The sequence below is a fragment of the Physcomitrium patens genome, chromosome 19 (assembly GCF_059467195.1).
Source record: "Physcomitrium patens ecotype Gransden chromosome 19, ASM5946719v1, whole genome shotgun sequence".
In the NCBI taxonomy this organism is placed as follows: Eukaryota; Viridiplantae; Streptophyta; class Bryopsida; order Funariales; family Funariaceae; genus Physcomitrium; species Physcomitrium patens.
Genome location: NC_143428.1, coordinates 2,227,260 through 2,298,557, shown reverse-complemented (window position 1 = coordinate 2,298,557; position 71,298 = coordinate 2,227,260). Strand labels below are relative to the sequence as shown.

General features: G+C 34.5%; 7 protein-coding genes across 16 annotated transcripts in view; 3 read left to right on the top strand and 4 right to left on the bottom strand.

Moving 5' to 3' along the window:
• The window catches only part of LOC112296109 (putative glucan 1,3-alpha-glucosidase), a 5,133-nt gene extending 3,109 nt beyond the window's left edge, over window positions 1–2,024 (bottom strand). The window contains exons 1-2 of the mRNA XM_024548284.3: window positions 1,466–2,024; window positions 1–796 (exon numbers count right to left, since the gene is read on the bottom strand). The exon at window positions 1–796 is cut by the window's left edge and continues 317 nt beyond it. Coding sequence (XP_024404052.1) covers window positions 1–796; window positions 1,466–1,927 — 1,258 coding nt within the window. The 5' untranslated portion in view covers window positions 1,928–2,024. The remainder of the gene's footprint in view (window positions 797–1,465) is intronic.
• Window positions 2,025–2,279: 255 nt separating this feature from the next.
• LOC112296110 (uncharacterized) lies at window positions 2,280–7,088 on the top strand. 7 transcript variants are annotated; one of them, XM_024548287.2, is made up of 11 exons: window positions 2,280–2,552; window positions 2,850–3,470; window positions 3,637–4,205; window positions 4,319–4,365; window positions 4,708–4,851; window positions 5,076–5,187; window positions 5,317–5,412; window positions 5,567–5,654; window positions 5,944–6,155; window positions 6,282–6,356; window positions 6,526–7,088. In XM_024548287.2, exons 2-11 carry the CDS (start codon window positions 2,984–2,986, stop codon window positions 6,778–6,780), a joined length of 2,085 nt encoding a protein of 694 aa, XP_024404055.1. In that variant the 5' UTR covers window positions 2,280–2,552; window positions 2,850–2,983; the 3' UTR covers window positions 6,781–7,088. The 7 variants fall into 7 exon arrangements, with proteins under 7 accessions (XP_024404055.1, XP_024404054.1, XP_024404053.1 ...); XM_024548286.2 differs by having other exon boundaries at window positions 2,802–3,470; XM_024548285.2 differs by having other exon boundaries at window positions 2,774–3,470.
• Window positions 6,014–8,846, bottom strand: LOC112296113 (uncharacterized). Of its 2 annotated transcripts, none has more exons than XM_073528814.2 (2): window positions 8,510–8,846; window positions 6,014–7,627 (listed from the first exon to the last, which is right to left on the bottom strand). In XM_073528814.2, exons 1-2 carry the CDS (start codon window positions 8,843–8,845, stop codon window positions 7,472–7,474), a joined length of 492 nt encoding a protein of 163 aa, XP_073384915.1. In that variant the 5' UTR covers window position 8,846; the 3' UTR covers window positions 6,014–7,471. The 2 variants fall into 2 exon arrangements, with proteins under 2 accessions (XP_073384915.1, XP_073384916.1); XM_073528815.2 differs by having other exon boundaries at window positions 6,014–7,154.
• A 143-nt stretch (window positions 8,847–8,989) lies between these two features.
• On the bottom strand, window positions 8,990–10,626 carry LOC112296114 (protein SPIRAL1-like 1). Its single transcript, XM_024548295.2, has 3 exons — window positions 10,455–10,626; window positions 9,801–10,165; window positions 8,990–9,562 (listed from the first exon to the last, which is right to left on the bottom strand). The coding sequence occupies exons 2-3, from the start codon at window positions 10,095–10,097 to the stop codon at window positions 9,488–9,490; spliced, it is 372 nt and encodes a 123-aa protein (XP_024404063.1). The 5' UTR covers window positions 10,098–10,165; window positions 10,455–10,626; the 3' UTR covers window positions 8,990–9,487.
• An 18,572-nt stretch (window positions 10,627–29,198) lies between these two features.
• LOC112296138 (protein SPIRAL1-like 1) lies at window positions 29,199–30,837 on the top strand. The gene is made up of 3 exons (XM_024548376.3): window positions 29,199–29,372; window positions 29,662–30,026; window positions 30,265–30,837. Exons 2-3 carry the CDS (start codon window positions 29,730–29,732, stop codon window positions 30,337–30,339), a joined length of 372 nt encoding a protein of 123 aa, XP_024404144.1. The 5' UTR covers window positions 29,199–29,372; window positions 29,662–29,729; the 3' UTR covers window positions 30,340–30,837.
• Window positions 30,838–30,981: 144 nt separating this feature from the next.
• LOC112296137 (uncharacterized) lies at window positions 30,982–33,722 on the top strand. Of its 2 annotated transcripts, none has more exons than XM_024548375.3 (3): window positions 30,982–31,317; window positions 32,200–32,340; window positions 32,673–33,722. In XM_024548375.3, exons 1-3 carry the CDS (start codon window positions 30,982–30,984, stop codon window positions 32,793–32,795), a joined length of 600 nt encoding a protein of 199 aa, XP_024404143.1. In that variant the 3' UTR covers window positions 32,796–33,722. The 2 variants fall into 2 exon arrangements, with proteins under 2 accessions (XP_024404143.1, XP_073385102.1); XM_073529001.1 differs by having other exon boundaries at window positions 32,200–32,379.
• Window positions 32,698–34,696, bottom strand: LOC112296136 (ER-bound oxygenase mpaB). 2 transcript variants are annotated; one of them, XM_024548374.2, is made up of 4 exons: window positions 34,451–34,696; window positions 33,855–34,063; window positions 33,463–33,568; window positions 32,698–33,328 (listed from the first exon to the last, which is right to left on the bottom strand). In XM_024548374.2, the coding sequence occupies exons 1-4, from the start codon at window positions 34,694–34,696 to the stop codon at window positions 33,281–33,283; spliced, it is 609 nt and encodes a 202-aa protein (XP_024404142.1). In that variant the 3' UTR covers window positions 32,698–33,280. The 2 variants fall into 2 exon arrangements, with proteins under 2 accessions (XP_024404142.1, XP_024404141.1); XM_024548373.2 differs by having other exon boundaries at window positions 32,698–33,568.
• Window positions 34,697–71,298: the final 36,602 nt, after the last annotated feature.

The following is a 71,298-nucleotide window of genomic DNA, read 5'->3' as shown; positions in this document are numbered from 1 at the left end:
TAGGAAACAAGTTCTTATCCCAAGTGAAATACTTCTTGCCATCGGTATGTTCAATGTCAAGCCAGATAGTATCATATGGAATATCGTACTCATCGAACCCGGCGTCCACCCCAGCCACATCGGCCTCATCCTTGTAATTCCACCTACACTGATGGTAGGCCGTGGAAAACAATTGTGGAATTGCTGACGTTCCCGTCACAGCACAATATTGAGTAACCACGTCCTTGGGGCTTGGACCCACGAACACAAAAGCATCAAAAACCCCACTCTCCACTATCCAGTGACTATCCACCCGTTTCTCTTCATTTTGACTCGTCAGAACTTTATCCGAGCTGCTCGCATCTACAACCTGTTCAATGCCCATGTGTTCCCAACCAGGTGCAAGAACGTCTATTTGCATCTCAGCAGCATTTAGTAAGAAGAAACCAGTAGTTCCTTTTTTGCTGTGAGAAACCATGACAGGAATGGAACCGTACAAGCCAAAAGGCGATTCATCCAAATATTCAAATACATCGAGGTTGAAAAGACGATAGGGCTCATGGTTATTGATGCTGGGTCCCTTTGTAGGTTTGAGCGCAAAACTGGTGGCCCGCTCAGGTATACCATAAACATGATCTGATCCATGGAAGGAAACGTCAAAGCTCACGGTTTGTGGCCCATAGGGTCTATTATCAGTATGAGAGCGGAAAGAATCCTCCCAGTCGTCTCCCTCCTTCTTTACTCGCAAGTGTTCAATTTCAAATAGGTTTTTGCTATTGATGGAGAGGACAAGGTCACCACCTCGTTGCACTTGAATCTGCGAACACAGGAGCAACAGTAAGAATGAGCACAAGCAGTTCGGTATGCACTACACCGGGTACAAGATTTCCGACATCACGTACATTCCATCCTGATTTTAGGTTTTTCTAAAACTAGGAAAACAATACACAAAATCAACGCCACTCGCCACTGATCAATCGAAAGACGGCTAGCAAATCTGGCTAATTAGAACCTCCTGTCGTCGTGAGACCACCTTAACCACCGAACGGCTTCAATTTTGTCTAAAACTTTTCGAAGTGTATCCACCCAATTATGGGTACAAAAATGAACCAATCACACAATGCGGACAACCTCCATAAACACAGGGCTACTCCAAACTAAGCTCAATCTAAATGAGGATCTAACCGTGTAGAAAACAATGCGATTAGACAATTATGCATGTGATCGCCCGATTACAACTACCACTTACATCTGTAAAAACATTCGAAAAAAATTCGAAAAAAAAAGGGGGGGGGGACAAAGCATGTCGCTGAATCGATACATTGACATAACTCTAGCCCTAAAAAAGATAAAAATGTACGAGCGCATGCTACTAAGAACCCACAAAAACAACATAAAATGACTGTACTGAGAATCAGAATGAAACCAAAGGAAACCATGTTCCGATCGCACCGTATGGGAACACTTGGAAGGCATGGACACTCACCAGAAAAGGTTTATGCTGAATAATCACATCATAACCACTCAACTCAACAACAGAGGCGCCATCTTTCTCTGCAATGCGATCGATTTTGAGACGCTTCGCCTCAAAATCAGCAACCACAACATCGGGTAATTCAAACCTCTTGCGAAGAGCGTTCTCCTCAGCCACTTTAGTCCTCACAATCCCATCTCTGTAAGCTGACAACTCCAAAACCAGAGCCTGCTGCTCATTTCCGCCAGGAATCAAGCGCGCTGCGACGCGCCCTTCGTCAGTGACTCTCAAACCCTTCACCTCGAGGTTGCTGCCCCCTTCCCCTCGCGCCCAGGCCGCCGCCCTTTCCCGCACGTCCTTACAGAACTTCGATTGATGACACTTCCGAAACTCGGCCTCCTTCCATGCTGCTCCGTATCCCGCCGCGCAAAAAACCAGCACGAGGCAGAGAAAGGCTCTGCACAACCTGGCCATCGCTACTCTGACGATCAGCTTCCAGTCACGACGACGCTCGCAGCGCCAGAACCACGCATACCACACGTCCTCTCAGCTCCGCCATAGCCAGCCTCGCCCAACCCAGCTCCAAGCTTGTCTCGCCCCCACCTCGTCTTTACATTTCCGCGCAACCCGTAGATGTTCCTCATTTATTAGTAGAATCTGAAAGATCTATGTATTTGAAAGGCGGACGGGCGACATATTGAGAATTGGTCTGCGTGGCAGAAACATGCCAAGTCACTGTCCAGCTCAGCCGCTTCGCCTTTCCATGTCAGCAATCACAGCCTTGATAGAGAGATCAGGCTGCGCAGATTAATTGGTGCGTTTTCAATTTTTAATTTAATTTTTGGTATGGAGTAATCACGTAATTAGGTTACAGCTTTGTGAAGGAAATTTAGGAAAAAAATAGCACTAATGGATTTTTATTGTTGTATGTTTCTAATTGAACTATAGCAACTATTGTTTTTGGAAAAAAGTGTGGAAGGATAAGGGGCAAACATTGAAGAAAATGACGACAACTCTGATTTATTAGTAAATAAATAAATCAGTAAACTCTATGGACGCAATAAATCTAAACCAACGAGAAAACAAAATGAAATAACTGGTAATTGATGACATGTTTTGTGGTCTGGACAAGGATTTGTACTTTCTTTTTTCTTAATTTGTGATTTTTTTATGTTTTATTGTCATGAGAAAAATTTGGTCTATGAATATAATATGAGTGGAAAATATGTATTTTGATGTTTTTGTACGCTTTTGGTAAGTAATCCTGAATTGATATTGTAATGCATTGATTGACAACATTGTTGTAACATTTACAATCAGATTTGTTTTTGCTTCGTCTGAATAATAGATTGAAATTTCTGAAGAAAAATAATTGAATGAAACATCAACAAAATAGGTCATTGAATTTACTTTCATTGTGTTCAAAATTTCTACATTAACATGAATTTGTAAAAAAACTTTTTGGAATGAAGAAGAACATTGTACAACCCCAAAAAATATTGAAAGAGGCACACACAACTTCCACAAACTATGAATTCTCCTCTTTATGATGATGTTTGCCATTTGAACAATGAGTTTCATACAAACCAAAGTGGCATCAACTCAATTTTACAAAGTAGAGAAGACTTTATAAATAAAAATTGTTATGCTAACAAACTTGATGCTTCTACAACAAATCTTACAAGTCCACATGATACAGTTGGAAGTGTTTTGGGATCTGCTGAAGATAATCTCATTATTGGAAAGAAAAGGGACATTGACATACAAAAATGGATAGATAGAAAAATTGATTCCAATTTGAATTTGTATGATTTGGAAACAAAAAATTCAAAAGGAGAATTAAATACACATTTTGAAGCATATTTCAATGCAAAATTCCACGACAAAAACCCAACTTCTCTAAGTAATGCCAAAAGAGGAAACAAAATTCCACATAAGAAAAGAAATGAAATCAAACGTTTGGAATTTGTGTTAAAAAACTTGAATCCAAATTATGTTTCTATGGATTCCATTCATGGTAAACACAAGTTTATTCATGATCATGAAAAAAAAATCTAATTTTGAACATGAATCTTTACATGAATCAACTAATATTTCTACAAGTTAGGAAATAAAAGATGACAAAGACAACAATGAATGTCACAATTGGGAAACATTATCAACCAAGTTTTGTGACTATGCAGGTGGATTTTGTGTAGATGACCTTGGAACGTTCAACAAAAGTTGTAAAAACAAACCATTGCTATCAAATTCAATTTTTTTATCAAACAATCACAAAAAGCATGAAATTGTTGAAACCAATGATTTGAACCACACCAAAGTTGGTGATTTTTTGAATCCCACAAATAAACATAAATCCAAAGGAGCCAATATCGTGCCTATTCACATTAAAAGTAAAGTAAAGTTTGCAAAGAAATTCTTTTCCAATTCCATTAGTAGTGTACAACCATTTGAGCAAGACAATTTGGAAGGTTCCATAAGACAGCCATGTTTAAAAGTTGAACAACTTTGTGCAGCTGATGATAATGATATTTTTTCTTCTATTAGTTCCAAATCTAGTTTAAATTCAACTTTGTCACAAAAAGCATTTAAAACCACATTTAAAAAACCAAAAAAACCCAAAAATGTTATAATGAGTAACAAGAGTACAAATTCAAAGTTTATTGGATTTGAAGAATTACCCAAAGCAGCAAAAACATATTTTGAAAAAATCTATGAGAGGAATACTCAACGACTTTTAAGTTATGGAAAGGTACTTGAAGTAAATATTAATTTAATAAATTGTGCAGTTATATGTTTGGATATTATGGGACATCCTTTCTATGCTAACTCAATATTTTTATATTTTATATTTTGAAATAACAGGATGAAACTACAATACTTCAGTTAAAACCAATTAATTCTACAAAAAAGTAATGACTCTAACTCTTGTATGGATCAATAAATTTTACTCTAACTAATATCGAAAGAATGTGGACGACTATTGTTTCAATTCATTATAGAAATGATAGAATGCATATGTGTGTATATGTGTGTACGTATATACATGAAACACGTGTTTCTGCATATGTGTAGTTTGATTTTGATTTTGATTGCAGCCAAATTAAGACATATATATATATATATCCTCTATCTTTTAATTTAGATCTTGATACTTTAATTTTTTTGTTTCAAATTAAAATTTAAAAATTAATTGAATGTTTATATAAAAAATGTGTGGCGGCAATATTGATGTTAACTGACTTTGTTTGAAGATTAGAAAATGTGTACAACTTAGATCATGATCCACAAGTTAAAATGGAAAAAGGTGCAACAGTCCAAGTTTCAGAAATACCAGTGAATGAAAAACTTTCTTTGAAGCGATTTCAAGAAAATGAACCAATTTCACAATTACTAAGGTTTCTATCTCTTTCCAGTTTTTCTTTCTCTATTATGAAAATCAAGAATATCAAAATCAATAACATTTTCTTGTTAAACAATTTGAGCTACACAGTTGCATGTCAAAAAAATCTTGTGCCATATTTGTTCTTGGAAAATCAATTTGGTACTAAATTATGATTTTTTAAGATAAAATTTAAATATTAGGGATAATACTAAAAATAATTTATGTGAATATTTAAAGTGAAGTCAACAATGCACATGAAGTACAACCCAAACCGAGACAAAGATCACACAAAGACAAAATACTCCGAAATATGAAACTTGGACCAGATGCTCGTTATTTCAAACTCACCGTAAGTTGAAATACAGAATTTTAAAAATTTCGAACTAAAGAGTGCACGTATATATATATATGTATATATATATATATATATATATGTACATACGACACTGATAAAAACTAATATGAACAATATTTACAGGAAGAACAAGAAGCATTTGTGGAACAAATTTTGGCCCAACCAGATGTTGATAACATATTAAATGAAGAATGCAGTGTCGCATCATTTACTTCGACCGTGAGTTGTTATAAACCATTCAACAAAAATAGTCACATTCTTGTCATAACAAAACAGATATCACATGACCCAAAGTTGTAACCATTGTAAATAAACCAGGGAATTGTTTCAATCTCGCTCTTTTAACATTTACTAATCTCCCTAAACTTTATAGGGTTATGATTTTGATGATGAGGATGCAAAAAGGATAGCTCAGATCAATGTTGAATTAGATCAACTCCAACACCAAACCCATAATCCAAGTAAAACACTAAACCAATAGAAGTATTCTTTTTATAAAATAAACCTTTTCTGATCCTTCACGAAGTGGGAGCATTGATTACAGACAAGAACAGTAGAGTAAAGTAAAACATTCAAAGTTAAGCAAGGAACGGTGAACTTAAATATTAAACGCAGGCTTGCGAGATCACAATCATTCTGCTTTGTGCGATAGAATGCTCTAGTGCCGATGAGTAAACAGATAAATAAAGTGCAACTTAAACATGCTAAAACATTACGTAATGAAAAGTTTCGTCAACGTTTCTATGTCAGTCACTTCATCAAGAGGAGAAAGTTCAAGAGTTCCCTCTGTATCAACAAAACAAGGAATGGATACAGCGAGGACTGAGAAATGCTCGAAACCAAGCACCAATAAATTTCATGACATGATGTCGATTTCAAACTCGGCCAACACCAGCGACATGAGAGTTAAACACTACTTGGAGGATCAACGAGTGCGTAGGGAAGGCCAAGAGCGGATTGAGGCATGTCCAGAACTGAATCGTTCCATACATACTTGCACCAACAAGACTGCTGATAGGAAAACGGTACTGAGTGCTGTCACACAAAGCATGTCAAACAATGAAATGACGTGCTTTTCTCTGCAACAGGAAATTAACAAGACCCTAGGAGAGCTTGAACGCATGGAATTTCCAAAGCTGACGGCACAAGAATTGGACGCATTGGTAGGCAACTCAACTCATTCATTACTCTAGTACACCCATTCTCAAAGCCAAGTCAAGTTCAAATTTTCTTCTGATTCTCTTGGCTCCAAGATGTATGCATTGTCATGAAGTTGATGTCCTTGCTCTCCACCAATCTAGACGTGATGAAAGAACAGACGTGTTGACACAGATCCTCCAATGCAAGTATGAACAAGGGATAGTATCGACTGATCCATCGCAATCCACAATTCAAGAAGAGCACGAACTCGTACCCAAGTCTCTGCATCAATGTGACCCACTTGTGATTAAGTTCCAAGATCACCTTCGAGTGGAAGCAAGCGGCACAGTCCACTCGAATCAACACAACGCAGCTTCACTTGTACAAAATCACCTCGCAACGACCTCACGTGTTCAACCTCGCCCACGCGTTCCAGCTCCCGCTTAGAGCAAGATTCACTCAGTCCTCTCAAGCGCATCAATTCACATCGTACACGAACATCAAATTCTAGAAAACAAGTAATCGACTTCAAAAAAAGCGAGAGCAACACAAATACGAAAAAAACAGTTTGAAGCACTTCACAAGACTGTCAAGTCTAGAAGAAATTAGACACCCGAACGGGAATATGCACAGGAGTGAAAGGGTCTCTAATAGCAAACGGGGACACGAAAACATACCGTTACCATTCCACACGCACAACATACTTGTGAAAAACGAGTGACTGGAAATACAGTAACAAAAATCTTTCACATCAACTAGGACTACTGATTCTAGATGCCATTCCCACTTTCCTTTACCTCCCAACACTCCGAGATCCCTTCCTGGGCAACCCAACAATGATTCACACCCATCACATGAGAACCCGTCATGATCTCTTGGATCCAAGAAGAAATTGACGGCCATCACCAATCCACACACTAGTCCCACCACTCACATGGCTCCACAATCAACTGGAGAGCACCCACTAACCCAACGCATTTGCATCAACAGTGTCCACCATTGAACATCATGCCCCTACAAGGGACACCCACACTCCACACAAACCCAAACAACGTCGAAAGAAAAACACGCGCGCTTCCAACACATCCTGACATCTCCGGATCCGTAACCCTACCCATCCCCGACATACTTCCACAAATTAAACCAACCCCACCACTTCACTGTGTCCTCCCTTCATCGCCTGATATCGACCCTCACAATAATTCAACTGAGCTCGCCAACTGCTGCAACTCTCACACACTTCATACCAAGCTCCTACCTCCATCGGCACCCTCCACCTTAACACTACATGCGCCTGTACCACAACTCAAAAACCAAATTCAAAATCACCCAACCACTCCACAAAAGGAACTCAAACAACTCCGTCCAACTCAAACAACTCAATAAAAACGGAACAAAGTGGCATTCAGCGACATACAACTAAATGACATGGTATTTGAGACAATGTGGATTAGTGAATACATACGGACAGACAATCCACCACCAACCTACGCAGGAAAACCTCTAATAAAAAGAAACCACATTCATCATAGACGCTACAAAGGTTTCTTCGGTGGCAACGGGCACACAGGATAATTTGGAGTAGAAAACCCCAGATAAAGGCGTTATCCAGTACAAGTTCCCATCCAAATATTATATACCAACTCACAGCACAGACAAACCCCCAACTCTTATCAACCAAGAGGGGGCCCTGTCCCTACTGTTCTAGAGAACACAATCAATCATGATTGAAAGACCTTGGTCGTCAAGTGAAAGTGAAAGTAACTGCAGTTTAGACTTAGGGTCAGTATTTAACATCTTGTCTCTTGTTCAGAAAAATCAACCAAGTAACAATTACACAAACGTCACCCAGATATTACTCGCAATACCAGACAAGTGTTGTACTGCTGTACTGAACGTCCTTGAAAATTCACCAAATGACCTACATAAAACCGACCAAAGTTTCATCGCACATTCATTCAAGAACGATTTCTAGCCATACCAATTCGATGCACTGACATAACAATATTGACATTGTAAACTTACGTGCTCTCTTACGAATGAATAATTGCCTAGTTAAACAACAGAACAAAAACTGCGTCAACCAGTAGTTCTTTCACAAATAAACAAACATATAAATAAACAACCACGTAAGTTCTACAAATCGCATGTGCAGATCAACGGCAACTCTCCCCACCTGCTTCCCACAAAACTCCTCCCTCCAACTGCATTCCTCACCCAACCTCCGCAATACCAATAATCCTAACCCCCTCAATTCATTACACTCTGCTGCAAAAGTCGATCTTCTCCACCCATCCGAGCCGTCACAAACTCCTCCAATCTCTGCTGCGTGCGCATCCAGAAACCAACCTCTTCTGCCCAGATTGCCCCCTATCCCACCCCACCCACCTCTGAGCACTATCCACTCAAAACAACCCACTGCATGTTTCACGCATTCCATCATCTTCCTCAACCCCACTGAACTGACCTTGCCAAACCTGTGCGTAGCCCGTATGACCCAATAAAACACCATCCAACACGAGCAACGACCATAAATCTCGCTGCATACCCAAATCAACGAACAACTGCTTCATCAATGCTACAAACTCACACCACAACCTCTGGCCTCCAAAAATCGTTCCTACACCTACCCACTTCAACATCATTCACAACGCGATAATCTATAAAAGTTTCTTTACTTTGGCTTGTACAACGCACACCATCACCTACTCCTTCCTGCCTCCCTCATACTCCTGCTAATCAAGCTGCACAGGTGTCCGTAGCACCATATTCATAACCTTCCATGCTCAACTGAATACCTCTCAACCATCCTAAACTCCTTCTCAACCCCCATTTCAACACCGATCAAAACGAAATGACCTCAGAGGTCCACCACCAACAGGATCACTAGCCCTTCGCGTCAACCTCGCCTCCGCCCAACAAACTCAAGCGCCTGCCTTATTCTGACATCACACCTCGCCATCTTCCCAAAACGAGCGCTCCTACTCCTCTCTACTTCACACCACCTCTGACCCGCGTACCCGCCTCCTCTCCCACCAATTCCGCCCTACCCACACCCTGCTATTTCTTCACAAATCACTCCATGCGGCTTTCCCTTCTCCACTCCTTCCCCCTCACGCCCACTCTCCCACCATTTCGCACCCCCGCCTCCCCTTTAGCTCCCGCCGAACAAGTATCCCAAAGACGATCCTCCACCAGGAGCTGCGTGCACCTTCGTCGATGGCCGATCCTGCAATCCCATCCACAATACCCCGTCATATCGCACCGTTCCACACCCTCACCACCCCCCCCCCAACAAACACACCTTGCTTCCACCTCCAAGCCTCACCTCCTCGCCACATCACGTCATCCAAATGCACTCCCCCACCACATCGCACACCCTTCCCCTCCACATTCCGCATCCACGACTCGTTCCCCTATCCACCCACCCTCCCCTCGCCCCACGCTCCCCCCATCTCCACACTTACCGTGATGAAGTTCCCGTTGTTCTGCCCGTCCGCGCGGTGGTAGTTGTTCGAGCTCCTCCCCAACCTGGTTCCGTTCGACCCTCCAACCTCCTCCACCTTCGCAGCCGGGACCGCGGCAGGTGCTGCCTTCTCCTCCGCCACGCTGCTCCTCGCAACCCCAGCCGCCCGCTGCTCCACTGGGGCCTGCAGCGCCTCCGCTGCGGGAGCCCGGGCAGCGGGCTTCGCTGGAGGGGCGTCGCTCCCGAACAAGTACCCCAACGAACTCTGCCCTCCACCGCTGCTCCCTCCTCGCACCATCGTCCCTGCTTCGCCGCTTCTTTCTCTCTCTCTCTCTCTCTCTCTCTCTCCTCCTTCTCCCCCCCGATCTGCTCACAAATCAATCAAACCACGCCCTCAGTGCCACCAATCCCGCACTCCACACAATGCACCCAATGAGCTATCGAATCTCACACCCACTCTTATCACAAGCACACCAACACCACCAGCACCAAACCTCCTCCACGACTGCTAACATTGCGCAAAGCACGGACAATAAGAATATCCAGAAACCTCCAGATCTAACCACGCCACCCCCACAGAAGAGATTGCAGACACGGGCGGACACACAACATCAAAGCAGAACATTCATTCATACACACATACACACATACATACCAGGATCGATTGATTGGTTGTTTGATTTGATCGACTCTGGTGCAGCGCAGTGCTCGATGGGTCGATCGGAAGTGGAAGCAAGCAAGCAACCCAGCCAGCCAACACGGAGAGGTGGGGTTGATTACAACACTTGTTTGTGCTTGTGGGACGAATATTTTGAGCTTTGGAAAATGGGGGAATCCCTTCACTCTTCGCTCTCTTTATTCCCTTCCCCTTTCTTCTTTTTCCTACTCCCCGCTTTTCCGATGCCCAGTACCTTGTTCTCGTCAACTGGGTACCAGCTTCTGACTCCACCTCCTGTTTTGGCGGTGGTTTGGGCAGTCTTTTGAAATCCACGCTGTTGTTAGTTGAGCTGTGTCTTGGATTGAGTATCGATTCAAAATTTATTATTGTGGGAGGATGACCCATGCGTCGGTTTCATTTTGAATGAATTAGGAGATTCTGATTCCATCTCTTCGTTGATTGTTTTCTCTTTTTATAGCTAATGCACAGTACAGTCCACATTTGAATTCCGGATTGTACGTCGTTGGATGTGATTTTAGTTCGGATGAATGCAGTGTAAGGTATGCATGACGGATTTGAAGAGGAGAGTTTCGCTCGCTCGTGTCCACGTAAGCAGATACCCTAGGCTTTCGTGGAAAGTCACGTGGGTCAGTGCAGTCAAACACCTAATTGATGTCCCCGAAATCTGATAAATATTTCGTCCACGAATGCCGTTCCGGTTGCCTTTACTGATAACTTCTGATAGCTCATATAATTGTATGAAATTATTTGTTTGAAGAGGTTTACGAATTGGCAATGACCCAGCCATCCTGGCATATCTGTATGCTCCTTTGGGCCCAAAGATTGATTTATAGACAGCCTACAGTCTTGAAGGCCTCTCTTTGTTCAACAATTTTGACATCCATTATTTTCTCACCCAAAACAATTGTGTTTGGCTCTTCAGCCATGATTAGAGTTGGACGTGTTTGGTTGCAATTGGAATCTTTTTGTTCATGTGGCTCATTGTCATCATACATCACCAATACTACTAAATCTTTGTTAGTATACTTTTGATGTGCTTCTTGAACTACCTCAATTGAATTAAAAAGCAATTTGATTGATATATGACAATACAAGTAAAGGAAATCTATTGTTGTTTGAAGATCTTGCTCAATGGCACTTTCCGCTTTGTGGGCTTTTACATTCTTGTGAGTCATTGTGTTTGGAAGAAGGTCAATATTCCAAAAGCAAATTACTTTGATAGACTGCAAAATCTCATCTTAATATTACGGAAATGCATATTTATTCTAATAATTACTTAGATAATATGAATAGGTAGAAGTAGGTAAAAATAGATAAATTTAATAGTATCTTATAGGGTTGCTTTCTAGAAGCTTCATAGACATCACTTTGACTTTATACATATTTGTAGTTGATTGATAGATTAAAAACTTGGCCAACAAATTAGTCATGTATCATAACTATTGGTAGCTTGTGGTACAAACTAGCTATGTGGCACATATATTGAAAATTTACCTTGCAAGTTAAAACATATGTCTTGCAAGTTGGACATGTATTAGAGGTCTTATAGTACATTGTCGTATTAAGTGAAGTTTGCTTGAGAATATATAGAATACTTGGTTATGATTTTTTATTATTATTATTATTTTTACAAAAATAATTTTCTAATAATTCTAATAAGTGTTGTAATAAAATAAGTCTTGTAATAAAATAACTAAGATTAAATTTTAAAAATGCTAATCAATCTTTAATCAAATCCAAAAGAAGTCTTAAAAAATTATAAAAGAAATATAAAGAAATCACAAGTTAATTTTAAGAAAATATATATTATAAAAAATTATAAAGAAATATTAAAAATAAAAATCCTAAATAATTCTTAATCAAATTCTAAATAAATCCTAAGAATACCTTAATAAATCATAACTAAATTCTAATCAAATCTTAATAAAATCCTAAGGAAATCTTACCAAATATAAACCAAATTCTAATCAAATTCTAAAAAAAAACTTAATAAAATTCTAACCATATCCTAACAAAATCCTAATAAACTCTAAGCACATTCTAAATAAATTCAATAAAATTCTAAGTAAATATAAAATAACTCTTATAATAATTTTAAAATCTCAATAACTATGCATTAGATCGTCAATCTAAACTAAAAACTCACCTATATTTTAATCTATAAGCAAATAATAAGCATAAAAAATTTGAAAAAAATAAAACTCATCAATTGAGAGAAAAAGCTTCTAAACCTCTTGAATGTCATCTATCCTTCTTTTTTATTTTAGATGTTAATCTTTTAGCAATAATATTTTTTTGCTAAACCATCCAATTGCTAAAAAAATTGGCTAATGTGTACATAGCTATATCAAAATTGTATTCACTAAATTTCACTTTAATCAAATAAGTAGATGTTAAAGAATTGCAGGAACCCTCACTAATCCTAAATTCTAAATATTTGTTAGGGACATAGTCCTTAGACCTTTCTAGAGACAAGTTTCTAGAACCTTCTAGAAAGAAGTCTCTAGAAACTTCCAGAAGATTCCTTGAATATTCTCTTAGAATATTCTTCAAAGATTTCCTAAAGATTCTTTGAAGATTTCCTAAAGATTCCTTTAGAAGGCTCTAGAAGATTCTTAGAATATTCTAGTAGATTCTAGGAAGTTACTTGAGAAGCTTCTTAGCTCTTGGGTAGTTGCTCGAGAAGCTTCATAGTTCTTGGGAAGCTTCTTGATGCGCTTCCTTAGAACCATAGGCCAGTAGTATATATAGGAGTCGAGGCTGAAGAGTTCTTCAGTCTCGACAACACATCTCTTGGAGTTCTAGCTCACCTTTCTGGTGTTGTTCTTGTACTCATCTGTTTAATCTAGTTCTGCCACTTCTTCTTGAACTTCTTGTTAGATTTCAAGTCTGTATTTTGTGTCCGTGACAGTTTGTCGAGACTACCTTTATCTTAATATCAGAGCTGAATCCTTCTTGTTTGAGAGCGGATTACCCCTCTTCTTGAAGGTATTCTAGCGCTTTAGGGATTGCGGATTACCTTCCTCTAAATTGATATTTTCTCAATCACAATATCAGAGCTTAGTTCTTTGAGGCAGAGAGTGGACTACCCCTTTCCTTGGAGATACTTGAGTGTTCTAAGGGTTGCGGATTACCCTCTCTTGGACTGATATTAATTCCTTCTTTTTGTTTAGCATAGCTAGTAGAAAAGACTGTTAACATCGATTTCAGAGCTTTGCCTTCTTGATAGAGTGCGGATTACCCCTCTTCTCGAAAGCATTGAGGCATTTTTAGAGGTTGCGGATTACTCTCTTCTAAAACTGAAATCGTTTAGTATTTTTTTTTCCTTTTCTCCGAGTAGGTTTTAGTGACAGGTAGTGCTACAATTTTCTCCAAGAGACTTAGCAATTTCTTCTTCTCTCAAAATTTTAATCCATCTATTCTCTAAATATGGAAGTAGACCAGGTCATAGACAGTGCATCTCCACAAGTAGACAATAGAGTGGCAACTCTTGCAGATCTTCAAGCTCTTATGAATAGTGTACGAAAGGAGATTGCATTTCTTCGCAATCCAAGTAAAGAACCTCAAATTGATCTAGTGACCGAAGAAGCTAGACGCGAAATTCATAGCCTACAACAAGAGATTATTCGACTGAGAAAAGCAAGACATGTGTCACATACGACCCCTATAGATACTTCAAGGATTAGTATGAAAGAACCAAAAGCGAGTATGCCAGACAAGTTTGACGGAACAAGAGCCAACTTCCGAGGTTTTGTGCAACAAGTACGGCTTTACCTACGCCTATACCCTTCTCGTTATCCGAATGGATTTACCCAGGTTGCTTTCATAGGTACTCTTCTATCAGGAAATGCTCGCTCTTGGTTTGCTCCACTATTGGAGAAGGATTCTCCAATATTGTACGACCTAGAGGCTTTCATAGAGAGACTTACTGCTGCGTTTGGAGATAGCGATCGAGAAAGAGTGGCTGAAAGAAAGATACAAAATCTGCAACAAGGATCATGTTCTGCTGCAATCTATGCTGGAGAATTTCAACAGCTTACATGTGATCTTGATTGGAATGATAAGGCGTTCATGACACGATTTCGATATGGACTGAGAGATGATGTCAAGAACTTATTGATCACCATGCCTAAGGCGGATACTTTAGAAGAACTTATATCTCAGGCAATTATTTGTGACAACCGCCTCTTTGAATTACGACAAGAAAGACGATCAGGCTGGAGAAATGATGGAGTATTTGCTACATTTTCAAAAGGTCCAGAGAATCACTCCACAGATCCTGAACCTATGCAAATTGATGTGGTACGTTTCAAACCCCTCACAGCTGAGGAAAGGAAGCGACGGTTTGAACAAAACTTGTGTTTATATTGCGGAGAAGCGGGCCATAAAGTTGTAGATTGTCGGAAGAAACAAAAGCCTCAAACAACAAGACTCAGGAGTACAAGCATGCAGGAAAACAAGGACGCCCAGCTACAATAGGGACCGTGCGGCTGGACATCTCAACATCCAAAATTAATCAAGGTCCCTTTCTCTCAGCTCAACCTTCAGATTGTTTTATGGTACCTTTACATCTCGGTATTCAAGAACTACAAGTCGATGCTTTATTAGACTCGGGTGCATCCGCTTGCTTTATAGATGAAGAGTTTACCAAGCTTCACAATATTTCTCTTGTAAAGAAACTTAAGCCTATCCATGTAGAAGTCATAGACGGACGACCATTGTCTTCGGACAATGTTATCCATGAAACTAAACCATTGAAGGTACGTCTTGAAAACCATGAGAGCAATATTGTGTTTAATGTTATCAAGACCCCTTCATGTCCTATCATTTTGGGACTATCTTGGCTTGATAGATATAATCCATTGATAGATTGGAAGTTGCGGAAAGTGACATTTCCAACAAACTCCTTGAAGGTGGAATCTACCAAGACAATGTCTGGAAACAAATCTTTGTTTATAGGTGTAAGGGCTTTCATGAAGGAAGCCAAGCAAAATACACCTCTTGTCATCTTCGCAACTCCGACTCGAGAAGATGCAACTCTGACTTTGGTTATTCCAAAGCAGTATGAAGAATTCAAAGATGTCTTTGAAAAGAAGAATGCTGATATGCTGCCAGAGCATCGACCCTATGATTGTGCCATTGAATTGCAAGAAGGAGCACAACCACCTTTTGGACCAATCTACAATTTTTCGCAGACGGAGTTGACTGAGTTGCGGAAGTACATTGACGAGAATCTAGCCAAGAACTTCATCCGTCATTCGAAGTCGCCAGCTGGGGCACCAATCTTATTTGTGAAGAAGAAAGATGGCTCACTACGGATGTGCGTGGACTATCAAGGTCTCAACAAGGTGACAAAAAAGAATCGCTACCCACTGCCTTTGATCTCTGGTCTTCTAGAACAACTTGGGCGTGCAAGGATCTTTACAAAGATCGACCTAAAGAGAGCTTACAACCTTGTGCGAATCAAGGAAGGAGATGAATGGAAGACAGCTTTTCGAACAAGGTATGGCCATTTTGAATACAATGTCATGCCATTTGGTCTTACTAATGCTCCAGCAGTCTTTCAACACATGATGAATGACATCTTTCGAGAGCATCTAGACGATTTTGTTGTCATCTATCTAGATGATATTTTGATATTTTCTAAGAACGAGGAAGAACATAAGAAGCACGTTCGTCTGGTACTCAAAAAACTACGGGAGCGAGGACTCTATGCCAAATTGGAGAAGTGCTTATTTCACCAAACTGAGATGGAGTTTTTGGGATTCATCGCGACTACGAAAGACTTGAAGATGGATCCAAAGAAGGTAGAAGCAATCATGTCTTGGGAAGTTCCGAAGACGGTTAGGGACGTACAATATTTTCTTAGATTTGCTAACTACTATCGGATCTTCATCAAGAATTATTCTCAAGTTGCTGCCCCCCTCACTCGGTTAACGTGTAAGGACAAGCTCGAATGGGGACCTATCGCAGAAAAAGCATTTCAAGATTTGAAGATGGTATTTACTACAGCTCCAATCTTGGTACATCCGGACTTTACAAAGGCCTTTTTTTTGGAGACAAATGCTTCGGATTTTGCTTTAGGAGCTGTACTTTCACAGATGGGCGTAGATGAGAAGCTCCATCCAGTTGCGTTCTATTCTCAAAAATTCTCTACTGCTGAGATCAACTATGAGATCCACGATAAGGAACTCCTTGCTATAGTAGATTCTTTCCAAGAGTGGCGCCACTTTCTCGAAGGAACTGCACATCCAGTGACCGTATATACGGATCACAAGAATTTAGAGTATTTTATGTCGGCTCGGGTTTTGAATCGGCATCAAGCTCGGTGGAGTATGTCGCTATCCAGGTTCGACTTTGTTATTATTTATCGGCCTGGGAAGCAACAAGGGTTGTCCGATGCATTATCAAGGAGATCATATCTCGCGCCAAAGGCTGGAGATGCAGCATTTGATCAACAGTGCACGACATTGTTGAAGCTAGAGAAATTTCGGCTCAACGCAGCTATTGTACCAATTGATGCTGACTTCCTCGACCAGGTACGGGCCGCAACCATTGAAGATTCTCTAGCCCTTGATATCAAGCAACATGCTAGTGATGATAAATTCAAGATGGAAGGAGATCTAGTATATTTCGAAGAGCGGTTGTATATCCCAAAAGGGCCAGCACGACTCCGAGTTCTTCAATCTCGTCATGACTTCCCAGCTGCGGGACATTTTGGATTCAATAAGACCTTGGAACTTATTTCCCGCGATTTCTGCTGGCCTCAAATGTGGAAGGATGTGAAAGATTTTGCTGTATCTTGTGACATTTGTTCAAGATCCAAAAACCCTCGACATCGGCCTTATGGACTTCTACAGCCATTGCCTATTCCGCGTCGACCATGGTCTTCGGTTTCCATGGACTTTATTACGGATCTACCACCATCGAATTCATTTGACAACATTTTTGTTGTCGTAGACCGGCTTACAAAGATGGCACATTTTGTCCCTTGCAAGAAGACATCGTCAAGCGAAGACACAGCAAGACTCTTTCTTGATAATGTGTATCGATATCATGGTCTACCAGATGATATCGTATCGGATCGAGGAACCCAGTTTGTTTCAAAGTTTTGGAAATCTCTTTTTGAGATATTGAAGGTGGATATCAAGCTTTCTTTGGCATTTCATCCTCAAACGGACGGCCAAACAGAACGTGTGAATCAAGTTTTAGAGCAATATTTACGTTGCACCATCAACTATCAACAAGGTGATTGGGTTGCATATCTACCGCTAGCTGAGTTCACATATAATAACACCCTTCATGCGTCAACTCAACAAACGCCATTCTTTTCCAATTATGGATACCATCCGAAGCTTGACTTATGGAGTTCGTCAACAATTAACAATCCGGCAGCTGAAGGATTGGTGAAGGAGCTTTCGCAGCTTCAAACTACATTGAAGCTTCAATTGCAAACTGCCCAAGAATCTTACAAGGCGTCCGCGGATAAATTTCGGAATCAGGCACCTAAATTCACGATTGGAGACAAAGTTTGGCTGCTTCGACGAAATATTAAGACCAAGCGGCCATGTGACAAATTGGACTATCGGAGATTGGGACCATTTGTTATCCAGAAGCAGATCAATCCTGTAGCGTATCGTCTGGAGTTACCAGCTACTATGAAGGTACATCCTGTCTTTCATGTTTCTTTGTTGGAGCCTTATCGAGAATCGTCTTTTCCTGGAAGAGTACAATGTCCACCACCTAGCATAGAAATAGAGAACCACGAAGAATACGAAGTGAAAAAGGTCCTGGATTCACGGCAAAGACGGAGTAAATTAGAATACTTTGTGCATTGGAGCGGTTACGATATTAATGAACGAACATGGGAGCCGGCCGAAAATCTCGCGAATGCGCCGCAAAAGTTACAGGAGTTTCATCGACGATATCCTGAGAAACCGAAGCCGGTTCGACGAAAGCTTCTTACTGAAGCTTGCTCATCCAGAAAACAGAAAAGAGGAGAGAGCACCACCAAAATCCATAGTTGATGTAGTCATTCTCTCCAAGATAGCGTAGAACTTTGTTAGTAGCCCAAGTTTGTTCTTATTGTTTTAGCCTTTGAATATGGATAGCCAAGATACTACACTTGTCATGTCATCTCAAGCAACTAGCTCACGAAGACGACCGTGAGATGAAGAACCGCCTACACCACGACGACGTCGAAGGATTCCGAGCAACAGATCGCTGGTGATTGTATTTGAGGTCGAGCCTGCCTACAATGGTCAGCCAAAAGGAGTGTTTGCAAGACAATTTTACAATGAAGACACGGAGGTTCATGCTTGGTCAGAAGTTGAAGGCGTGGGCCACTACCGTTGGCTTCAAGGACCATTGAATCACTTGCCTCGTGAACAACAATTGGAGTTCATAGCAGAGGTTATGCGACAGATCTTCATTTTCTTGCGTTGGTATTGACTGACGTTAACATTGCTTCTCGGAGACCTCGAAGCTAAAGGAGGAGGTGATGTTAGGGACATAATCCTTAGACCTTTCTAGAGACAAGTTTCTAGAACCTTCTAGAAAGAAGTCTCTAGAAACTTCCAAAAGATTCCTTGAATATTCTCTTAGAATATTCTTCAAAGATTTCCTAAAGATTCTTTGAAAATTTCCTAAAGATTCCTTTAGAAGGCTCTAGAAGATTCTTAGAATATTCTAGTAGATTCTAGGAAGTTACTTGAGAAGCTTCCTAGCTCTTGGGTAGTTGCTCGAGAAGCTTCATAGTTCTTGGGAAGCTTCTTGATGCGCTTCCTTAGAACCATAGGCCAGTAGTATATATAGGAGTCAAGGCTGAAGAGTTCTTCAGTCTCGACAACACATCTCTTGGAGTTCTAGCTCACCTTTCTGGTGTTGTTCTTGTACTCATCTGTTTAATCTAGTTCTGCCACTTCTTCTTGAACTTCTTGTTAGATTTCAAGTCTGTATTTTGTGTCCATGACAATATTTGAGATTCTACTCCAATAATACACATGTAACATTCAATCTATTTGTTTGATTGATATCAAAATTACTTAATATATTTAGAACAAGCTCAATAACAAATTTATAAGAATTCACCTATAAATTTGTTGTAATACTCCTCCAATCCTCAAATTTGTAAACATCTTTTTATTTTTTAATATCCAAAACCACTAAATACAATTTTTACTTTAAAAATCTCTTAAATTTTTTAAATATATTTAAATCATATGAATAAAATATCTAATAATCATATTAAAGTTTTATCTTCATTTACATTCATTGATCTATAAAAGAAGCTCTAAATTGCCATAGGTACATGGTTTTGACCCTTTGAGTCTAATTTCAACTTTGATTCACAATCAATCTTCTTTAGGTATCAATTCTTGATATTTTAAGGTAATTTTTATAAGAATCTATTTTTAATTCTCTCTTTAAGATGACTATGTTATTTTTTTATTCCATCTATTTTATTTTATCTCATTTATACTTCTATATAATAAATAGAAGTCTCATTTATAATAAGGGAGCTTTAGTATTTATTAATTTTTATTACTTTCTTGTCTATTATTTATAATTCTAAGACAATTTGTTAAAATATTTTCATTTAAAATCTTTTATAATATAATTTTTTATTTCTTCTTTCATCTAATACTCCTGTCACTATGTACAAATGTTGCCATAAAGCTCCTAATTAGATATTAATTATGGAGGCAAGAGTGAAACCTTCTTCACTCTTGCCAATGCCTTTTAAGTCCCTAATCTTGTTTTAAGACTCTAGTCTTCTTGTCTTCAACAATATCTAATCTAGTTTCAATATTATATTAATTTTAAAAGCATATCTATTCTTTTAAAGTAATTCAAGTGTATATTAAGTTTTTTTTTATTTGAATTTCATGTCCTACATAATTTAATAAAAATGCTAATTTATTATTGAGGTTTTATTTTAGAAGTGAATAAAATATTCTATTTCTATTATTATATTTTGAATGTTGTACTTTACCTATCTTTAAATTTATATTTTAGTTTTTTAACATTGATTTTGTTTTTTAAAGAGAATAGACTATATTTTTTTTAGAAATTTTTATTTGATTTTAGAGGTTACAAATTATTCTTCTCTAATTTAACTTGTAGATTTCTTTAAATTTTCTACCAAAGAAAAAAAAATAATGCATGCTACTTCTAATGCAAATAAGAATAAATTTGTAACTATTAAAGATCTTTACAAACTTGTTAATATTTTTAAAATAGAAATCTTATGTATTTCTAATGTCAACTATAGAAGTAGTATTTTAACACCTATGGAAGAAGTCAACAATGAACAAAATAGTCTATGCCAAGAAATCTTATTATTGAAAGAAACAAGTAGATGAAGTTTACAACTAAATCCAAAAAGTTTTTCTATTATAAGTATAAAAGAGACAAAAAAAACAAAAAACAAATAAAGTCAAAAAAATTTAAAGCTAGTACAAAGTACTCAAAAATACTCTTCTTAATTACTTCAAGTAAATACAAATCCTAATTGTCTTATTATTTGTCTTTTTTTTACAACCTCCAATTTTTTCTATAAATCCTAGTTTTAAGAAATGAGTATCAACTAGCTATAATTCCTAAATTAATTTTCTTATTTATGCAAAATATTTATATGAGTGAAACAATATGTCTTCTCTACCTTCAAAATTTTTTAATTCAATCCAACTTACAAATTATGAGAAAAATACAAAAGAACCGCATTGGTGTCTCTTGGCTTCCAACTCAAAGGTTGATAAGGAAGTTTGAGCAAAAACATTTCTATCTTTAATTATTAACTTCAGTTCTAAATTGGCATATAGCTTAATGTATAAATCTACTAAAACCATGTCAATTTTTTTTTCTAATAAGTAGATCTTTAAATATCACAAAAAACTTATGTGATCCTAAATTGTAAACTTTTGGTACTTCCTTACACTAATAACCAAATATCTCTCAATAATACTATTAAAATAATACAAAAATTTACACACAATTAGTACATCCATTCAACTATGCACTGACAAAATTGGAATTGAGGATGTTATATGAATCTCATGAAGCAGTTAATAGTGCTAGCCATAATTTTATTGCATAAATTCAAAGTCACCAATATAAGTCTTAACTTTGCATAATAATTGCAAAGTCATTTCAAAACCTATAAAAACAAGCTTTACTACTCTGGAATGAACTTAAAGCTAATTATCTAATTCAACTCTTTGAGCTCTAAAAATCTCTCATTCTTTGCCATGAATAGTTAATTTAATAGCTGGAGGTTTGATTTTGATCTTGATCCACAAACAATCATCCCTTGGATAACAATCTGACCTTTCTTAAAAAAAAACTAGCATGATTATATCCTTAATTTCATCTTTGAATTGACTATATTAAATAATTACCTAGTATACCTCATATTTATTACTTTATGGCCTTTTTAAGGCACTAGAAGAGTTTTGTATAATGTAGAAGGTAAATTTGCTAATTAACTTTTAATCTATTAGCTGTTAAAAATAAAATAAAAAATAAACTAAGAAGCTTACATCAAAAACTTATTTAAATATCTAGAATTATTATTGAACTAAGATGATAGAGTATAAATATATATATATATATATATATATATATATATATATATATTCACCATATAATTATATTATAATATGATAATAATTATATTTGAAGAAAGTGATTGAAAAAAATAGAAAAAAAACTTGTATCTTTACAATAAGAATGACATTTAGATACCATAAATGCTATTTAATTCCAAAACCTTGCTTGTAATGTGGATTGAAATGACAAAATCTTTATCAATTAATTTTGATATGAATTAAAAGATAATGTCAACTATTTATTGTTGGCAATATCAAGAAGAAGTTCATTGAATCAATTTATTTCTCAAGTCATTGCATGCAACAATAAAATCTTTAAAAATGCCAAGAATAAATATTTAATTAGTGACATACAAATCAAGTCATAGCAATAGCTTCTAAGTTTTCAAAAGCTTATTTATCACAACTGGAACTTATGTAAATTAATATGATACATTTGAAACTTCTTATTAAGCAAGAAAAAGACTCAATATCATTAAGAAGGTTTCTACTTATATTAAGAAGAACTTAAACACATTACTCAATAATGTCTAAAAAAATAATTTAACCACAAAATAAGGTGTATGGTTGCCAAAGAGGATAATGTGTCAAAAAACAAGTTTTTTTAATTCTAATAGAGACCATGCGGTTGGAGGCTTGTACAATATCTAACAAAAGTCTTATGCTCTTTTTAGATCTCTCACCTTACTTTACAATAGAAGTTTGTTTAAGATTCAAAAATCACAAAGTCTTAATCTTACGAGATTTTAAAGCCTCAACTTGTTTTATAAACAAAGACTTTATTGAAAAAATAAAAAAAAATCCTTTGTTGAGAAAATTAAACGCATACATGTAAAAAATCATAGATGGTTATTTATTGTCCATTAGAGATATTATCCATGAAATTATTTCCTTGAATATAGCAACCAAAGATAATAATAATTTAATAATATTTAATGTGATTAAATATTTTTTTATGAAATTATTTTAGAATTATCATGGCTAGAGAAGTATAACCTTCAAACAAATTGGATTTCTTGTAACCTTCATTTTTTTTATATTTTAATTCAAAATTTTATTAATCAAGTAAAAAATTATAAATCCTAAACTACCAAATCTTTATTAATAGATATAAGAGCTTCTATGTATGCTATAAAAAAAGGATCGCCTTTAGCTATATATGCCACACATATTTTTAATAGTGAAAGACATTAAGTAGTATTTTAAGCTAATATCAAGAATATTAAGACGTTTTTGAAAAGAAAAATGTAAATATTTTTCTTTGACATCATCCTTATGATTGATCCATTAATCTTCAAAAAGTAATTCAACCACTATTTGGACCAATCTATAGTTTATTATAAAATAAATTGATTGCTTATTAAAAATATATTGATAAGAACTCAACTAAAAACTTTATTTGCCATTTTAAATTTTTAATATGAGCTCCTCTCTTAATTGTAAAAAAAAGAAAAATAGATTTTCATAAATATGAATGGATAATTAAGGACTCTATATGATTACTATTAAGAACAAGTATTTTTTATATTTTATTTTAAAATTTTTTGATCAATTCAATTAATAAAATATATATATATATATATATATATATATATATATATATATATATATATATATATATATATATATATATAGATTTATAAGGAGTATACAATCTAATTTATATGTCATAGATATACATATTTACTTTAATTTTTATCTACATGATTAAATAGAAATACATAAAAGTAGATTTATTTTATAATATTTTTTTAGAAAAACTTTGTAGAAGCTTCATAGATGCCACTTTGACTTTACATGTATTTGTAGTTGATTAATATGTTAGAAACTTGGTCAAAAAATTAACCACATGTTGGTAGCTTACAAAACAAACTAATTATGTAGTGCACATATAATAAACTTGCCTTGAAAAGTTGATATCTTCCTTAAAGGGAGATTGCCTTAAAAAACAAATTAGTATTTCCAACAACCTCACTTTAACTACATGTTGTTTTGATTAGGAATGCATCGGGCATCTGGTTGTTGAAGATGGAATTGTGTTTTACAAGTATTCAAGAGTTTTAATATATATCATCTTTGTAAGAAGAATGCAATTTGAACTCTAATTCAAAAGTACTTAAATCTAATATAAAGTACTCAAAAATACTCTTTTTAGTAATCTCAACTATACATAAATTCTATTTGCCTTATTCCTTTCATAATTAGTATAATTTTGATTTTTCTTTGCAACCTTAATTCTAATCAATAAGCTTTAGAGAGTTTTAGCTCCTAATCTAATCATCCACTTGGAGAAAAATTTTGCATACAAATTCACCTATAAGTCTTCTATGTGATCAAAAAGAATTCACTCCAATCTAACTTACAAATTGTGAAAAAACGACTGAAAACCACATTGATGTTATTTGGCTGCCAACTTGAAAGTTGATGCAAATGTTTCAGCAGTGATTTCTCCTTCTCCAATTGTTAACTTCAACTCAAGATTGGTAAGTAGCTTACTCTTTAAGTCTTCTAAGACTATGTTAAATTTCACTTTGATCCATTTAGTAGATCTTCATATATTATAGAAATCCTATCCAATCCGGAACTACCAACTTTTGATACCTTCTTGTACCAAAATCCAAATATTTTCCAATTGCACCATTGAATTATTACAAAATTTTACATAAATTTAGCACGCCTAATTAACCAAGCACTATCAAAATTTGAATTGTAGATGTAATACCAGTTTTATGAACTAGTCAAGAGTGCTAGCCCTAATTATATTGTATAAATCTCAAGTTGCCAATACAAACCTTAATTTTGAACAATAATTATAAAGTTTCAAAAGATCCTACAAAAACAAGCCTTATGTCTATAAAACAAGCTCTAAGCTAACTTTCAAATCTTCATCTCCAAACTTTGAATGAAACCCTATTTTATCCTAAGCAGTCATTTTGGTTGCCAAAGGTTTGATTTTAGTCTTGTCTCACAAACGATCAGCCCTTAGATATCAATCTAACCTATTCTAGGGATTTTTTAGCCCAATCCTACCTTTTTCTTAATTCAAGTATCAACCATGCTAATTATTTATCTCTTATAATCTAATTTTATCAAATTATGGTATTTTTAAGATATTAAAAGAATCCCTGTAACTTAGAAGATAAAAGTACTAACCAATCTTCAATCTATTAACTATTAAGATAAAAAATTAAACTAAGAGGCTTTTATAAAAACCATATTTAAATATCTTGAATTATTATTAAACCAAGATAATTAAATTTTTAATTAAATTTTTAATTTTGATTATATTTTCACTATATAGTCATATTATATCACGACAATATCAAAAAGTTGTAAAGTTGAAGGAAGAAAGTTAATCAACCTCATAATCAAATCCAAAAAGTTTTGCTTCTATAGATACGACAAGGATAAGGATTAATATGTATAAGAAGTTTGATGGAACAAGATCTAAATTTCAAAGATTTTTGCAACATGTTAAGTTCTATCTAAAGTTGCATCTCTTCCAATACTCTTATGGATTTTTTTTAAGTTGGATTCATATATGTATTTTTATTTCGAAGTAATCTTTTTTGATTTGTATCTTTGATAAAAAAAAAGATTCACAACTCTTTTATAATTTGAATTCATTCCTAAAAATGTTTATGGTCACATTCAAATAAAGTGATTGAAAAAGAATAGCAGAGACTAAGCTCTTATTTTTATGACAAGGATCATGATCAGCCACAACATATGCTTTTGAATTCCAAAATCTTGCTTGCAATGTGAATTGGAATGATAAAGCCTCATCAATCAATTTTGATATGGATTGAAAGATAACGTCAAAGATTTATTATTAATAATATTGAAAGCAAAATCTTAAGAATAATTCATTGCTCAAGCCATTGCATGAAATAATTGATTATTTGAAAGATATCAAAAACAAAGACTTGGTTGAAGAGGAATAAGCCAAGTAATGATGACTACTTCCAAATTTTTAAAATTTCATTTATCAAAGCCAGAGCTAATACAAGTTCATATGATATGTTTTAAATTCTTTATTAAGCAAGAAAAGACTTAATGTTGTCAAGAAGATTTGTGCTCGTATTATGGAAAAGCTAAATATATTACTCAATATTATCTAAAAGAGCAACACAATTACAAAATGAGGAGCACGAGCTTGTTTTATAGACAAATATTTTGTCAAAAAATAAGAAATATTTTTAATTAAAAAAAAAATTCATACATTTGGAAGTCATAGATAGTTGTTTGTTGTCTTCTACAAAGGTTATTCATGAGATTGTCTTTTAGATGTAGAAATTAAAGATCAAAATAATATAATAATATTTAATGTGATAAGTTCTTTTTTTAATCTAATTATTTTAGGATTATTATGATTAAAAAAATATAATCCTTAAATAGATTAAATTTCTTATAATCTTAATCTTTTTATAGTTTAATCTAAAATTTTGATAGTGAAGTACAAAATAAATAAGCCTAATATATCCAGTAGGTGCAAGAGCTTTCATGCATGCAACAAAAGAAGGGCCATCTTTTGTTATATATGCCACATCTATTACAAATGGTGAAAAGATATCAAGTAGCATTGCTAGCCAGTACTAATATTTTAAAGATGAATTTGAAAAAAAAAATACAAATATTCTTTCAGAGCATCGATCCTATGATTGTTCAATTGATCTACAAGAAGAAATTCAACCACCATTCAAATTAATCTATAGCTTATTGCAAATAGAGTTAGCTATACTAAAGAAATATATTCATAAAATTTTAATTTAGAACTTTATACACCACTCAAAATATTTAGGAAGAGCTTCTATCTTATTTGTAAAGAAATAGGATGGATCTCTGCAAATGTATATAGACTATTAAAGACTTAACATGATGGCCATCAAAAATAGATATCTTCTATTCTTGATTTTAGAACTTTTTGACCAATTCAATCAAATAAAGATCTACATAAAAATAGATCTACAAGGAATATATAACTTGCTCTATAATAATAATAATAATAAAAAAAAAATGAACAGAAGATAGCTTTTCAAACTAGGTATGTATATTTCAAATATAATGTCATGTTTTTTAGATTCATGAATGTCATTGCTTTTCAATATGTCATAAATGATGTTATTTGTGAATTTTTTAATGATTTTATTGTCTATTATTTAGACAATAATCTAAACTATTCTAAGAACATAGAAGAATATGAACTTCATATTCGTTGTATATTATAAAAACTTTAAAATATAAGATTCTATAGAGAGATAAAAAAAAATTTTAAAAAAAATCTATTCTACATTACTCAAGTTGAATATTCAAGGTACATCATTTCCAACAAAGGATTAATGATGGATCTTAAGAAGGTCTAGAATAACATGAATTGAAAGATCTTAAAATCAGTTAAAGATGTATAATATTTTTTGGAACTTGCTAATTATTATTAAATCTTTGTCAAAAAAATTTCTATAGTTGTGGCTCCTCTTATACATTTGAAATGTAAAGATAATCTTAAGTAGAACAAAAAAGCATAAATATCTTTTGAAGCCTTAAAAGCAATATTTATTTTTCCACTAATTTTTTATTGCATCAATTTTTTCAAGGTATTCTTTGTAGAAACAGATGCATTAGACTTTACTATAGGTATTGTTTTATCACAAATGAGAGTAGATGATAAACTCTACTTAATTACTTTTTATTCCAAGAAATTTTTAGTAATTGAAAGTAACTACTAGATTTATGACAAAGAGCTTTTTGTATTTATAGATTCATTTTAAGAATGACATCATTATCTAGAAGATGTTTCTAGTCTAAAATCATCTTATTTATCATATTATTTATAATCATCTTATTTATCATATTATTATAATCATATTATTCTTCATATTATAATCATCTTATTCTTCATGATTATAATAATATGAAGAATAAGATGATTATAATAATAATTTATCATATTAAGAATAATTATTTATCATATTAAGAATAATTATTTATCATATTATTTATAATCATCTTATTTATCATATTAAAAAAAATAATCATCTTATTTATCATCTTATTTATCATATTAAGAATAATCATCTTATTTATCATATTAAGAATAATTTTTTAAAGTTTCATGATACTTCTAAGTTTGAATTTAAGAATAATCTATTTTACTTCAAAAGACGATTATATATTTTAAAAGATAAAGCATAATTATATGTTCTTCAAGCTTATCATGACTTTCCAATAGCTAGACATTTTGGGTACAACAAGATTTTGGAGCTAGTATCTAGAGATTTTTGGTGGCTTCAAATATGAAAGGCAATTGAAGATTTTGTATAATCATTTATTATTTAATTTTTAATTAATTTTTTTGTTGAAAAATGACCTATTCATGGAAAATTGTGATGTTGGAATAGTCAAGAGACTTGTTGAATTTTTGGGATCCATTTTCAAGTTTCATTTTTTTCTTTTTTTTCATCACCCAAGTTGAAATGCTAAGTTGGGGATGTAGCCATGTATGAGAGAATGCTTCGCTGTCTACCAACATAGAAAAATAATTACAAATATCAATAATAATATAAAAAAAAAAAAAAAAAAAAACATTCAATGAAGGGAAAGGACACTCTCTATGAGCCAACTAAATCCAGAGCAGAGCAGCTCTCTCCATGAAGAAGTAAAGTGAACAGGGATATAGAAGTTAACCTCACAACAACAGGGTCAACCTCGGAGTGCCCACCTGCCTACCTTCCCATTCAAATTGTGCACCAAACGAACAATCCGATTATGGGAGAGCGAAAAGGCCTCCCACAGAGCGAGCGAGGGAGCGAGGAGGAGGACGAGGAGGGTACCAAGCGCACCATCAGGGGGGGGGGTACAATGTACTGAGTAATTGTCAGGGACCGACCCAAAAGTAACTGGGGAAAGGGGGGGGGACTATCCATACACGGAACCCAAGCCAGGTGGGGCCCAACTTACCAACTTACTACCTTACTCACTCACTGGGTGATGCCTCCTCCTCCCCCCCCCTCAGCACGGTCCCCACCACAAGCACCCACTTCTCTCTCCACTCCCAACTTCTTCTCCTCCCTCATTGCCCTCCTCCTCTGCTTTCCACTTCCACTTCACACTTCCCCACTCGCAAACTCCCCGTCTCTCCGCCTCTTGCCTCCCTGACTGCCTCGAGACCCCCCCCCTCTCCGTGTTGGCTGGCTGGGTTGCTTGCTTGCTTCCACTTCCGATCGACCCATCGAGCACTGCGCTGCACCAGAGTCGATCAAATCAAACAACCAATCAATCGATCCTGGTATGTATGTGTGTATGTGTGTATGAATGAATGTTCTGCTTTGATGTTGTGTGTCCGCCCGTGTCTGCAATCTCTTCTGTGGGGGTGGCGTGGTTAGATCTGGAGGTTTCTGGATATTCTTATTGTCCGTGCTTTGCGCAATGTTAGCAGTCGTGGAGGAGGTTTGGTGCTGGTGGTGTTGGTGTGCTTGTGATAAGAGTGGGTGTGAGATTCGATAGCTCATTGGGTGCATTGTGTGGAGTGCGGGATTGGTGGCACTGAGGGCGTGGTTTGATTGATTTGTGAGCAGATCGGGGGGGAGAAGGAGGAGAGAGAGAGAGAGAGAGAGAGAGAGAAAGAAGCGGCGAAGCAGGGACGATGGTGCGAGGAGGGAGCAGCGGTGGAGGGCAGAGTTCGTTGGGGTACTTGTTCGGGAGCGACGCCCCTCCAGCGAAGCCCGCTGCCCGGGCTCCCGCAGCGGAGGCGCTGCAGGCCCCAGTGGAGCAGCGGGCGGCTGGGGTTGCGAGGAGCAGCGTGGCGGAGGAGAAGGCAGCACCTGCCGCGGTCCCGGCTGCGAAGGTGGAGGAGGTTGGAGGGTCGAACGGAACCAGGTTGGGGAGGAGCTCGAACAACTACCACCGCGCGGACGGGCAGAACAACGGGAACTTCATCACGGTAAGTGTGGAGATGGGGGGAGCGTGGGGCGAGGGGAGGGTGGGTGGATAGGGGAACGAGTCGTGGATGCGGAATGTGGAGGGGAAGGGTGTGCGATGTGGTGGGGGAGTGCATTTGGATGACGTGATGTGGCGAGGAGGTGAGGCTTGGAGGTGGAAGCAAGGTGTGTTTGTTGGGGGGGGGGTGGTGAGGGTGTGGAACGGTGCGATATGACGGGGTATTGTGGATGGGATTGCAGGATCGGCCATCGACGAAGGTGCACGCAGCTCCTGGTGGAGGATCGTCTTTGGGATACTTGTTCGGCGGGAGCTAAAGGGGAGGCGGGGGTGCGAAATGGTGGGAGAGTGGGCGTGAGGGGGAAGGAGTGGAGAAGGGAAAGCCGCATGGAGTGATTTGTGAAGAAATAGCAGGGTGTGGGTAGGGCGGAATTGGTGGGAGAGGAGGCGGGTACGCGGGTCAGAGGTGGTGTGAAGTAGAGAGGAGTAGGAGCGCTCGTTTTGGGAAGATGGCGAGGTGTGATGTCAGAATAAGGCAGGCGCTTGAGTTTGTTGGGCGGAGGCGAGGTTGACGCGAAGGGCTAGTGATCCTGTTGGTGGTGGACCTCTGAGGTCATTTCGTTTTGATCGGTGTTGAAATGGGGGTTGAGAAGGAGTTTAGGATGGTTGAGAGGTATTCAGTTGAGCATGGAAGGTTATGAATATGGTGCTACGGACACCTGTGCAGCTTGATTAGCAGGAGTATGAGGGAGGCAGGAAGGAGTAGGTGATGGTGTGCGTTGTACAAGCCAAAGTAAAGAAACTTTTATAGATTATCGCGTTGTGAATGATGTTGAAGTGGGTAGGTGTAGGAACGATTTTTGGAGGCCAGAGGTTGTGGTGTGAGTTTGTAGCATTGATGAAGCAGTTGTTCGTTGATTTGGGTATGCAGCGAGATTTATGGTCGTTGCTCGTGTTGGATGGTGTTTTATTGGGTCATACGGGCTACGCACAGGTTTGGCAAGGTCAGTTCAGTGGGGTTGAGGAAGATGATGGAATGCGTGAAACATGCAGTGGGTTGTTTTGAGTGGATAGTGCTCAGAGGTGGGTGGGGTGGGATAGGGGGCAATCTGGGCAGAAGAGGTTGGTTTCTGGATGCGCACGCAGCAGAGATTGGAGGAGTTTGTGACGGCTCGGATGGGTGGAGAAGATCGACTTTTGCAGCAGAGTGTAATGAATTGAGGGGGTTAGGATTATTGGTATTGCGGAGGTTGGGTGAGGAATGCAGTTGGAGGGAGGAGTTTTGTGGGAAGCAGGTGGGGAGAGTTGCCGTTGATCTGCACATGCGATTTGTAGAACTTACGTGGTTGTTTATTTATATGTTTGTTTATTTGTGAAAGAACTACTGGTTGACGCAGTTTTTGTTCTGTTGTTTAACTAGGCAATTATTCATTCGTAAGAGAGCACGTAAGTTTACAATGTCAATATTGTTATGTCAGTGCATCGAATTGGTATGGCTAGAAATCGTTCTTGAATGAATGTGCGATGAAACTTTGGTCGGTTTTATGTAGGTCATTTGGTGAATTTTCAAGGACGTTCAGTACAGCAGTACAACACTTGTCTGGTATTGCGAGTAATATCTGGGTGACGTTTGTGTAATTGTTACTTGGTTGATTTTTCTGAACAAGAGACAAGATGTTAAATACTGACCCTAAGTCTAAACTGCAGTTACTTTCACTTTCACTTGACGACCAAGGTCTTTCAATCATGATTGATTGTGTTCTCTAGAACAGTAGGGACAGGGCCCCCTCTTGGTTGATAAGAGTTGGGGGTTTGTCTGTGCTGTGAGTTGGTATATAATATTTGGATGGGAACTTGTACTGGATAACGCCTTTATCTGGGGTTTTCTACTCCAAATTATCCTGTGTGCCCGTTGCCACCGAAGAAACCTTTGTAGCGTCTATGATGAATGTGGTTTCTTTTTATTAGAGGTTTTCCTGCGTAGGTTGGTGGTGGATTGTCTGTCCGTATGTATTCACTAATCCACATTGTCTCAAATACCATGTCATTTAGTTGTATGTCGCTGAATGCCACTTTGTTCCGTTTTTATTGAGTTGTTTGAGTTGGACGGAGTTGTTTGAGTTCCTTTTGTGGAGTGGTTGGGTGATTTTGAATTTGGTTTTTGAGTTGTGGTACAGGCGCATGTAGTGTTAAGGTGGAGGGTGCCGATGGAGGTAGGAGCTTGGTATGAAGTGTGTGAGAGTTGCAGCAGTTGGCGAGCTCAGTTGAATTATTGTGAGGGTCGATATCAGGCGATGAAGGGAGGACACAGTGAAGTGGTGGGGTTGGTTTAATTTGTGGAAGTATGTCGGGGATGGGTAGGGTTACGGATCCGGAGATGTCAGGATGTGTTGGAAGCGCGCGTGTTTTTCTTTCGACGTTGTTTGGGTTTGTGTGGAGTGTGGGTGTCCCTTGTAGGGGCATGATGTTCAATGGTGGACACTGTTGATGCAAATGCGTTGGGTTAGTGGGTGCTCTCCAGTTGATTGTGGAGCCATGTGAGTGGTGGGACTAGTGTGTGGATTGGTGATGGCCGTCAATTTCTTCTTGGATCCAAGAGATCATGACGGGTTCTCATGTGATGGGTGTGAATCATTGTTGGGTTGCCCAGGAAGGGATCTCGGAGTGTTGGGAGGTAAAGGAAAGTGGAAATGGTATCATTTACAATGGTATCACACAGAAGCATGAAGTAACGCCTGCACTGATGACCACCCCAATTAGGTCTACATTTTAACGTTACCGACACTTCAGCGGCCATTGGAGCGTGGAGGCCACGAAGTCTGGAAGTATCGGTCCGAGAGAGGGCAGAGCAGCTCCCCCGGGAAGGCTGAGCCCAGTACTCCGGGCTTCCCATTGCCCACTTCACCAATCTTGTATCCTCCCGGATACCTGCTGCCATATCGATCAAACGCCAATTTTCTAACTTTGTTGAGATCGAACTGGTCCCCTTGCTCACTGGTGTCGACGGGGATGCGATCCACTGCAAGAGCCAGGGGTCGAGGGATGTGCAACAAGCCAATGCAGGTTCCAGCGAAGAATTTCAACGTGGTTCGAGCGAAAATCTGGAGCCACTGTGGCTGCTTCGGGTACCCAAAGGCCTCCCTTAGGCGATCGTCTGGCATGGCGAATATGGGGACGGAAAACAGGCAACGTGAATTTCGGTACAGTCTGAAGAAGCAAGCCCACGGTTATGTCGGCGATCTTGCGGTTCGTGTCCGCTTACACCTTGTGCTTTACCTCGTACTCCTCTTGCCACTTCTCGAGTGCCTGCAGCGGCCACAGTGGGAGTGAGGGAGGGAATGACAAAGAGAGTTATTCTCACTTGTTTAGGAATCTCTTAACCCTATGCTTCAGTGACGTCCGTGTTCGAAATGCAGAGAGAGTGTTTGCGAAAAACATACCTCTAGATCTTCAGGAATGTCCTTGATGCCCATTCTGATGCCTATATCTCTCCACGATACAAAATTGGCCAGTTTCTCTGCTGTTGTCATGTCCCTGAAACCATATCTGCCCAGAGTGCGGTAATTGCAGCGTTAGTGACATTGAAAACAACTGATATGTAGTCGGAATCTGTCGATGCATTAGGGTGCAACAAACCAAACAACTGTATGTTCGGAGACTTATCTAGCTATACTTGAAAAAGTGGCTTCATTTCTCGACAGTCAAAGTGGTTGACGCACCATTAATCTCGAGATTAATGCGGGCGTCACCGAATCTAGGTCTGAATGCCAGTATGAGCAGCAAATATGTATTTCAATCATGCGATGCAAGCGTGGCAACCTGGAGCACTCACTGGTGAATCCATCGCATGGGCTCGAGTATGAACAACCCCAGCACATACAGGTAATCTCCGTTTTTGATAGGGTACTGCGAATGAATGTAGTTCAGGCGACGCAGTGCAGCCGACCCTCTATCACTGTCCACATGGTGAGACTGGAATTCCCTAATTAGAATCTCCGTATCGTCTGCTCGCTTCACTGCGTCCGAATCGAACTTCCCACTCTACAACAGGGCGAACAATCGCTTTTGGTGTTTCACATCAGAGTTTCAAATAGACTGACAACACCTACGTGGATGATAAGTTACCACCCAATGAAAAAATCGATTGCCTTCGAGTCGCATCCTCGCGGCTGTGAAACCTTCCTGACCCTACATCTAATGCAAATCTACCTACATTGCAATTCCAAAATTCCGGCTTTTCCAAGCACTATCGGCCAGCATGTACGAGAGTGGCAAGGCTCTCGTGTCTCTTTCATGTGTAAGTCTCTCAAATCTCCTTCACCAGTCTCAATCTCCTGCAACCCTTCCTAGAGCTCATAAATACAAAAATGGACAGTTTTTCATTGAACTGAACTGGGGAAGCTTCAAGAGATTGTCGAAAGAGCGCACCTTTGCAAGAATACTGGAGATAGAGGGGATAGCATACGTCCGAAAGAGGGCAAACTCTAGAGATAAGTGGCAAACAAATGGGAATTCAACATTGGCCATCAGCGTGCGAACAGTGACGGCATCCTCGATGGGCGAGAAAGACAATAAGAGCTTATTACGCCGCGAGCGAAGCCAAACGCAAAGGAGCTTCCACAGCATCGCCACCCCGACCACCGCCGTCAACACCCACTCTCTAGCCTCTCCCATACTCGACGCACACAATCTACAACAATCCACAACGATCTCCAAACGAAAGTTTCTCTTTCAGCAAGTCCGGTAAACAAAAACTAAGAATTCCAAACCAGCACTCCCACAAACCATCAACACGGGCACCAAACTAGACTGACCCACGAGGCGCAGCATCTAACACCACCATCCGGCGGCAAATCTTCAACCTTTATTTAAGGTTTTTTAAAAAAAGTCTAGTGGGTAGTGACGAGGGGCTAGATTAGGTACTGTCGGAGGCAGTAGAGCCTGCCAACCAAGCAACCTCCACCTCTAGCACTATTATTATTATTATTATATTTTTTTCAGGAAAAATATTATATATATACAGTGACAAACAAAACCGAGTACAAAATCTGAACACTCATAGTTCATTGATCCTTCCAACTCACACATAAGTCAATTGATAGAATTACTTTTTTATTGTGTGTATTCATCCAATCCTCTACATGGATGAAAAATCTCATTATCATTTGAGGTAGGGTTTATGAGAAAAGTGTTGTAGAAGCACATAGACGTGCGTACTCAGTTTTGGTTGCTTCTTCTTGCTGAATTTCGAAATTTCAATGTACACTCCTTGTTGCAAGATTTGAGGGCATTTTTTGTTTGTTGTGTTGCTCTTGTTGTGTACTATCTATAGTGAAAGTTGATTTGTCAATTGTATCTCTATGCCTTGGTTGTGTGAATCATTGAAGCACCAAGCATTGGTGCAGCTTAGGAGTGGTGTTTCTACAAGAAAAGTTGCAGACTCACTTGGAATGAGTCAGTCTTCAGTAGCTCATCTAAGGAGGGAGATTAATGGTGAAATAGAAAAGCAAAGAAGAGGACGTCCAAAGGTTTTAGGAGAGCAAGAGAAGCGACTTGGTGTGCACCTTGTCACTGCTGGTTGTCTCAAAACGACAAGTGCAGCTGCAAAACAACTTCAAGAAAAAACAGGTAAACACTTCTGAGACATCACCTTGAGGCATGGTTTGAGAGAAGCTGGTTTGGGTGCTTGTGTGCAACAAAAGAAGCCTCTACTTGCCAAAAGACATGTTCTTGCAAGGTTGAGTTTTGCTCATAAATACAAAAATTGGACCGTTGATGATTGGAGACGGGTTATTTTCAGTGATGAGACAAAGATTAACCTAATCAACTCAGATGGTAGGTCTTGGTGTTGGTTGAGAGAAGGAGAACGACCTGGACCTAAACATGTTAGTCAAACTATCAAACATGGTGGTGGTTCAATTATGATTTGGGGTTGTATGAGTGCTTTTGGGCCGGGTGCTTGGTATCAAATTGAAGGTAGAATGGAGCAACACTTGTACAAAAAAATTTTAGAAACCTACTTGCAAAGTACCACACAGAATTACAACTTAGATCCTACTCAGGTGGTTTTTCAACATGATAATGATCCCAAACATACAGCAAAAAGTGTTCAGTTTTGGCTCTCTTCACAGCCATTTCAGCTCCTTCGATGGCCAGCTCAATCTCCAGATTTGAATCCAATGGAACATTTTTGGGCCCTTCTCAAACAGTGTTTAAGCCAAGTCGCTCCAAGGCCAAGAGGTATTCAAGAATTATGGAAGAATGTTTGTAGTATTTATCCTAGTTTTGATGCAAAAGATTGTGAGAAACTATACAAAAGTATGCTAAGAAGGATTTCAGCTGTTTTGGAAGCAAAAGGTTATTGGACTAAATATTGAAGTTTGAAGATTTTCTTTGAACAATACTGAGTACAAGACATAGTTGTTGATTTGACTTTGTAGAAGGATGTTTAGTTATCAATTTGATGTGCAACTTTGTACATGTGTACAAGACTGTGTGTATTATTCCATGTAACTTTCAGATTTATAAAGCAATCATTGAAATTTCTGTAATTGCTCTTGAAAGTTGGCACTTCAGATTTTGTACTCGGTTTTGTTTGTCACTGTACCTCTCAAATATGTTGAAATATCAAGAATATCCATGTATTTTTAAAATAGCAAATACATCCCTCAAATTTATAATAATAATAAAATATTCCACTTAAATTTATGATAATAGCAAATGTATTCTTGTTGGTGATAAAATATCACAAATATTCTTTGTTTAATCATCATCAAGGGCTTAGATTGGAGATTGCACAGATTTTGTTGCACTCCTTTTTGGCTTTTCAAGAATTGGAAAAATCTTATCTCTTTTTTCTTTGGTCAATTTGCAAACCATGCGTAGCATTGCTTATTCTTAATGGTACCATTGATCCTTTCTCCCTTGCAATGCTCTTCACCACACTTACTTGCCACATACCTACCCTTGTCTGCATCTACCATTCCAAATTCTCTCCGCTTTCTATGCCTTCACTCCAATCTCATTGACTTAACAAAATCAATAGGCCAAGCTACATAAAAAACTGTTACAAAATACTATAGGAGCTATTAATTCACAAACATTATCATATTTCGTAAAGTTTGCTTGAGATTGGACTAGGCCCTTGGCTATGGAAGGTAAAATAGAAATTGCAACAATGAGGTCCTAACAACTTTAATAGAATTCTATACAAACCCCAATTAAATAAGGTTAATCAAACTTTAATCAAATCTAAAAGAAGTCTTAAAGAAATTACAAAAGAATCATAAAGAAGCCATAAATTAACATCAAAGAGATATATAATAAAGAAAATTTGAAGAAATAATAAAATAAAAATTCTAAATGAATCCTAAACAAACCTTAATAAAGACCTAAACCAACTTTAGTTAAACCATCAATCTTAAATCAAATCCTAAATTCTAAACTAAATCCAAATTAAATCCTAAATTCTAAATCTTAAATAAAATCCTAAGAAAATCCTAAATCATAAATTAAATCTTAAACCAATCTTACTCAAATCCTAATTAAATTCTAAATTCTAAATCAAATCTTTATACAAACTTCCAATGCCAATATCTCTTAATTCTATCATTCACTTGCTTTTAAACTTTACAAATTTATTTAAAATCAAATCAACTATTGTTATAAAATATATATTTTTTTTTATCTCAATCCTAATGGTAGATTGTTATACATCTCAAATATCTTCACTAGTCCTCTAAATTCTAATTTCTAAAATTCCAATATATTTGAATTTCAATAACTTTTAAATAAACCATTAGATCAAGCTCAAAATTATAAAAAAAATTAATATAACATTAACTATACAATAAAAACAAAAAATAAAAAACCTTAATAGATCATTTATCACTCTTATATAATTTTTAAAAATATGAACTCTTTGTATTTTTTGAAATCCAAAGTCACCTCTAAAATAACCTTAACTTTTCAAAGTCTTTAAAAAGTCAATACAAACTCAAATATCTCAAAATTAATGCTTAAAGAATCTCTCACAAGTTTGATCTCAAGTCTCCCTCTCTAATCAACCAAAAGACTTTAAGATCTGGTCATAGGTATGCAATTTTTGATTTCCTCTTAAATTCATAACCAATCTTTATGGATATCAATTCTTAATTTTTTAAGGAATTTTTTGCTAAAAAGTACTTTGAAATTCATCTTAGAAATGTCTATTTGAACTATTTTTTTTTATTCAGCTTGATTTGCATCATTAATAGCCCTTCAAAGTAAGTAGAAGTCTTTTTTATGAAAATACAATATCAACACTTATTAATTTTTACTACTACTTCGTCTATTATCTGTGTTTGTAAGATAATATGCTATAATATTTTTATTCAAGTTTATCTGTAATATAATCTTTTTTTTAATCTTTCACCTAATCACATAGCACTAGAAGTGTGATATTGTGAGAGTGTAGGTCCATAAAATTGAACACACTTGAATTAGCCTCTAAGCAAGCAAACTTCTTCTATTGCTTGGATGACACCATGAACTTATGAGGTTGACATTACGCTCTATAAGCAAGCCTTCTTTGCATTTATTTTTTGAGTTGAAAAGAGGCATAGCAAAATTTGCATGGTCCATGGTTTAGATCCCAAATGACAACTAATCAAGGAATGTTAGTGATACTTTATCACCAACAAGGACACATTTTCTATTATTATAAAATATTGTTGAATAAAATCAATATGATTTTTTATAATTCAAAAATTTATATTTTATATTTTTTTATTTTTAAATTATAAATTTATAATACTAGTAATAATATCATAAAATTTGTAAACAAATAACTCATTTCAAGTTCTCCTTAGAATACTTGATGCTATGGTCCTAATATGTTTTTTATTTTTTCTTTTGATTTCTTTTTGCAAAATCTTGTTTATTAAACATTATGAAGAATCATAACTTGGTATAGTTTTTGTTTCAATACATAAAACAACATGATGACATAATAATATCATTGTTGATAATAAAATAGATATTAGATAAAATTTTATATTATTTTTATTCAAATATTCATCTCAGCAACAAAATCATGCTAAATTTGTATTTTAATTCCATAAACTTAAATTCACACTACAAGACTTAACCACTTTCTTAAGATTATGAATTCTATTTTATTCCATCTATTGCTTTTTTTATAGGAAAAAAAATTTAATTCAAATCTATTCCACATTAGACCATAGTATTAGTTTTTAGGCTTCATTTTACAATCAATGTTGTATATTGGTATTAAAAGTGATGTCAAATTCTCTTTACATCTTAAATCCTATGATTAGATTACTATAAATTTAAAAAATCCTTAAAATATTTAATTTAGCTTATTCTAGGATTGTAATGATCTTTTATTTTAGGTAAACTATGGATGGATGAAAGTTATCTAAAACTATCTAAAAACATCTATCTTGGTCAAATTTGACAAACTTTGCCAAATTGCTTTGAGTGCAAAATACTCTCAAGCAAGAAATTGATAAATTATTATCAATATTCATCTTTCTTGCATCCAATCGTAGAGCCAGATTTGATAGTGCTGATATTAGGAAAAAATGGATGTTAGCCTACTATAGAACCTTTGAAGTCTTTAAAACTAGCCATTGCAATGAGCCCATCGGATGTAAAAATCCATTCGTAAATATTTGCACTTATCAATGGTATCTTTGAAGGTAGTCACCCTGCGATAGGCATAGACCATAGTTTGGTGGTTTTTCTCAATATCTTTAATTAACAAAGCATCCAACTTCAGTGATTTTAATCACAATCTATGTCAATAAATAGAAATGCACAATCAAGATGTTTGTAGCCCATATAAATTATGGGACATGACTTTGGAAATGTTGTCATTATTAGCATCATTATTGCAATTTCTTTGAGCAATAATAATAGAGTTGACATCAATAATATCAACAAAAAATACTATCATGAAGCAAATTATAACTTTGGATGCAGGTAGTACAATCAATATACTCATGATGAAGTTATTTTAGTCTTATATGAAGGCCTCCACATTTGTGAAAGCTACATATGAATATTTGTAAATGACTAGATTTAAAACATTGTTAATTATGGCCAAAGTCTCAACATTGTAGAAACCTTATATTTTATATATTGAGACAAACAATTGAATGAAGCCTTTGAACCAAGCATTCTGTTCATTTATGAAGACACAAGCATATTATAATAATAGAGATTACATTTGCAATATCATTAAGTGCAAGCAATACTATCCACTAAGTAGGAAAAGAGATATACGTGGACTACTTTTAGCTGAGATATTAGCAAATCATTGTGCATCTTTGTTGCAAAAAATTAAATAATTTTTTCATAGACGACCATTGAATGTCTATAAATTTTGAGCATGTACAATCCATCCTTTCAATGAAATTAAATTATTGGTAAAGATAAGGCATATGGCCCATCAAGATGTTGATAAACTGATTATTATACAACTTGATGTACTTGGTTTAGACCATGAGGTAAAGTTAATATAGAGCATATCATACTTGAATAATTCCATCAATATTTTCTTCAAGCATCCTTGTCGCAATGTCAAAAAATTATTCTTTCATCATCTGCTTGTTAATTGTACTAATATTAATAAGTTTTCTTTTTCTATTTCAAAGCAAGAACATTTAAAAGTTTTGAACTTGTAGCAAAAATCATTTTTTTTATCTTGCAATCAAAGAGAAGAATAACAAGATTATAAGTATTGTGCAGTTTAGCTTGATGCTTAAAATCAAACTTAGAAATTAAAATATAAGATGCTTTATTTTAAACCAATATCAAATGCAAGCAAAAATACCTATTAGATATAGAAGAGCTTTGTATTCTTTCATAAACTTGCAACATAGTCCACTATTACATATAAGACATGCAATCTTCATTATATCTACTAAAACAACTCATATGTGATATTTTTTTGGTGACATCCACAAGATGTGGTGCTATTTGAAATAAAGCTTCATATAAGGTAAAGTGGATCACAATATAAAACAAACAAGAAGATTTAATATCTACCTTGCATGCTTCTTGGATTAGATCTTATTCTCTACAAAACTCAATCTGGTCAACATTTGTATCTTCAAATAACTTAAAAATAAAGAGTGCATATTCATATATTAGCATAGATTCATCATTATTAGCATTGAATAAGATGTTATCAATAATCATGTCCACAATATCCTAATTGATTATGAACGTGAGTATATTTTTCTATCAAAATGACTTGTGAGAGTATTGTTGAAATTCACCTAATTAAAAAACTACTTCTTTAAAGCATTAAAAAAGCATTATATTTTGTCTATATCTTGGCATATTGAGACTTCATATACATCATGATTGAAATAAGACTAAACTATTTCAAAAATTGAAGATCCTTCTAATCTTCAGCAACATAAAGCCTCATCACAAAATAAGACAAAATAGATCACAATAAAACCAAGCGGAATTAAATAGAATAGGATATGAAAGACAAAACTAACCAAGTGGAAATAAGACAGAACAAATAGAACTAAATTGAAAGATACAAAATCAAATTTTACTAAGAAAAAAAATCCAAAGCCATATTTCACTAGATACTCCAAAAGGCCTTGGCCAATCCTATTTATACCTTATTTTATCACCCTCAACTTTCTAGAATATTCCTAGATAATAGATCCCACCTAAATAACTACCTTAAGCCTTTTTTAGAAGGTTCTATGGTAGATCCTACTTAAATAACCACCCTAAATTCTTTCTAGAATATTCCATGGTGGATCTTATTTGGTCCATAAACTTAACCTCAATTCTAGAAACTTCCATGGTTCTAACTATTTATACAATTAACTTATCTATACCTTGTTATAGTTAATCTCTCCTCGATTAATGAAAAACATCCTCGTTTCACTCCCAATAATATCTCCAAATTATCTTTTGGCAATGGGTGAGATTTTGTGCAAGTTTTTACATTGCATCATGAATAAAATAACCTTTTCAATGAACTTTGTATTGAAGTTGTGGACGTCCATTGTTACAAAAAAGGTAGCAATGTTCCAAAATGCTTTCACTTTATATTCTTGTTGATCATCAACTATAACTGGTGGTGGTGGTGGTTGGTGTCGATTGGCTCGATATGAAATTCTTTTAGTTGCAAAATATAAAAGACTAGATGGACCCAAATATGTCGCAGAAGCTCAAGGCAATATGCAACATCAAAAATCACTACAGAAATGCGGAAAGGTCCAAGCCATCAAGGTGCAAGTTTACGAATTTGAATTGATGTAGCAAGTAACAAGTTGGCATTATCGTACTATAATTGCTTATAATATGTAAACATTAGTTAGGACATATAATATATTCATAAATCTTGGTGTATGTTAGAATGGTTAATAGATTAATTTAAAAAGAGTGGATATAAAAAAACTTTATTTTGAGTTTTATCTATTTTGATTATAGTATTTAAAAAAATTTAGGACCTAAATGTTTAGTATGAAGCCTTGAGAGGAGATTAGAGCCTAAAGAAGAAAATAGTAACTAATAGGAGGCTTATTGGGAGAGATGAAAGGAAGGCATGGTTGCATGAAGGCAAGGAATGGAGATCTTCATTCCTATTGGTAGAAGGCCATGTCCAATGGGCTTCAAGGAGGCTGCCCGAGGCCTTATTAAGGATTAGAGTTTTTGTTTCGAAGTCATTTGAGTTTTGGAGGCTAGAATCATTAAGTTAAGGTTTTTGGATATAGATTGGGTGCAAATTTTGTGTAATTTGGAGTTTTAATGAAGGAGTTATTGGCGCTCAAAGTTAAGGTATCAATTTCATACCTACTGTCACTCTTTGGAGCATAACATATGTATACAAAGAGCAATGAAAGATTAGCGACTAGGTTTGGAGATAGCACTTTCTTGACTATAATTTTCATATACTATTTGATGAATTTAGAGTTTGAATGAAGAAGTTATAGAGGGTTGAAGTCAGCACATCTAAATCAAAGGCAATAAGTAAGTGATATTATTCATAGTAATGGTTGGAGCCATATCTTCAGTTTCTAGAAGACTTTTTGGCTCAAATCTTTTAGAAAAGGTAGATAATTATGTTAAGAAACTATACATATAAACTTTGTGGCATTTGGATGTTTAATTTGTGAGATATGAAGAAAATTTCACACATGTATATAAAAACTAGGATTTGAAGCTACTATTAGGATTTTCAAGATATCTCAAGATCCACAATGAATTTGCTATTGAAATCTGTTGTGGAAGTTGATAAGAATACATCAGTACTTCATGTAAAATTTGAGTAAGTTTAAAGAGTCGGATCAGGAGTTATGAGGTATTGAAGTTCAAAAAAATTTCTATATAATGGTATACAAGGATTTAGAGGATTTTGCCATATTTTGGATGTTGTTGGTTACTTGAGGCTTTTATATTTAGTATAATTGCTCTAAAAAAAGAAATTTTATATATAAACTTAGGAATTTTTTTTTTTTTTATTTATTTTTTTTATTTTGAAGTTTGATTGAGTAATTAGTGACAACCAGGAGCCTAGTGCTTTCTTGAGGCAAACTCTCTAAATCCCAATAACATTGGAGAATAACACCTAATCACCATATTGGAAGAGCTTTTATTATCAATGGTTATCCATATACTACTTCTGTCAATTTTTTGCAATAAAGAGGTGATGTTGTGTTTCTTGTAAGGCCATTATAAGCCATTGTACAAATTCCTCCATTGTCAGGTTTTTTGTATTGATGGGACAATAGAAAGTTGTTGGCATAATTGAATATTGACTGATATTAAGGAAAAATGATGAATGACTGATACTTGCTTGAATACTATCATTATAAGCAAACTTCAAGGGCATCACATATTCATCTCAATCATTATCATGAACCACTACAAATATCTACAACATATCTTCTAAGATTTAATTTGCACGCTCTATTTGCCCATCTGTTTGGAAATGAAAGATTGTAGACATGTCAATTCATGTACCTAATAGCTTGAACAAGGCTTGCCAAAAACTTCTCGTGAAGCGTAGGTACCAATTTGAAATAATAATATGAGATAATCCATTGTGATAAAAGATAATATTAAAGAAGACTCATACAAGCATTGAGGCATCAATATCCAAGTGTATCCCGACCAAGTGAAGTTACTTCAAGAGTCAATCCACAAAGACGGCAACTGTGATATAATTATGATGCATCTACGGTAAAAATGTAATGAGATCCATAGTGACTTGCTCCTAACATATTAAAAGTAGTAGAATTTGTTGCAATAGTCTAAAAGACGTTGCATTGTATATTTTATTATATTGACATGACTTATAGGAGCATACAAAGATTCAAATATCATAATTCAAACTTCTTCAAAACCATGTCCTTGAGATCCATACTAAAATCTTTTTTCATCTTAGATGTCTAGATATTGGAATGTTATGTCCTTCTTGAAGTATGTGCATTTGAAGTTTAGCATTATCGGATACATAAATCTGCTTCTTGAAATAGAATAAGCCATCATTAAGAGTATAATCCTAATATTATATATTATCCACTTTCAATCGAATGCTAACTATCTTGAAATAAGCAACCCAATGCATAGCTTCTTTCTATTCTGTCTCTTTGATTAGTTTTGAAATGACACTACTAATGGTAGTGACTTCTGCCTTATCTGCCAATTTATTGTTCAAGTCTAGTCTTCATAATAAGTTTTCTAGCATAGTATGTTGTTGCCCTTACTTGTACTCAAGTTGGATATCAAAAAATTATAATTTTTCTTTCCAACAATGATGTTATAATTTCAGATTTTTCAGATGCAAATCATGTAGCAAGGTCAATACAAACAACCATTGGCTTTTCTAATAGATAGTATTGCAACACCTTCATGGCATATACAATCACTAATTACTCTTGATCATGTATAGAGTAATTACGTTCTACCTTTCTAAGCTTGTGTGATTTATGTACCACATGTTGAAGGCTCCTACCAAAGTCTTATTGAAAGATTGATCCTATACCTAAGTCAAAAGCATCAATGTCAAGCATACATGAAAATTAGGATCATACGGTTGCAATATTGAAGCAATAATGAGTGCTTCTTTTAACTTATCAAAGGCACTTTTCTACTCTAGTTTTCATTCAAATGGAACACCCTTCTATAATAGGTTTATCAATGAAGTAGCAATGTAAGTGAATCGCCAAACAAAATGGTAATAATATCCAGCAAGGCCTAAAAATGAGCAAAATTTAAAAGCATCCTTAGGATTGGCCAATCTTTTAGTGCTTTCATCTTATCTTGCTCCATACACATGCCTTTGGAGGACACTACATGCCTCAAAAAAATGACTTCCAACTTCCAAAGTTTATATTTTGATTGCTTGCAATAGAAATATCTATCTTATAGGCAATGCAACACTTCTTATAAGTGTTACTTATGTTCTTTAGGGATTTTGCTATATACGAGGATATCCTCAATAAAGACAACTATATACTTATCCAAAAAGTCTCAAAACAATCTATTTATGTGACTTATGAAAGAGATTGGAAGAATGGTGAAGTGAAAAGATAAAACGAGCCCTTCAAAATATCCATAGTACATACAAAATGCCGTCTTTTCTAAATCCTCTTTAGTAATAAGTATTTGCCAATAGCCGCTCATTCAATATCTTTTGCAGCTCTCCAAGTTTTTTTTGGTGCTAGGCAATAAATTGATCAACTTGTTGGTTTTGCTCCAAGCAATAGTTCTATTTGAAGGGAGGCACGTAGATTAAGAAGTACACCACTAAGTAGGTCAGTTGAAAAGATATCTTGATATTTTCGTATAAGTTGCTCTGTCCATTATATTCTTTTAGTTGTCTTTTCCACCATTGATATTGCCAAGGTAGAGAGAGTTTGCTTCAAGAAAGCACTAGACTCCTAGTTGTCTTTAATTGCTCAATCAAGCTTCAAAATAAGGGAAGTCCTAAGTTAATATATAAGATTTTTCTTTTGGAGCAATTACACCAAATATATAAGCTTCAAGTAACCAACAACATCCAAAATATAATAAATCCTCTAAATCCTTGTATACCCTCATGTAAAAATTTTCTTGAACTTCAATACCTCATAACTCTTGATCCGGCCGTCCAAACTTACTCAAATTTTACATAAAGTTCTGATATATTCTTATCAACTTCTATAATAGATTTCAATTACAAATTCATTGCAGATCTTGAGATATCTTGAAAACCCTAACAATCACTTCATACCCTTGTCTTTATACATTGACATGCAATTTTCTTTATATCTCAAAAAATAAAAGCTTACATACCACGAAATTTATATATATAGCTTTATAACACAAAATGCTTCATTTTTCAAAAGTTTGAGCCAAAAATTCATCCAAAAATTTAAGTTATGGCTCCAACCATTACTACAAATAAAACTGCTCACTTATTGCCTTTGATTTGAAAGCATTGCCTTCAACTCCTTATATCTCCTATATATGAACTCCAAAAGTAACAATTCTTTTATAAAAGATGTAGGCCTTAAAATTGCTATTTCAACCACATCTTTTGATCTTCAAAAACTATTGTAAAACTCCTCGTATTTTCAAAAGAATAATGGTATATCTTAAATTAATACCTTAACTTCAAACGTCTATATCTTCTTCATCTTAACTCCAAATCCTCTAATTTTTGCACACAAATTGTAGTCCAAAGTCTAAACCTTACAACCTTGGCTTTTTATTCTTGAATGCTTTCTTTGAAGTTGCCGAAATCCTTCTTAAGGTCGCAGGCAACCTCTTCAAAGTCCATTGGACATGGTATTTGACTAATAGGAATGAAGTTCTCCATTCCTTGCCTTCATCCAACCCTGCCTTGCTTTCATCCCTCCCAATTAGCCTTCCACTAGTTTAGGTTTTCTTTTTTAGGCTTCTACCTTCTTTCAAGGCTTTATACTAAATATTTAGATCCTATATATATATATATATATATATATATATATTTATGCCAAAATCAAAACAATTAAAAAAAAAAAAAAAAAGGTTTCTTATATCAACTCCTTTTGATTTAATCTATTAACCACTCTAACACACATCTAAATTTTTGAACATACAATATATTTTAACTATTTTTTACATATTATAAGTATTTATAGTATGACAATGTAACATTTGGAATGACCATATATACGAGTTGCTCATGCTATATTTGCTTCTTCATAAATATTGTCTCTACGAGTAAGTCTTTGGTTACGGAATGTCTTTCTTCTTCATTTAATGTCGAGGTACAAAGAATCATCTTATGTCCTCCATCTTGAAAAGAGATTCTTCTTGTGTCACAGACACAGAAATAGAGACTCGAGATCTAACAAGAAGTTCAAGAAGAACTAGCAAGAACTAGATTAATCAGATGAATATAAGAACAACACCAGAGAGGTGAGCTAGAGCTCCAAGAGATGTGTTGTCGAGACTGAAGAACTCTTCAGCCTCGATTCCAATATATACTCCTATTTAGGAAGCTTCTCAAGCAACTTCTACCAACTAGGAAGCTTCTAGAAGTTTCCAAAGACTTGCTTCTAGTAGGTTCTAAAGACTATGTCCCTAATATCTTCTACCAACTAAGAAGCTTCTAGAAGGTTCAAAAGACTTGCTTCTAGAAGGTTCTAGAAACTTGTTTCTAGAAGGTTCTAAGGACTATGTCGCTAACATCACCCCCTCCTTTAGCTTCGAGGTCTCTGAGAAGCAATGTTGTTGTTAATTAGAACCAACGTAAGAAAATGAAGATCTGTCATATAACGTCTGCTATGAACTCCAACTGTTGTTCACGAGGCAAGTGGTTCATTGGCCCTTGAAGCCAACGGTAGTGACCCACTCCTTCAACTTTTGACCAAGCATTAACTTCCATGTCTTCATTATGAAATTGTCCTGCAAACACGCCTTCTGGCTAACCATCGTAAGCAGGCTCGGACTCAAATATAATTACCAGTGATCGGGTAGTCGGTATCCTTCGTCGTCGTCGTGGTGTAGGCGGTTCTTCATTTCGGGGTCGCCTTCTTGATCTAGTCAGTTGAGATAATCTGACTAGCATAGTATCTATCTCTTGACTATCCATATCAGAAGACCAAACTATGGCTACTGAAAAAATTCTATTTTATCTTGGAAAAAATAACTACATCAACTACGAATTTTGGTAGTGCTCTTCCCCTTTCTTATATTCTTAGGTGAGCAAGCTTCAGAAAGAAGCTATTGTCGAACCGGCTTAGGTTTATGAGGATGTTGTTGATGAAACTCCTGTACCTTTTGTGGCGCATTGGCAAAATTTTTAGCTGGCTCCCACATTTGCTCATTAATGTCGTAGCCGCACCAATGAACAAGATATTCCAACTTGTCCCACCTTCGCCGTGAATCTAATACTTTTTCAATCTCGTATTCTTTGTGGTTCTCGATCTCAATACTAGGTGTCGGACATTGCACTCTTCCAGGAAAAGATGACTCTCGATAAGGCTCCAACAGAGAAACATGAAAGACTGGATGTACCTTCATAGAAGTCAGTAATTCCAGATAGTACGCCACTGGATTGATTTACTTCTGGATGATAAATGGTCCCAATCTTTGATAGTCCAACTTATCACATGGTCGCTTGGTCTTGATATTTCGTCGAAGAAGCCATGCTTTGTCTCCAATTTTGAAAGTAGGTGTTTGATTCCGAAATCTATCTGCAGACGCCTTGTAGGATTCTTGAGCGGATTGTAATTGAAGCTTCAATGTATTTTGAAGCTCTGATAGTTGTTTCGCAAATCCTTCAACTGTTGGATTGTTATTTGTTGACGGACTCAATAAATCAAGCTTCGAATGATATCCATAGTTGAAAAAGAATGGTGTGTATTGAGTCGATGCATGGAGGGTGTTGTTATATACAAACTTGGCTAGCGACAGATATGTGGTCCAATCGTCTTGCTGATAGTTGATGTTGCATCGTAAGTATTGTTCCAAGACTTGGTTCACTCGTTCCGTTTGGTTGTCAGTTTGACGTTGAAAAATCGAAGAAAGCTTGATATCTACCTTCAGTATCTCAAAGAGAGATCTCCAAAACTTTGATACGAACTGGGTTCCTCGATCTGATACGATATCATCTAATAGTCCATGATATTGATACACATTATCGAGAAAGAGCCTTGTTGTGACTTCATTAGACGATGTCTTCTTACAAGGGATAAAGTGTGCTATCTTTGTAAGCCGATCTACCACGACAAAGATGCTGTCAAATGAGTTCGATGATGGCAGGTCCGTGATGAAGTCTATGGAAATTGAAGACCATGGTCGACGTAGAATTGGCAATGGCTGTAGGAGTCCATAAGGGCGATGCCGAGGATTCTTGGATCTTGAACAGATGTCGCAAGAGAGGACAAAATCTTTCACATCCTTCCACATTTGGGGCCACCAAAAATCTCGAGAAATAAGCTCCAAGGTCTTGTTGAATCCAAAATATTCCACAGCTGGAAAATCGTGGCAAGATTGAAGAACTCGGAGTCATGCTGGTCCTTTTGGGATATATAACGGCTCTTCAAAGTATAAAAGATCTCCCTCCACTTTGAATTTGTCGTCATTGGCATGCTGCTTAATATCAATGGCTACTGAATCTTCAATGGTCATGGTACGTACTTGATTCAGGAAGTCAGCATCAATTGGCACAATAGTAGCGCAAAGCTGAAATTGCTCTAGCTTCAACAATGTCGTATATTGTTGATCAAACGCTGCTTCTCCAGCCTTTGGTACAAGATACGATCTCCTCGATAAGGCATCAGATAGTCCTTGCTGCTTTCCAGGTTGATAAGTGATAACAAAATCAAACCTAGATAGCAACATACTCCACCGAGTTTGACATCGATTTAGAACTCGAGCCGATATGAAATATTCCAAATTCTTGTGATTTGTGTATACGGTCACTGGGTGTGCAGCTCTTTCAAGAAAGTGACGCCATTCTTAGAAAGAATCCACTATAGGAAGAAGTTCCTTATCGTGGATCTCATAATTGATTTCAGCAGCAAAGAACTTTCGAGAATAGAATGCAATTGGATGGAGCTTCTTGTCTTCTCCCATTTGTGAAAGTACAGCTCCCAAAGCAAAATCCGAAGCATCAGTTTCTAAATAAAAGGCCTTTGTAAAGTCTGGATGTACTAAGATTGGAGCCGTAGTAAATGTGATCTTCAGGTCTTCAAATGCCTTTTCCGCTAGAGGTTTCCATTCCAACTTATCCTTGCATGTCAACCAAGTGAGAGGAGCAGCAACTTGAGAGTAATTCTTGATGAAGATTCGATAGAAGTTGGCAAAACCAAGAAAGCATTGTACGTCTCTAACTATCTTCGGAATCTCCCAGGACACGATTGCTTCCACCTTCTTGGGGTCCATCTTCAAGCTTTCTATAGTCGCACAAACCCCAAAAACTCAATCTCTATTTGGTGAAATAAACACTTCTCTAACTTGGCATATAATCCTCGCTCGCGTAGTTTCTCCAAGACCAAACGGACGTGCTTTTCATGCTCTTCCTCGTTTTTGGAGAATATCAAAATATCATCCAAATAGATGACAACAAAATCGTCAAGGTGCTCTCAGAAAATATCATTCATCATATGTTGAAAGACCGTTGGAGCATTGGTAAGACGAAAGGGCATGATATTATACTCAAAATGACCATACCTTGTACGGAACGCTGTCTTCCACTCATCTCCTTCCTTGATTTGTACAAGGTTGTAAACTCCCCTTAGATCAATTTTTGTAAAGATCCTTGCACATCCAAGTTATTCTAAGAGACCAGAAATCAAGGATAATGGATAACGATTCTTCTTTGTTACCTTGTTGAGGCCTCGATAGTCCACGCACATCCGCAACGAGCCATCTTTCTTCTTCACAAATAAGATGTTGCTCTAGCTGATGATTTTGAATGACGGATGAAGTTCTTGGCTAGATTCTCGTCGATATACTTCCACAACTCTGCCAACTCTGTCTGTGATAGATTGTAGATTGGGCCAAAAGATGGTTGTGCTCCTTTCTGCAAGTCTATGGCGCAATCATATGGTCGGTGTTCCGGTAGTATGTTAGAATTCTTCTTTTGAAACACATCTTTAAAATCCTTATATTGCTCAGGTATACTTATTGTCGAGATCTTCTCCCCAGTAGTTGGAGCTGCATAAATGACAAATGGTGTGCCTTCCTTGGACGATCTTATAAATGCTCTTGCTCCAATGAATAAGGATTTCTCTATTCGGGGTTTTCTACTAGGCTTACTCTTGGGTACTTTTGTGGAAAAGGTCATCTTTCGCAACCTCCAATCTATGGATGGAGCACCCATCTTATTTGTGAAGAAGAAAGATGGATCATTACGGATGTGTGTGGACTATTGAGGCCTCAACAAGGTAACAAAGAAAAATCGTTACACATTACCCTTGATTTCTAGTCTCTTAGAACAACTTGGACGTGCGAAGATCTTTACAAAAATTGATCTAAGGGGAGCTTATAATCTCGTACGAATCAAGGAAGGAGATGAGTGGAAGACAGCATTCCGTACAAGGTATGGTCATTTCGAATATAATGTCATGCCTTTTGGTCTTACCAATACTCCAGCGGTTTTCCAACATATGATGAATGACATCTTTCGAGAACACCTCGATGATTTTGTTATCATCTACTTGGACGATATTCTAATATTCTCAAAAACGAGGAAGAGCATGAGGAGCATGTTCGTTTGGTCTTGGAGAAACTACGCAAGCGAGGACTATATGCCAAATTAGAAAAGTGTTTATTTCACCAGACGGAGATGGAATTTTTGGGGTTCATTGCGACTACAGAAGGTTTGAAGATGGACCCCAAGAAAGTAGAAGCAATCATGTCTTGGGAGGTTCTGAAGACGGTTAAAGACGTACAATGCTTTCTTGGTTTTGCTAACTTCTATCGGATCTTCATCAAGAATTATTCTCAAGTTGCTGCTCCTCTCACTCAATTAACATGCAAGGATAAGTTGGAATGGGGACCTTTGGCGGAGAAGGCGTTTCAAGATTTGAAGACAGCATTTACTACAGCTCCAATTTTGGTACATCCAGACTTTACAAAGGCCTTCTATTTAGAAACTGATACTTCAGATTTTACTTTGGGAGCTGTGCTTTTACAAATGAGTGAAGATAAGAAGTTCCATCCAGTTGCATTCTATTCTCGGAAGTTCTCTGCTGCTGAAATCAATTATGAGATCCACGATAAGGAACTTCTTGCTATAGTGGATTCTTTCGAAGAATAGCGTCACTTTCTTGAAGGAGCTGCACATCCAGTAACCGTATATACGGATCACAAGAATTTGGAGTATTTCATGACGGCTCGAGTTTTAAATCGGCGTCAAGCTCGGTGGAATATGTCGCTATCTAGATTCGATTTTGTTATCACTTATCGACCTGGAAGACAGCAAGGACTATCTGATGCTTTATCAAGGAGATCGTATCTTGCACCAAAGGTTGGAGAAGCAGCATTTGATCAACAATGTACAACGTTATTGAAGCCAGAGAGATTTCAACTTTGTGCTACTATTGTATCATTTGATGCTGACTTCCTAAACCAGGTACGTGCTATGACCATTAAAGATTCAGTAGCCATTGATATCAAGCAACGTACCAATGACGACAAGTTCAAGGTGGAGGGAGATCTTTTATACTTTGAAGAGCGATTGTACATTCCAAAAGGACTAGCACGACTCCAAGTTCTTCAATCTCGCCATGATTTTCTTGCTGCGGGATATTTTGGATTCAACAAGACCTTGGAGCTTATTTCCCGAGATTTTTGGTGGCCCCAAATGTGGAAGGATGTGAAAGATTTTGTCCTCTCTTGTAACATTTGTTCAAGATCTAAGAATCCTCGGCATCACCCTTATGGACTTCTACAGCCATTGCCAATTCCACGTCGACCATGGTCTTCAATTTCTATGGACTTCATCACGGACTTACCATCATCAAACTCATTTGACAGCATCTTTGTCGTGGTAGATCGGCTTACGAAGATGGCACACTTTGTTCCTTGTAAGAAGACATCGTCCAGTGAAGTCACAGCAAGACTCTTTCTCGATAATGTGTATCGATATCATGGACTACCAGATGATATCATATCAGATCGAGGTACCCAGTTCGTGTCAAAGTTTTGGAGATCTCTCTTTGGGATATTGAAGGTGGATATCAAGCTTTCTTCAGCTTTTCATCCTCAAAATGATGGCCAAACGGAACGGGTGAACCAAGTCTTGGAGCAGTACTTACGATGCAGCATCAACTATCAGCAAGACGATTGGACTGCATATCTATCACTAGCTGAGTTTGCATATAACAACACCCTCCATGCGTCGACTCAACAAACACCATTCTTTTCCAACTATGGGTATCATCCGAAGCTTGATTTATTGAGTCCGTCAACAAATTTCAATCCAGCAGCTGAAGGATTTGTGAAGTAACTATCAGAGCTTCAAACTATGTTGAAGCTTCAATTACAATCCGCTCAAGAATCCTATAAGACGTCTGCAGATAGATTTCGGAATCCAGCACCTACTTTCAAAGTTGGAGACAAAGCCTGGCTTCTTCGACGAAATATCAAGACCAAGCGACCATGTGATAAGTTGGACTATCGAAGATTGGGACCATTTAGGATTTTTTCTATGATTTTGGTATAAATTATGTGTGATTTGGAATATATATGAAAGAAATATGGATACTTAAAGTTAAGGTGATGATTTTGTATCTACTATCACTCTTTTGAATATAACACATACATACAAAAAGAAATAAAATATCACCAATTAGAATTAAAGAGAACACTTTCTTGGCTATATTTTTTATATATTGTTTGATGAATTCTAAGTTGAAATAAAGGAGATATTGGAAGTTGAAATCAATACGTGCAATCTAAGGGCAATAAGTAACCTGATTTATTAATGGTTGTATTTTGAACTATATCTTGAGAAATTTGATAAATTTTGGCTATTTTTTTTAAATGTGTATAATCATGTTAATAAAATTTGTGCAAAAATTTTGTGGCATTTGAATTTTATATTTTGAGATATGAAGAAAATAGTACTTAGATGCTTGTAAGTTAGGGTTTAGAGCACCTACAAGGATTTTTAAGATGCCAAAAGATTGGTAGCGGTTTTATACTTCATTTTTTTGTAGTAAAGCTTAAGAATAATAGCTATGTTATGTAAAAGTTTGAGAGAAAATAATCAAATGGATCAAGAGATATGAATTTCTAAAATTCAAGAAGAAATCTTTTGCGGAAAAAATATGTTTTGAAGAATTTTTCCTATAATTTAGGCATTTTGTATAAAATGAAGAAGTTTTGGAAGCCAATACTTTGTATTTAAGCTAAAAGTGGAATAAAACACTTATTAGATCTTAGCTAATAAGTTAAAACTAAACTCTCTAATAGCAAGATATTTCATGTATTTTTAAATTATAAATCATGTCATATGACAATGCCTCTACAACCATGGAGAGGAAGACCATTGAGGCTCTATTTTAGGATATCTTTTGCATCTTATTCTAAAAAAATTAGGAATTTTTGTCAAATAAATCTTAATTTAAAGTTCCATGTCTATGATCCCTTTTAATGTTTTCAAAGTATGAGAAAAGGATTTCAATTGATGTGTTCAAAATTAACTTATGAAAGTATGTTCAAAGATGGATTATATCAAGCATTCAAGTATAGAACTTAAAATTCAAAACACCACTTTATGAGCATTTTAAGAAGTTACAATGGTTTAATAGAGGATTGACAACCAAAATAAGAATTTTTTTCAGTAACAAATACTTTTTATTTAGAATATATATAATGATTGCATCTACAAGTCTATTTTTCAGTGACATATACTATGTATGGTGTTATACTGTTGTCTAATCCTACCTTAAGTTATAATACTTCCTTGTCACAAGCTATATGATTGAGAGGCACTATAAAGGACATTCTACCTATGTTTTAAGTATCACAATGGTAAATAAGAAAATGACTTTATTGATTAAAAAAAAAATAAAAATAAAAAAAAATAAAAACTAAGTTGTATAGCAGTCATTGATAGTTTGTTGAAACTAATGTAAAGCTTGAAGCCATTATCACATTACGTGTTTTCTTGCTTGGGAATGCACTGGGCACCTAGCTCTGGAAGATGAGGTTGTATTTTACAAACATCTAAGAAACCCTAATAGGTTTCAGCCATATGAAAAGAATATAATCCAAATACTAATTCAAAAGTCTTAAAAAATACTCTTCTTAGTAGCCTCGTTCACACATAAACCTCAATTACCTTATTACTTTTATATTTAAGTAATTTAGATTTTTTTTATAAGCCCTAATCCTAATCAATGAGTTTTGACAAGCTGTAACTTCTAATCCGATCGTTGATTTGATGTGAAATTTTACATGCAATTGTCAATGTAATTCTTTTATAAGCTCAAGAATTTTCAACCTAATCGAACTTATAAATTGTGAGAAAATCTCCAAAAACTACACTAATGTCACTTAGCTGCCAATTTAAAAGATGAAGTAAAAATTCCAATAATGATTTCTCCTTCTCCAACCATTAACTTTGATTCAAAATTGGTTTGTAGCTTAACCTTGAAGTCTTTCAATACTAAGCCAAATTTTATCTTGATCTGACTATTAGATCTCCGCATATCATAAAAATCCTATCCAATCCCAAACTTCCAACTTCTGATATGTTATTGTACCAAAACCCAAATATCTCTCAATTGCACTATTGGATTATCACAAAATTTTACATACATTTAGCACACCTAATTATCCAAGTTTTGTCAAAATTTGAACTGTAGATGTAATACCAATTTTAAGAACTAATTGAGAGTGTTAGTCCTAATTTCATTGCATAAATTCCAAGTTGCCAATACAAACCTTGACTTCCAACAATAATTCCTAACTTTTCTCAAATCCTACAAAAATCAATCTTATGTCTTTGGAACAAGCTCTAATCTAGCTCTCAAATTCTAATCTTTAATCTTCAAATGAAATCCTATTTTAACCTAGGCGATTGTTTTAGTAGCTAGAGATTTGATTTCGACCTTGTCTCACAAATGGTCAACCCTTGGATATCAAGCTAACCTATCCTAAGGATTTTTTAATCCAACCCTATCCTCAAATTAATCCTAGTATCAACTATACTAATTATTTATTTCTTTTAACTTGATTTTATCAATTTATGGTGTTTATAAGGCAGTAGAAGAGTTTTTATATCCTAGAAGGTAAAAATACTAATCAACTTTTATCTACTTGCTATTAAGATAAGAAAATAGGCTAAGAGGCTTTAATAAAAGAATTATTAAAATATGTTGAATTCTTGTTGAATTAATATAATAGAGTATTAATTAAAAAATTATTTTTAGTCATATTCTCACTATATAATCATGTCACAACATGACACCATATAGATACTGATACTTTAGATTAAATTTAATACTTCTCTTATTGTACTAATTCATGATTTATATATAATTTTAGAAAAAAAAATTAAAATAATACTTATGTAACAATCTTTTAATATCTAAATTATTTTGGAGTACTCTACAAATAATATCTTTTTGGACGTCATATAATTAATATTGATGAAATTATTATTCTAGTGAGAATTTAATTTTAATTATAATTTTATAAAAAATCTAAATAGAACATGACATGGTTTAATTTTAGGTTGATCTTTGAACAATATCATAGAAATGAAGAATGTGGAAGTATATCTTATTACAAAAATTTGTCATCTAATAGCCCTCTTACTATGAGGAAAAATCAATATATGCTAAATAATGTTAACTTGAAAAATTTGACTGATAGAATATAGAATATGGTTTATATTTTGTTTTATCTCCATTCTTGTAGTCATTATGTATGTTGTAAGTAGACTTTCGAGATGTTGTGAGTTACTTATTCTTTTACGTGGTCAATTGCCAAGTTGTGTGTGGAAAATAATCATTTCAAAATAGTAATCTTCTTTAGAATTTTTTACAATTTGTTTAATGTTTGATGAGCCAATTTGGTGGTTTCTTTAACTTGTGATATTTTGGTGCAAAAAGAAGTCTTGTTATTGATAGATTGGCTCTTTGTTTCAATTGTTTATTGAGTTTTCATCCACATCATTTTCTTGATATTACTTTTGAATTTTTTTAAATATAAATAATTATTTTATAATGATGAAGATAGAGGCTTCAAAATAATGGCCAAAAATAGATCAAACAATTCAAATTGTTTTGCTTTGCTTTGCTTCATGATTGACATTCATCTTCCTTCAATTTTTCTATCTAAAATATAAGAAGTTTTATGATATAAGCAAAAGATTACATTGTAGAGTCTATACCTTGTAATTGAATTGTATAGTATAAATGAACAATTTTAGTAGCAATTAACATAAGAATTTTGAAAAGAGATCTAAAGTAATCAACTATGTAACTTTTGAAATTTAATTATTATAGTATATTTATACTACAATAATTAGATATAGTAGAAAATTTTATCTTGCATATTCTTCTAAAATCTACTTACTTTAATAACTTCATAGCTTTGTAAATTCAGCTTGGTTCTAAATTTTTCAAATAAATCCTTGCCTAAAGGTTTTGTGAATAAATTCATTATTTTCTTTATTTTTTATATATAGATTAGTTTGATGTCTCATACTTCTAGTTTTTAGTATAATAAAAGTATATTATAATATATTTGATTTTAATGTGATTTTTAAATTTGTGGCCATTTTTATAGATGCTTCATTGTCACAATGGATCATGAGTGGTTTTATAGCTTCTATTTCTAAATTGATGCTTAGCATCTTAAGCCAAGAAGATTTACAAGATATAATTGATATAGCCATATATTTTATTTTTATTGATGAAAGTATGATATTAAATTATTTCTTTGACATCCATGTAATTATAAAATCATGAAAAATAATGACAAAATCAATTGTTGAATGAGCCCCTTTAATATTCCTTGATCAATCATTATTGAAAAATCTAATTATATATGATTGGTTATTTTTCTTGTAGAAAATCTTATAGTCTCAAGTTTTTTTAAAATATTTGAGAAATTATTTAATAGCCTCCAAGTATAATTCTAGAAGATGTGCCATATATCTTCTTATTTGATATGTAGTATATTATATATTTGATCTTGTATAAGATAGATGGATCATTTTTCCAATTAAATATTTATAAGTAGTTGAAGCAACTAAGAGTGTTCTTATATTTATTTGTAGTTTTAGCTTTTTAATCATAAATATTGAGATAAAAAATTATTAGTTTAATTCAAATTATTTTAGTATTTTAAGTATATAGGCCTTTTATGTGAAGAAGACATCATGTGGTACCTAGATGGATTTAGCCTTTAGATATAAAATGACTTCTCTTTTATTTATTTTTGATATTTTGAATTTAGATTCTAATTGGTATTAAAACCATTTGATCCACTTTAAGTAATTGCTTGCAAATAAAAGATCATCCATATATAATACTATAAGTAATATTTTATCTTAATGTCATATGATATATAGGTTGTAATTTCTTTTATCCTTCTAAAAGCCTTATTTTTTCTAATATAAGTTAATTTTGGAGTATCAAAATTTAAGAGCTTGTTATAATCCATATAATATTTTTTTTATCTTGCATACTAGATATTTTTTTTCTTTCTGTAATAAATCCTTGAAGTTGTGATATGTATAATTCTTTTTGTAGATCTCTAATTAAGAATATTATTTTAACATCCATGATTAGTAGTTACTAACTCTCTTGAATTGCTAGTATAACTAGAAGTCTGATTGTTGCACATTTCATTATTGGTGCAAATATATTGTCAAAATCTATTGCCTCTCTTAGTTCAAATTCTTTGGCAACTAATCTAACTTTGTGTGTTTGCATACTATTGTCTTTTTTTTTTTTTTTTTGTAGACCCACTTAGTTAAGATGCAAACCTTTCTATGAAGTAATTCTATAAACTTCTAAGAATTATTTTGACTATTGATGCTATTCCATCTTCTATAGCATCCATTTGTGCTTTATATTGAATAGCTCCTTAAAAATTTGTAGGTTCTATTGGTAGATTTAGTAATCCAACAAAGTGCTTGGATATCCATAACAAGATTTTACAAAGATAGCATGACTTAGTTTTGTATCTTTTTTCTATCATTGTTTCTGTGTTTGATTTTATTGAATGTTGTTTCAAGGCACCTAGACATCAATTGTTCCTTTACAAACTATATCATGGTTTTGGCCCTCAATGGAGATTACTGAGATGGAACTAGAATTTAAATAAAGATTACTAAATATTTTAATATTTTTGCTAAAATATCTAGATATTTTTTAATCAAAAATTCAATTGTGATTTTTAAATAAACATGAAATATATAAGAATACCAAGTCCTAATCTATATTTTCTTTAATTGGAATAAAAGCTAAGTAGTATATTTGATGGTGTTGTAATACATGGCATTTGACTTGAAAATGCATCAGACACCTGGCTATGGAAGATAAAAGAAAAATTACAATAAGAAGTCCTAACAACTCTAATAGATTCTTAAAAATAATACAAGTAAAGATTAGTAAGTATAATCAAACATCAATCAAATTCAATCAAAATTACAAAAAAATTATGTATAAAAGACAAAGTATTTCTAAAGACCCTTTAAAGAAATTATTAAGAAATAACATAGGAATTTTAAAATATACTTAAATAGAAATCTTAATAAAATATTAAAATAGAAATCTTAATCAAATCCTAGTCAAATTCTAATCAAATATTAATCAAATCCTAATCAAATCCTACTCAAATCTTATTCCAATCCCAATCAAACTCTAATCAATTCTTAACCAAATTCTAACCAAATTCTAGTCAAATCCTAACTAGACCCTAATCAATCCTAAATAAACTCTAGTCAAACCCTAAAAAATCTTAACCAAATCTTAATCATACTTTAAACAAACCTTAATCAAATCTTAGTCAAATCCTAAATAATTTCTAATCAAATCTTAACCAAATCCTAACCAAATCCTAGTCAAATCTTAACCAAATTCTAATCAAATCCTAACCAAATCCTAATCAAATCCTAATCAATCCTAAATAAATCTTAATCAAATTCTAAACAAATCCTATCAAATCGTAATGAAATCCTAAAACAAACCTAATCAAATTCTAACCAAATCCTACTCAAATTCTAATCAAAATCTAATCAAAATCTAACCAAATCCTAACCAAATTCTAACCAAATCCTAACCAAATCCTAACCAAATCCTAATCAAATCGTAACCAAACCCTAACCAAACCCTAATCAATTCTAAGTAAATCCTAGTCAAATCCTAAATAAATCTTAATCAAATCCTAATCAAATCCTAATCAAATCCTAAAAAATCCTAACCAAATCCTAAACAAACCTAAAAAAATCTTAATCAAGTGCTAATCAAATTCTAAACATATCCTAATCAAATCCTAAATAATTCAAGTAATTCCTACAACAGATTTAAACCTCAATAACTAATGAATGAACTATTGATTTTAACTTAAATTTTGCAGACTTCTTCACAATTAAGTTGACTACATGCAAATAAAATTTGAAGAATATTGAACTCACCAAAAAGAAAATCAATCCTTATATTTGCTCAGATGTTGGCTTGCCTACTTCTTCAATCTAAATGTTGAATTTCTAGTATCAATATCTCCTTATTGAATTGTTCAATTGATCTCAAATTTTTCACATATGTAGAAAAATAAGTTTATTATCCATATATATAATTTTTTCTTTAATCCAATCAATATATTGCAAGAAATTTAAGAAACCCTCATTGCACTTAAAACTCTACTTCTTGAGACTCCAACCCACTTAAACCTCAGTAATCCTTGATCCAATTCTTCAAACAAATTCAAACTCACAGCATATATTGAACACATATATATCCACAAATCTTTAAAATTTCACTTATAGATCTACTACTAAATTTATAAAATTCTCCAAAAATTATCACCCACTTTATTTCACAAATTTAGAGTCACTTAAAACAAACTCCAACTTTGCAAAGCTCTTACAAAGTCAATACATATTCAAATTACACCAAATCAATACTTAAAGAAAAAATATCAAGTCAGCTCTTAGGTTCTATTCTTTGATCTCCAAAAGAACTCCAAAATCATCGTCAAGGCTTTGTTTTGAGCCTTGAAGTCTAATTTTAATCCTGGTTCATAATTGGCCCTTTTTGAGTATCAATATCTAGTTTTTCTAGTTAATTTTTGCTAGAATTTACTTTTAACTTCTTCCTAAAGTTACTTGTATCATTTATTTTTTCAATCTATCTTATTTTGCCTTATTCATGGCTCTACAAAGTAAATAGAAGTTATTATTCTAAAAATATAACATTACTACTAAAAGTTTCACTACCTTCCTATCTTTTATTTATATTTTTCTACTTTATCTCTTAACTTGGCTCTTCTATAATAAGATTCATATTATCATCTTTCACCATATAGTCATGTTACAACATGACAATGGTTTTTACATAGAGATTCTTATTGATGAAATGGCAGGTATGTCATTTGGTGCAAAATCTCTAAGGTGAATTGCTTGGATGTAATTGGGCATGAACATATACTTAATAGAATCATGCAATATGGCCATGCCAATGACATTTGTATCATACAATGATTGGTCTTGGTTGATTTTTGAGAAGACTTTTTTTATTAAGGTTTCTTGGAATTCTTTCGTAGGTGCTCAAAAGAAGTACAATGGTATTGACTTGAGGTAGATTTAAGGCAATCCTACTTTGCTAACTTGATATTGATTTTTGATTGCAACAAATCAAAGCCTCATAACCAAGACTATGTCAAACATTGATACTACCATTTTATTCTATATCATTTGTGACAATTAAGCAAAACAAGATGATAATTTATTAAGGATTTTGTAAACGACATTTGTTTCATTCTGAGTGTGATCTACTTGTTATAATTCCAGTAGAATTGAATAAATTGTTGACATGAAGCTTAATACATCTTGGTTTTTCGTGTATTCTGAGTACTACCCACTTGTTCAGGACGACCATAATATTTGTAATGGTGTTTGTCTGAAATGTTGTTTGCAAGCATTGCCAGGCCTCCATCGGATCCTCTATGTCTTGAATCTTGGGACGTATTTCTAGTGTAACAGAAAGGCGTAGGTAAGCTATTACTGGCAAGTTTCTTCTCCGGAGCAGATCCAGTTCTGTCGCAATGAGTCTCTCTTTATCCAAGCTTATTGACTATTTCTTGCCTTTCATATTTGGTGATATTAAATGGCTTGAATCTGAGTGTGGTGACTTTGTCTTGATCGAAGGTGTGTGTACTAGGTGCCATAAGTCTTCTCGCTAAAAGACGCTCCTCATTGTCAAGGCCCACTCCTTGTAGTTGTGATCATTCAATAAACTTCTCCTATAATGCTATCTAGAGCTCCTGTCATTTGTGATTTGTAGCTTTGAGAGTGGATGGAAATGAAAAAAAACAAAGAAGAGAGGAAGGAGATGAGAGGTAAGAAGAGAAAGACAAGGTAGAAAGAATGAGAGACTCAAACTCGCTCTAATTCCATGATAGAAGCATAACAAGTACACCTTCAAAAGAGACTAATCTGCTAGAATAAACTTACACACTTCATTGTATTACATCAAGGAGTGATACAAATAAATACTCCTCAGGGTCGATCCAGGAGACTGATGACTGATGCAGTGTGGTTGTACACCTCGGCAAAGTACTTTGTCATCCAACATGTTACGTATTGAAATTTGAAATATCCGAATCTGGATATTGTTCCTACACGCTCTTGAACTAGAATATCATTGTCTGGATGCTGGACGCATGATCATCACACTCTGACGAAGTTGATAGAGGCTTCCTTCACCCCACTGAAAGCAGAAACGAGAAGACGCACGAGTTGCCACCTTCGTGACATCAAGATCCGACCCACCACTTAGTTGCTGATCAGGATATTGTAGCTTGAACTTAACTTAGTCAGCGGCTTCAGCGAGTTGGAGTTATCCTGCTTCAGACTATGCTGCAAACGATCATTCGCATTGTTTACTTTTCTCCATGTTTCCTCCGTCGAGCGAGAACACTTGAGACACTCCTAAAAAGTATTGTAATCGCGATTTCAGTGCTGTAAGTAATAGTGGAACGCTCTAATTTCGCTTTCCTTCTTCCCTGATTCTGATTCTCCAGCTTCTGCAATCTTCAGTTTTGTACCCTAGACAACCTCCAGTACCATACTTATACTCGACATCCTTCGATTGGGCGGGTTGGACACCATTTAATACAATTTCGTTCGCAGCCTTCTACTCCGGATTATCCATTGCCTGAACTGGTTCATTTACTCTTCCCACTGCTTCTTCTATAACCTCGCTCTTCGCAAATATATATATATATATATATATATATACATACTTGTCCCTCCATCCACGGTTTGGTGAAGGTCATACTCGCCAGATGATTGAAAACTGTGCCCACTAGATCGACACCAATCGGAGTATTCATATCGGGGTCGAGCGTCGGAGAATCCTGTGCGGTCCCCATATCCTGCTTCTCTCTATGACCTGCATCCCCTTTCAATGATATCCTATCCCTTTAGTTCCCAGATAAAGCAATGCAAGTGAAACAGAAACGTCTGCGATGCCGAAGTTTTGACCTGGTGTTCACTAAGAAATGAAACTAGCGAATCCGTCCAAACAACAAAGTTGCAGCTTGAGATTCAGCTAACCGAAATAATAAATAAACGGGCAGCTGGCTTCATCTTATGAACAAAAGATCAATTTGCAAATTCACAACTCGAGAATTCATGAGAGAGGACCACCTTGAGAGACTAGTTTGCAGCTCTGTAACATGTGACGCTTCTTCATGTAAATCAATCTCCATGCATCACTACTGTCTGCTTTCCTAAATGATCTTCACCCCACCCTCAGCTACATCGGCTAAAGGCTCTCCCTACTTTGAATATATAAGTAATTAGTAACAAACCAGCGGATCTGGGTCATTCTGAATCATACAGACACAAACATCGTCACCATTGTTCCATATCTAACCTCGTCCATCGCCAATGCAAAGCTGCAAAGCTGCAAACCACAGTCTTCACGTCGAGATGACGATCCCAATCTAGATGATTCGGCAACCAGTGTTTGTCTCCGACGGGGTTCGGTCCTTAGACCTGATCTTCGTCACTGGGCTATTGCGGGTAATGAAGACCTTCCTTGGAGAATTTAGCCACAAGAAAGCATCAGCTTATAAAACCTAAACAATATGTGTGAAGTAGATAGATATATATATATATATATACGCACACACATTGTGTTCTGTTATTGGCTTATTGTATTTTTTCTTAGTGGAGTTAGATTTATTCTTATATTTCAAAAGAAACCTCTAAGAAAATTGGAAAAACATTGAAGATTATTGTTCTTTTCTTTTCCTCACTGTAACTGGTGCATGCAATGTTAGTTTGGAGATTCAGATGGTGGTCAAATAACCATTGTCTGCCACTAAAGTTGTTGCATGGTATGAGCCTCTGTGTGACATGATTGATATGGTGGCACTTTGTGAGATATTGCCATAAATGAGAAAGGAATCTTAATTGATTAACATCAGCAATAATGACTGTAAAACTAAATTAACAAAGAATGAATTGAATATATATATATATATATATATACATAGGAATATCCCATTTTCCATTTGTGCATGGTCCTTCCAACAGTGCATAAGTAAGATAAAAAATAGAATTAAAAAACCAGAGAAGTTGATTGAAGTCAAACCCATTACTCTATTGTGTTCGAAATCACAAACTGGTGTATATTTATTTGGGTTTCATCATTTTCACTTCCTTTTTTAAACTACTTAAATTGGTCAAATGATGATCCTTGTCTACAAAGTCTTCTTCAAAATAGAATAATCCATACATCCTAAAGTTTATTGCTCTCTTCTGATTATTAACATTACTTTGCAACATGTGCTGTGTAACTTTATAATGGGGGAATTAAGCTGGTACTATCAGCTTCTTCTAAAGCTATCAATGCTATCAATGCCAAGGCATAATGGAAGTAGAAGGGGAGTAAATAGACACTCATCCTTGAAGAAAAATCTTGACATGCATTCATTAAACTATATGTAAATGAAGGTGTAGTTGGATGGGAATTGAAAGCATAGAGGAGTGGAATATGTATTTGTTATTTAAAACTTAGGGTCTATTCTATTGATCCTTCTTCTGTTGCCCATGCAAATCACTCACCATGCATTTTTAAATTAATTCTATTTTATTCTCCAGTTGGTTCCAATGCTTCCCCCTCAAGTTGGTGACCAGTCAGTGCCACATTGTCCTCACTATTCGTCTATTTGATTCTTCTTCTTGTCTTTTTCTTCTTTTTTTCAATCCTTAACCAGATTCTGATTGTGGGTACAGGTTATTATCTTGATGAGATGAACTGACCAGGTTTACACATTCGAAATTTGGAATTTTAGTTTTTTATTGTTCGCTTTCATTTTGTTTCCAAATTTGCAAGAAAAACTGGATTTGGTGTACAGCAGTAATTCAAGTAACTCAAGTTGAAACTTCCAACTAAATCTAGAATAAATGTTCAACATTTGAATATTACCAATAGAGATTTGTTGATATGTTGGATCTGTATCATAACTCCACATCTCAGTCAAAAAACCAATGGATTCTTTTTCTTGTCAAAACATATACATACACACGCACTCATACTGATGCAACAAAGGAGTTATATGCTGCAATGATTTACCTTCTTTTGGAGCTGGTATTAATTATTTGAGGAGGGGTGAGGAGCAAGGAATGGAGTAAAGGAGCCACCACACACTCCCTTAAAGTCTTCCCTCACTTTCTTTGACCTTGACTTTGCCATGCAACTCTTCCTCTATTCAAAGCTTCTATGTGTGCTCGTCTATGTGAAGCTTCACTTTTCATGCATAAGCACACAACAAAATATATATATATATATATATATATAATTTCATTTTGAATAAAATAAAATAATAAAATAAAATACTTATAAAGTGTAAAACTAACATGACCAATTAAAAGACTTTTAATATGATTTTTCATATAAATTAACAAAGTTGCTTTACTAATAATTATTTTTGGACTATTGAACTACAAGAAGCTTGCAAAGCCTTTGAAAGCTCCCAAACAACTTCTAGAAGATGTTTTTTTCTTGGTAATGCTTGTGCTTGTAAAAAAGTATTTTTAATGTTACAATAAACATGACAAGCTCTCTTATGGAACCTTGTGTAAATTTTTAAATACATTTTTATCAAAAAAAATCACATCCTCCCTATTTCTGTTTTTGAGAAGTTAAACCATTCTCATCTATTCAAAAATCACTGTACAGTACCTATTTTTTTAAATCAATTAAATTCTGCATAATCATATTATGTTTAATAATAAATTGAAATCTTAAGTATGTAATAAAAAATCATGAGATATTGGTCTTTAATAGTATCAAATATCAATAAAAAAAATAAAATAAAAAAATCCTTTTGGTTTCTCAAGTAATTTTCAAAAGAAATGGATACACTTTTAAAGAATAAATAATATTTGCAAGAAATGAATGTTTAGGATACTATTTTATTTTTAATTGTGAAAATTCAAGAAATTATATTTCTCAAAAATACTAAAAGTAAAATCTCTTGCAATATTTTAATGTCTCTTTAAAATTATTTATACAAAGTGCATTCATAATTCTTTTTAACATTATTAATAAAAACATCAAAATACTAACATTATTTATGGTAGAATTGGAATTAAATAACTTGCACTCATCAAAAAAGTTCACTTTTTGTGGAGTTCACAATCACTTTTACAATTCATCAGGGCATTTCATAAGACATTTTACAATTCATTAAGGCATTCTTCAAAGAATTTTATAGTTCATTGGGAACTAATCACTTCATTAAGTAAGGAATTATGAAGGGATTCCAATTCAATATTATAATTTCATTGGATTTTGATTCATTGGATTTTGATTTTAGGATAAGTACTTTTATAAGTAATTTGTTTGCACATTGTTGTTCCAACGGCCTTCTTGATTTTTTCTACAATTAGAGGTTTTTATTTTGACCTTGATCGACCTTTTAATGTTTTATTATTCATTCAAAGACGTCAAGTTTTGCAACAATTTGCACAATGGAGCCCTAGAAAGATTAGAAAACACAACTGAAAGCAAGAAAAGAAGAGAGGTGGAATTTGCCTAATGTTGACAGAAGCAAGAGTAGTAGTACATATAACAACCACAATATCTATAAATAAGTCAATCAACAATCATGAAGCATTGATAAATAAGACAATGCACAATCAGAGTTGAAAATCATGAAGAAAAAGAGATCTAATTATACTTTGATGATGAATGGGCCCCTCCCTTTTTCAATATTGATGGCAAAGTTTCTAAAGGAATGTTGGATGTTCCATTGCTGGATTGGTGCAAACAATTGTTATTGTTGGTATATATATATATATATATATACATTCAATTGAAAGATTTTAGAGTAAATAGGTAGCTTCTCACTAACAAATAACCATAGCTGTGGAAACAAAACCATAATGTGTTACCATGTGAATGCCATCCTTTTCATTTTCCCTCCCATAGTAGAAATGTGGATTGTACCATTTACAGTAAGCTGCATCTACATTTGATTCTCTCTTCATCTTGATTTTTGTCATGTTTTTTTGATTTTTGTCAAGGTACTAATTCCTTCAAGTCTCAAAGCATATGGACCTTCTTCAATCCATTCATATGCTTCATACAAGGATGTTGGAATAATATGGATTCATTAAAGATATAGATTCATATGATTTTCAAAATACATAGTTTCTTTTTTACAGTCTCAAATATTCAAAGAGGGTTTGGAAGTTGCATTAGCTCTTTAGCCTTGCAAGATAGAAGCTTTAGACTGCCACTGCAAATATTTAAAAAATAAACCTAGGATTCATCACCAACCTCTACTCTCTCCCTTCTCTCCCTTCTTGGTCTCTCTATCTAAACACGTGTTTCCTTAGATCAGCAAATTAACTATCATATGGGATTCTAAAATATATTTTGTTGTATCAATCAATGGCAATTATAAAGAAGTTGAAGAAGAAGAAAAGGAATTTGAAGAAGAAGAAAAAGAAGAAGAAGAAGATCCTCTCTTGATTGCTCTTCTATACAGAAGAAGAAGAAGATTTTTTTAATTGTTATTTTATAGAGGAGAAGAAGAAAAAGAAGAAGAGGAGGATAAGAAAGTGAAAGAGTAAGTTGTAGAAACTAGCTTGCTACCGTAATTGGTTCTTTTACTATTTTTGTATTGGAACTTCAAGATTTGGTTCAAATATTATGATATTTAATTTTTTTGACCTAGACTAGATATGATATCATTTTATTAGCAAATTTTTTAAATAACATAATTTTATTGGAATTTTTTAAATATTATCAATTGTAACAAAAACTATCCATGAGAAAAACATGGATTCATCTAATCTATATATTAAGATTGCTCAAAGAGACAAAAAGTGGCTTTCATTCACTACATGCATTCCTCTTGGTTTTTATCAAAAAGGTTTATGTTTTGTATAGTTCATGTTTTTGTAGAGTTGATGTTATCTTGTTGTTTTTAGATGTTAATGTATTGTATTAAGATGTTGCATGCATTCTATATTCCATGTGCAATTGTTGTAATAAAAAGTCTAAATTACTCATTGTATTATAGTAATTGCATTGTGCTCTCATTATCCTAGAATATAACTTGCCACTTCTTTGAAACTAACAAGTTGTCTCTAGAATAGTGGTATTCAATTAAAAATCTGATATGGATAATTTTTTTCGTGAACATACTTAAATGTAGATTTAACTCTTACAAAAAGTTCTTAGTTTATTAGCTGAAAAGTTTTTATTTCTATTACTTGCCTTAGTAAATAAGAGAGTCTTGCAAGTATTTGAATTTTGCCTCAATGTATTTAATATATATATATATATATATATATATATATATATATTATATTTAATCTTTTATTAAAGATTTGTCAATGAAAATATGTTAAGTAAGACTATTAATTGGATGTTTCTAAAGTGAATCAAAATTAAGATTATCAATTAAATATGAGAGCTTTGGGATTAATCTACTATTTTAATCCTTATTACATGCAATCTTTGAAGTTATATTTGATTTAGGAGTAATGGAGCCTAATCCATTATTAAAGATTTAGTCATAATATAATAAATTATCTTTAAGTTGTTGTACTTCAATATTTTGTGCTTAAATATGGACATCCTGAAGTTGGATATGTATATATGGTTTTCACTAAAATCTAAGAATGGTTGTTATCACTTTTTTTAATTTTCAATCTTTAAGCCTCACTAGCTACAATGAATTCTACAAAGATAGAATCACAAAGAATAAAAAGAATTGTAAGTAAAAAATTTGAATCTTTACTTTTGAATGATATCAATTGATATTACTTTGATGTAGCAACTTACAAAGGTTACATTTCATAAGTGTTTGTAAAGTTAATATGGACTTTGAATAATTTTTTCACATATCATCATCTATGAATAAACAATAGCAAATGAATCTTCAAAGCATGGTGAAATATGGACATGGAGGTTGTTGTATGCTTCATTGTTTCTATCTCAATGGTATTAGAAATTTATTAAATATTCTTGGTGATTACTTATTTTTGATGTTACATTTGAATGCAAAGTAAGAAGAATGTATTGGTAAGCAACGATTGGATTAAAGTGAATGTTGGATATAAAAATAGAGATTGGCTCTTGCAACTATTAACCATGCATTCTTCTATGGCACAAGAATAGAAATATTGTCTTGATTCATGCCATACAAATATAGATAAAATATCATTTTGGAATTGTTCTGTTGAACGAGTTCAATAAGAATTAAAAATTAGAAATAATAATGATGAGATTGATTGAAAATAGAAAATCATAGTATATACTAAAAAACCAAAGTATCTTATAAGCGAATTCATCAATAGTAACAATAATAGGAACTCATAAAGATCAACAAAGATACCATAAAAGTGTGAGTGTTCAATTTGTGATATTGCTTTTGATATCAAAAAAATCTATTTATAGAAAATAGATAATTTTGGTATATGTTGTATGTTGGAGGTAACTATTTTTATTTTTATTTTTATTTTTATTTTTTATTTTTTTTCTAGGAGAGAAAAAATAAATAAATAAATAAATAAAAAAATAAATCAGCTACATCTTTGACAATTCAATTTGAAGACTAGTCACTTGCTAATATTTCTTTATTAATCTTACATAACATAGAAAAGAATTTTATATTGAAAAACTATATTTAAGGTTTATGAAGACTTGAATGAAGTATCACTAGAATATGAAATCTTCAAAAAATTGTTAGAATTTAGTTGCATGATTGTATTGGAATTAATGGACATCAAAGAATTTTTTGTATTAATCATTTGATAATTAGGTGTAATCTTCATTCAGTGACATCTTCTCCAAGAATGCCATTAAGTTTATATATGCTTCTTTATTATAATCTTGTGCAACATCTGCCTCCTGATATTTGAATTTATTTATAGAATAGGCTTCAAACATCATTTCCATTAATACTTGATGATAATGTCTTGTCACTCAAATCTACACATTAGAGGTGCTTGAAAGTTGAACAATACCAAAGTTCGTCAAATTTTCTTTTTATTATTTATTCTTTTTTTTCCGTCAAACATTAATATTTCGAAGTGGCAATTCTACTATGAATGAAGATTATCGTATAAAAGATTTCATGGGTGGCAATTGAATTTAAACTTAGGCTTTGTCTTTATTACAATTGATATTGAGTTTCATTATAGGTTGGATATTTTGGATCATCTTGCTCCAAAATAAGAAAATAAATTTATTTTTATTATTTTTATGCCATATTATTATTTTTTATTAACATTAAAATTATACTTTACAAACAATAAGCTATTGGTAATAGAAATGTTAATTAAATTGCATAGCCAATTAGAAAGGAAATTTAAGTAATTTTTATTTTTTAATACTTTAGAATGAAGGCATGAAGACTAAAAAAAGAGCATGATAACTTTTTTCAAGCCTTTTATAAAAAAACCAAAAATAAAAGAATGTTGTACTTAACTTTATTGATTCTATACTAAATGCATTTCACATCCTTCAATAATCATCTTTTTCTTCTCTATAAAAAAAAGCTAAGATATCATTATTGAACATGGTTTTATATAAATATTT

Excerpts from the sequence above, each read along its gene's own strand:
- LOC112296110 (XM_024548287.2), top strand. The coding sequence starts at position 2,984 with ATGAATTCTCCTCTTTATGATGATGTTTGCCATTTGAACAATGAGTTT. Across the intron at positions 4,206-4,318 it reads GACTTTTAAGTTATGGAAAG|GATGAAACTACAATACTTCA; the intron begins GTACTTGAAGTA and ends TTGAAATAACAG. Across the intron at positions 6,357-6,525 it reads CACAAGAATTGGACGCATTG|ATCCTCCAATGCAAGTATGA; the intron begins GTAGGCAACTCA and ends GTGTTGACACAG.
- LOC112296113 (XM_073528814.2), bottom strand. The coding sequence starts at position 8,845 with ATGGTGTTTTATTGGGTCATACGGGCTACGCACAGGTTTGGCAAGGTC. Across the intron at positions 7,628-8,509 it reads AGGAGTTTTGTGGGAAGCAG|GCGCATGTAGTGTTAAGGTG; the intron begins GTGGGGAGAGTT and ends GTTGTGGTACAG.
- LOC112296114 (XM_024548295.2), bottom strand. The coding sequence starts at position 10,097 with ATGGTGCGAGGAGGGAGCAGCGGTGGAGGGCAGAGTTCGTTGGGGTAC. Across the intron at positions 9,563-9,800 it reads ACAACGGGAACTTCATCACG|GATCGGCCATCGACGAAGGT; the intron begins GTAAGTGTGGAG and ends ATGGGATTGCAG.
- LOC112296138 (XM_024548376.3), top strand. The coding sequence starts at position 29,730 with ATGGTGCGAGGAGGGAGCAGCGGTGGAGGGCAGAGTTCGTTGGGGTAC. Across the intron at positions 30,027-30,264 it reads ACAACGGGAACTTCATCACG|GATCGGCCATCGACGAAGGT; the intron begins GTAAGTGTGGAG and ends ATGGGATTGCAG.
- LOC112296137 (XM_024548375.3), top strand. The coding sequence starts at position 30,982 with ATGGTGTTTTATTGGGTCATACGGGCTACGCACAGGTTTGGCAAGGTC. Across the intron at positions 31,318-32,199 it reads AGGAGTTTTGTGGGAAGCAG|GCGCATGTAGTGTTAAGGTG; the intron begins GTGGGGAGAGTT and ends GTTGTGGTACAG. Across the intron at positions 32,341-32,672 it reads AGGGAGGACACAGTGAAGTG|GAAGGGATCTCGGAGTGTTG; the intron begins GTGGGGTTGGTT and ends TGGGTTGCCCAG.
- LOC112296136 (XM_024548373.2), bottom strand. The coding sequence starts at position 34,696 with ATGGGAGAGGCTAGAGAGTGGGTGTTGACGGCGGTGGTCGGGGTGGCG. Across the intron at positions 34,064-34,450 it reads TCTCCAGTATTCTTGCAAAG|AGTGGGAAGTTCGATTCGGA; the intron begins GTGCGCTCTTTC and ends GCCCTGTTGTAG. Across the intron at positions 33,569-33,854 it reads CCCATGCGATGGATTCACCA|ATATGGTTTCAGGGACATGA; the intron begins GTGAGTGCTCCA and ends CACTCTGGGCAG.